The following is a 71,783-nucleotide window of genomic DNA, read 5'->3' as shown; positions in this document are numbered from 1 at the left end:
CCTAATGTTAAAAATGCTGCCATTTCCCCAAGAATGGATTATTAACAGAAGTTTTTGGTTTTGTAAACTAAGCCTTCATTATGAAATTGTTTCTGATTTAAGGTAAACCATCTCCCCTCTGTTTCATGTTGAAAAGACAAAAAAACAGGATGAGGAAATGAAGGAGAAATACAACTCACAAAAAATTTTTGTCCCTTTCCTGTGGCTGCACTGGGGACTTCTTAACCTCCCCATGCTTTATACGACCACATAAAATAACTCTCTGTGTAACAACTCAAAATGTTACAGGTCTACTGGTGCTCTTGATTTTTATGATTTGGATGTAAAAGGCAAATGTAATTCCTAAAATGAACAAAGAACCTAAATGCCACATATATTTTAAAAAGTAACACCCCAAATTCCAGCTGTAAGCAGCCTTCCAAGGGACAATATTAAAAGCAATGAAGTTTGCCAACCAGCAAAGGAGGGAATTTTTATCACTCTATTCCAAAACTTGACTACTCCAGTTAAAAATGAACACAGGTTTTGGAGCTACATCAGCAGGTATTTATTATGCCTATTTTTTTAATATGATAAAAGTTACTAAAATGAAAATGTAAGATAACAATGGAAAGTGTATCCTTTAAGGATATACATAAATCATGCTACACTTACACAAACTCGGACTCTGTTGAAGTCAACGGGAATGTGCTGCCCGGCGGCTCCACCTGGCGGCTTCCCACTCCTCGGGAGCATCTCCTCACCTGCAGCCTCAGGGAAGCCCACACCTCCTCACCTGAATGCCAGCAGGGACAGCTCTGCTCCGTGTATCTCTGGATATTTGTGTGTTCTGCCTGGATCTGTCACTTCTTCCACAGTGTATTTACGCACCTTTCACAAGGAATTAGTACCTGAGATAGATGTTCACATGCCTTTTAATTCCAGGAGCTGGTGGAGTGAGAGCAGTTCAAGGTGGTTCTGCTCCAAATCAGATCCTGTCAATCCCTCATTGTATTCTCTGTATATTAAGGGACTGGAGCATCTCTCTTATGAGGAAAGGCTGAGGGAGTTGGGCCTGTTCAGCCTTGAGAAGACACAGCTGAGAGGGGACCTCATCAATGTGTAGAAATCTGTAAAGGGGGGGTGCCAAGAGGATGAACCGGGCTCTGCTCGGGGGTCCCCAGCAATGGGACAAGAGGCAACGGTAGGAACTGATGCCCAGGAAGTTCCACCAGAACATGATAAAGACCTTCTTTCCCGTGCAGTGACTGAGCACTGGAAGTGATTGTCCAGAGAGGGTGTGGAGTCTCCCTCACTGGGGATAGTCAAGAACTGTCTGGACACAATCCTGTGCCATGTATGTGCTCTGGGATGACACTGCCTGGGCAGGGAAGTTGGACCAGATGACCCACTGAGGTCCCTTCCAACCTGGCCCATTCTGTGATTCTGTATTCACTGCAGTGTGCTGGGCTCTTATAAGTACTAGATGTCATGCTCTTCCTACATCCCTTTTATCAGCACTGATTCACTATTTAATTTCCTGTTTCGGGATGTTTTACATATTTTTCCTCTTCAGGTTACTAGGAACTCCATGCTTTTAAAAACCAAGAGAAAAAAACACATTCCCTTTCATCCCCCAAAATCCTCGAGTCATCAGTCAAAGGCAGGCATCAGAAATCAACCACAGCAATGCTGCACTGGCATTCTGGTCTGATGAACCACTTGGCAGGTTTCTAACATACAGCAGAACCCAAAATAACTGCAGGCCCATTCAGCCTGTCGTCAGTGTGCTGTGTTCACTGCATATTTTTCACAGCTTTTGACATACTAAGAGATAGGCCAAGGGGCACCGCCAAAGGATTTCAGCTGGAGATGGGCTGTTGCTACCAAAACAATGATTCATTCTGGCTTTCAGCTTGCTCGTTACAACATCTCAAGAAAATGCCTATCAGAAGCAGGCTCAGTCTAAAGGACCTGGCCAGAAACACCTGATCCAATTATCTGAAATACCTACTACCTTCACAGGAAACCATGACAGATTCTTTTTTAAGATGAAGCACTTAATCTTGTTGGACAGAAAGAAGCTGTTTCTCTAAATTTTCTTCCATGCTAAAGATTCACAGAGAAACCAGGAGGATTAGGCAACTGTATGTGACAGACTTAGTTTCATTGCTTCACTTAGTTACACTTTATTTTTCTTAAAATCTTTGTTGTTTTGTTTTTGTTTTTTTTTTTAATCACAATGGCAGGACAAAAGCCATTCCAAACTTGGGGCATGCATTAAGTAATATTGATCCATTTGCCTAAGTTTGCAATGCACCTAAAAATACCCTTGAGGTTTCCCTTTGGTATCAATGCATTGCTTGGATATGGGTGAGGATGATTTAATTTACAGTGTTAGATCAAAGCAAGGAGAAAAGAGGTAAAAGGAAGAAATGTCATATGTTCTCCAGAACATGTCGTGGGAGTGGTCCACGGAGAAGAAAGGAATGGAAGATGTAACAAAGCAGGTTTCTGATCACATCTGAGTTTAGAAGGGTATGAGGTTTCTGTCATTTTGCCCTGAAATCTGGGAAACCCTCTGCTGCAGTGATGAAAAGCTGTTTTGCTTACATCTTTCTGATGTCCAGGGCTCCAGACAAGCTCCATCTCTCCCTTGGTGCTGTAATGCCCTGGTATGTGTGCTCTTACAGATTCACAGCCAAAACAGCAGCTCCTCTGGAAGGTCTGCTTCATATTATAGTGATAATTTGAACCTTTTCCTTCCTGACAACACAGCAGTTTTGTAACTTCTAAGTTCCTCATATTATACTCTGGATTGCCAGGAAAATGGCGAGCCTTCACAAGATCAAACGAGGCACAACTGTATCAAAAAAGAAAATGAATACGAAAGTAATGCTGCAGCATTTAAACCCTTAAACAGAGCCACTTAGTAAGGAAATTTTGCAACTGCAGAATGGCTGTTTAAAAGGAATGAAAAAAGGCAACATTTCTAAAAGCAGGAACATAACTCTAATTGTCACCTATTAACACTCTTCACCTCTGAGCTCGAAGGTGTAAATAATGCAGCAGAAATGACCAAATCACTACAGGAAGACACAATAGCAGGTTACTGAGACCCACTACAAGCAAACCATATGCTTGATGGCAAATCTTTTCCCCATTTCCTACATTAGATATTCATCAGGGTCTGACTTCTAATTGAATGCAAATAAAGAATATAACAGGTTTTTGCATATGAAGTGAAGCTATAGAACATCTGCCTCTTCACAGCCTTTCAATGTACCTTATGTGACATTAAGCAAAGAAGAGGTTTGCCTCATCAGCTTGTAGGAAACTGTGAATTTGAAGAACAGTTTGACTGAACTAAATCATTCCACTGCTGCTGTAAAAGGTGTCTCTTTGATCTCCCCGTGCAGTCCTAGGTGATAAAATGCCAAGTTGGGCAAAATCAGTTTCAATGCCAAAAAGATGGACTACTGGTGCAGAAGGTCACAAAACACTATTAATTGCCTTATATCATCTCAGTCTTGAAAGATGATCCAGAAATATAGGCTGGTGCTTTGGAGTGGAGCACACATTGCTAGCTAGAGCTATCCAAGCAAGCTGTTAAAGGTACTTAAGGCATAACCTTACCTGCAAATGGTATAATCTATCTCCTGCTTCTTTAGACTCTCTTACAGCAATCTTTTATTCTGTTTTTTTACTTCCTCAGCAGCCTAATTCACTAATTGTGTTTACTGGTACAGAGCAGTCATTTTGTGACCTTTTCAGAACAAAAAGCTACAGTAATTCTGAATGTAAAATCAGTGTCCTGCAATTAGCTTACATTTTTATATATTATAGCATGTATAAACACTGAAGTGGAAATAAAATCCTGGCTAAAAAAATAGCTACACGAAATACCTGCAAGGTTTCCAGAGAGGAGCTAAAAAAAAACCACACTACAATCTCCTACGGCCACTCTTTTGCAGAATGTATCTAAGACAAGTGCATCTGAGGTTTCTTCAAACCTCTAATTAAAGGGCATCCATAAAGTAGACAAATGTCAAAATCAAATCTAAAATGTCTGTTGTAAATTCAGCTAAGGAACAAAGCATTCTAGTATCAAGGATGGATGACATTTGAAGGTGTCTGGAATAACAGCAGTGATACATTTCCATGCTTGGTACTACTCAGTGGCGTGAGAAACGTGTACCATGTGTACTGGTGCTTGTCTGAGAACAGTAAATGTTCAGCTACGTGTAATTCTGGCCCCAAACATACATCACTTTGGAGATGCAGAGTAAGCACAAAGAAGCTGATTTCAGTCCCATCAAAATCGAGGGTCATTGGCTGACTTCACTTCCAACCTTACACCCACTCCAAGGGTGCTGAATGAGTGCCCAAATGTTACAAAGGTCTTAGATAAGAGTTTCCTGTTCTTCTAGGTACATAGACCAATTCTTTCCAGCATTCCTGGGTCTGAGTTCTGATAATGTGGCAGGCAGGAGAGGAGCTGACAGTCAGACAGAGAGTGGGGTGGAAGAGGCAAGCCTGTACAGATTGCATTGTCTGATTTTTTCTCATATGGTAAGCTGGAGGCAGGAAGATGAAAAAAGTGATCCCATCTACAATGATGGGCCAGACTCAAAGCTTCCAGAAGTCATTGCAAATACTCAAATGTGCTATAATGAGATTTTCAGACTTACACAGTTTATATTTTAATATTGTCTCCTGGGTCACCTCTCAGCATCATGTGCAACCACAAAAGTGTCACCATCTGGGATCACATAATGCCTATGTGGCTGCAACAGAGTTCTCTGAAGAGCTAAGCCAAATGAAGATCAGGACAGAGTTTGTTCTATAACATGATGTAGACTTTGGAAACAAAAAGACTGGAAACTCTTTGCAAACTACAAAGGGGACATTCTCTGGCTTTCTGTAGCCCTCATTTTGGGAACCACTGCCTTAAAAATGTTACAAATGACTGTGTCAGGAATAAAATTATGTGCATTCAAACCCAGTAATGGGCATAATTTATACAGAACAGCTAATGGCAAATGACTTTACCTACAACAGTATGCATATACATAATCACAAGAGGTAAGTGCCTACTGGAGTAGAGCGCACTGCCCAAGCAGATGACTGAATGCTAGAAAGGAAAAGAACTGGGCAGCCCTTTTTCTATGATAAGTTCCAGGGGATTCTTCATTCTGCCCTAAGCTGACAAGCATTAATTTCTCAAAAGTCTGTTGGAAAGACTCACAGCAGGATGTGCCAATCCAGCTATACCATGGAAAGATAAAAGAGCAAGATTTTGCTGCAGTCAGAATAAACAACTGTCCTTAATTCCTGTCAAACAGTAGCCGTGTCTCTGCTAGTATTTGAAACGTGTGTAACATGTTGTTAAGTTACACCTCCACAGCCAGCACTATTCTCTTTTTTTTTTTCAGCCTATATTCCCATCAGGCCTCATAGAAAAACCCACGGGGGACAAAAGAGAACCCTGAGTCCACACCCAAGAACAGAGCCCCATAAAAGCAAGAAATCATAAAGTCTACTGAAGAGATTTTCTTCAGGAAGATCACAGGTCTCATGCTTTAGCTGTGGCCCGTTCCTTTGCCAGCAGGTTCAGAGAGAGTGATCTGAGCGAGCTAAGTGATTTCTTTCACGTAAGCTGCTCACGATGACTACAGAAACCTCAAGGATTACAGTGCACAAACAATGGGAGAAAAGCTGCTTCAAATAATACACCCAGACAATGGAGTTGCCATTATGGTAGCAATGCAAAATATAGATGGGGATTTAAATGAAAGGGGTGATATCTGTATGCTTTGGAGGGCTCACGTGTGCCAAATTTGGCAGCATGAGTGTTCATATTGCTTGTTGCTCCACCCCTTGAACAATGAGGCTAAACCCCATATGTGCAGGAGTTGGTAGAGCACAAGCAGTTTTGCTAATCATGCTGCATGCAAAAGCAAAAAGACAAAGGAAACTAGTAATGCTTAGACTAGCATTGGGGAAATAATTAAGCATGAATGAAATATTGTATGTGGATTTGAAATGAATGTTCTTGGAAACAATTGTGCTGTTTCAGTTGTGCTGCTTTCCCCCCTAAGTTTCACAAAGTAATTTGCATGTCATTTAAATAAATACCATAAATTACTGCAAACTTTTTGTTTTTTATTTACATAAAACAAAGTGCTCATTTCCATTATTGTTTGGATTACCTGACAAGAGTGAAATGCAGAGGTCTGAGAGGAAACTTGTCTCTCCCCAAAGTGTTACAGGTTTCTCATGCGTGAGAGAGCCAGAAAGCAGGACCCCATCTTCAGCTTTGCCTTACGTAGACAAGGAATGCTCTGTACATAAAACAGATATGGGATCAGATCCCCCAGTTGATCCAAGCTGGAGCTGCAAGCTGGACAAGGGTACTGGTATTGGCTGCCTTGTACTTGTCTGGGTTTCATGGCCCTTTCTGAATATAACAGCCTCAGCACTGCCTGTCTGCTGGCCAAAGCCAGAAGGATACCTTAGTTCTTTGCAGGTTAAGCACACACAGAAAACAACAGTTCCTCTCCAGCCACACAGAACTGCCATGAGCCACCTGAGTGCTCAGCAGAGTCCACAGAGGATGCTCGGTACAGCTGTCACACACTTCACTTGTGTTTCTCTGATGAATCCTCTGCCTCTCTTTGAGAACTCATATGGGAGTTACCTTCAGCCACCACAACTTACAATTCCATTATTCTGTACTATTCTCTGATGCTCATATTGCTTTCACTTTCTTTCAGTCTTATCCACACGTCACCAATTTGATTTCACCTCTGATAAATATTTGCCTTCCTTCTTGACTACATAAATACACTTTCTCAGAGTCCTCCTCAAAACTGCTTTCTCCTCTCACCCCGTCATGGGGTCAACAACAGCCAATTCAGAACCCATGACATTCTGTGTGTTCAGACAATTCAAAAGAAATCAAATGACTGAAATACACAAATCCAGGATAAAGTGAGGGCACAGTAGCCTTAAATGTTAGGAAGGTGCACATCCCTCTGCAGGATTATATGGAGCCTGTTGGCTACTGAAAACCAAATACAGGAACCATCACCTGAAAAATCAAGTGACCTAACATTCTGCAAAAGGGGAATTTAATATATAGAATTTTAGTGTTCTGGCTATAAGACAGTAAATGATCATTTGAGTTTCTGCCCTTTGAAGCCTATCTGCGTGCTTCCTCCACAATGCTTGTATTTACATCTGGTTGCTCTCTCCAGTCCAAATGGGAACCCAATAAACATTCTCCTCTCTTCTCACATAACTCTGGGCTGCTTTCCCCCCTGATCTGTTGTTAAATATGTCAGACATTGTAGATTGCAAGCCAGGTGAACTCATCATACAGACATTCTTTTCAGAGGAGTTGCCTGTAGTCTCAATTTCTAAGGCTGTTTTTTGTTTTGTAAACTCACTTCCCATCTTGAATATGAAGGCATTTAGGCACTTACTTTTCTGGCTTTACTTACTGGAGTCCTAAGATGTGCTTCAACACAAAGGAAGTAAAATTGACTGGGTCTAACTTCATGGTTTCCAGATATCACTAGGGTGTGCTGTAGATCATGAAATTTCAGTAAAGCACAGTTAACAGGGAAAAATCTAGCTCCTATACTAAATATTTTAAATTAATTACAAACACGGAAACAACACTGACTCAAATTCCTTTTAAAACAACATACACACTCAGGAGACATAATATAACGTTTTTAAAATTTAAAACATTTTTGTACACGGGCTTGGTCAGCACAGTGTGATACACAACAGAAAACTAACTAGAGCCAGGCAGATAATCACACACCTAAACTGCAGGTAGATAACTAAAATTCAGGCATGCAGTCTGGTGGGAATTGAAAAATTTGGTCTAGAACCAATATCCATAAAAAACCAGATAACAAGATAAGGGATCCTTTGTGGAAAACTTCCTTTGGAAAAAAAAAAATTATGAGACTATATAAGCCACTGAAACACACAGAGGTGAGGCCTGGGGGTGCAGAGTCAGGGGATGAATTGTAATTACCTACACAAATTGATTTATATAAGCAATGTTACTGAAATTTCTAGTGAGGAGAACAGTGGGACTGGGCCAAATTCATCCCAGGAGACTGGCACCTCTCAGGTATCAGCTCTTAATACAAGGGTGCCCAGACAGCAGCTTGAGGAGGAAGGAAAGTGTCAGCTCCCATCTCTGGGCTTCCATTTGCTTCCAGCCCCTGCAGGAACTGGGAACACCTGGTACAACCTACACCCAACCAGCTGCTCAGCACCTCTGAGAAAGCACCTTCCCCCTCTTGCATCTGTAACCTCCAGCCTAGGGCAGAAACACACACCCTGGCAGCCCATCCTTCAGGCCCATCAGCTAACTTTAAGCACATACTTACACTGACAGCCGCAGACTCAAATGCAAATGTAAAAAGAAGCACCTATTGAAACATGAACAAAAGCTTAACTGGGGCCCCAACTGTCAAGACGTATCCAGAATGCCACAGTTAATGGTAACAGCAAACAGGATTATCAAGTGATGCTTCGGCAATCTCTATGAACTGAGTTTGGTTGTCTTACACCATGAACCACGTATTCATTATTATAACAATTTGTATTACTATTTGTAGCATCTAGGGAACCCCAATCAGGGCTCTATTGTGTGACAGACTGTACAAGCACACAAAAATAGGATGGCTTTTATAATGAGTACATCACAAGCCCCACTACCATAATTAACATTGATTAGCATCGATGCAAACCGCATGGGAAGACAAAGATTGAGCCAGTTTGGAAGCTGAGGTACTCTCTCACCCTTTAAGGTGGCTCCTCTGGTTCCCAACTGCAGAACAGAGGGGAGGCTGTTTCACTGGGGAAGACTGCAGCCTCCAGTGCTCCCAGCTCTCAGGAGCACATTCTAGGACCCAGGATTCAAAGAGGCATCTTTGTCACTTACTAATCCAGTTTCTACCACAGGCAACCACCACCATCAATTCTGATCAAAAAGGACAGTTGGCAGCCTCTGATATACTCAGTGTATTAGAGAAGACCCCAGAAAGCCAGATCCACTTAAAACAAAATCTCAAAAGAGTGATCTTAGTGGACATGGGATGTGGAGCTGCATGTAATAAACTTCCTCCCTCCTATAAACAGCCCTTGCTAGGTCTGTAACTATCATATGCATCTTCTCATCCCAAGAATATGGGATATTGAATATGTTGTGTTAATGAAATTACCTTCACTAACCAAACTGAGATTTCAGACCCAAAACCTTCCTAGGAACCCTCCTCTCCTCCAAAATGTTTCCAAACTTTTTCTATTGCATAACCTGACAAAATAGAGACACCTGGAAATTTACTGCCATATTCAGCACCATAGAAAATATATCCACAAAAAATACCTTCACAATAGAAATTCTGTTTAGTTCCCCATGTCATAGCCTACCTTGCAGTCTGCTGTCTCTTCAGACTTGCTGCTTGTTTCAAGAATTCTCACATGCTTTAAACTGAACATGTATGTAAATATTTGCAGGATTCAACTGTAGCCACAATTTCAAATGCAATCAGGATACATTTGCGTGCTCAACTGTAGTTGGGGTCCAGTGTTTTGCTATTTTTTTTGCTGTTCTGCTAAAGTTTCTTAATTTTTTTTTTCCCCTAAGATACTTCCTACAATTTCACTCACAGGGAAATGAAACATAATTCTATAAAGCCTAAAAATAAGCTTGGATCTGCTAAAAAATTCATCATTTCACTCCCAGGCTTCCACCAGCTGGGCTTGCCTGCTTTAGGTTTGACACCCCTGAGAGCTACAAGAATGACTTACAAAGATGAGCAAGTTTACATGAGAATGATGAAAAGATCCGGTTTTTTTTTAATCTTTACCTTGCCAAAATACTGTCCTGGGCACTTATTACTTGAAGACCTTTATTTTTGGCAATTTCTCACTCTCCTTTAATATGGTACTTCTGTTATTTGCAAATTTGGAGAGGTAATATCCAAATACATATGCTGCTTTACATGTACTTCTTTCAGGTTTGCTCATTACATTCGTTAAACTATTTAATTCTCAAGGATCTACTGGAGATACAGTGAAGACCCCCTGAACACCAGTTAAGAATAAACCAGTAATGAGAATAAATTACACACGCATATCAATTGCTACAAGTCCTGTAAGGAGTGAGACCTTTCTACATCAACATCTGCTGCAGAATTAAAACTGATACATTAATAAAGCTCTCCCCATCCAAACCAAACAATGGAAGTGTAACAGTTGCCCAATCAGTTAAAAGAATAAACCTTTTAAATAAATAAATTTGCGCTTCACCAATTTATGTCACTGTGGTACTTAAGGCGAAACCTTTTAAAGGAATAGATTTACTGTGCATACAGATCTCCACTGGGTATGTGTAATTATGCAAAGGAAAGGCATTACTTTTAAAGTGGATGAATGGCTGATACTTTTTGATTTACTGCTAGAAACAGAAAAATGGTAATGGCATGAAATAAGCATTTGCAAAACCGTTGTGGCAGACGGAAAATGTTTGATTTACCTAGGGCATCCATCAGGTTCTATATTTTAGATCAAAGTAGATAAATGGAAAGGCAAATGGATATTTGGAAAAAAAAAATCTACTGCTTTTCTGTCAGCCCTGCAAGTAAGTTAAATGTTTGGATGAGGAAAAAGCCCAAGGCTCTTCGGATGGAAGGAAGTAATGATTCATCACTGCTCTGGCAACTACAGCTTTCTGTATTTACCTGAAAAGGTGACATGGAAGTCATTGTCACTGTCTCATTCTGGGCTTGCTTCTTAGAGGTGGTTTGAAGGCAGCTGGCAGAGCTCAGCATTTCCACCTGACACTGGAAACAGACAATGAGTATCCTGGGTCATGTTTTCCTCTCAAGTTCTAATTGTTCACTTTCTTCTTCTCTCCTCTTCTGTTTGAATTTACATTAGTGAAGAAAATCTGTTCCAGTTAAGAAACACACCCCCAAAATTGAAACCCAGTGCCTTCTCAGATCCTGCTGAAGTCTGTGCCATAGGAAAGCACACTGAAGGTGGGGAAAGGCTTATGCACAATTACCTGTGACAAGTCAGAAGATAAAAAAAAAAAAAAAAAAATCAGCTTTTTCCTATGGCAGAATTCTTCCTAGAGGTTCCCAGTGAAAAGCATGATGTCTGATTGTGCCACGATCCTGTTCTGAACTCCTGCTATACCACAATGCATCACCAGGAGCTGTGTAGTGTATGCATTGTGTCCAACCCTTAAAGCATCGCCAGCCCGGTGGTACATGTGTTGCACAGATGGTCTGAAACATGCAGAGTTAATCCAAAATGTTTGGGACACATCCAATTTGCTGTGCTTGTGCAAATCCACAGGAGGGCACATGCACAGGAGCCCCAGCCACATGGGATGCACTGTGAGTGTGCACACCACGTGCAGTGGCCATTTCCAGTTAGTGTCAGATTTGCTGTTCATGCACAGTAGAAAGGATTTGCTCATGTGCTGAGAAAAGGCTGGGAATACTAGACATCTGGAAATCTTGACAAACATACATAATCCTTGAACATAACCCTCTTGACAAAATGTCTGGTGTGGGAAGGACACATCTGGAGAAATTAAACATATGTCCCTCTGCCTGCTCCATCAGGAAATAATGGAGAATAGGGTGCGGCCTCTCCAGCTCTCTCCACAGTATTTGGAACACAAACAGCAAATCCATCAGCTACTTTTGCATCAGTTTATTCTATGGAAGGGTCCCCCAGCTCTTAAAAAGGCCAAAGACTAATCAAGACTCACATATTTTGCCTAGACAGGTAAAAAGCCAGCAGGACTTGTAATTACACAGTAACAGGGAGCTGCTCTCTAGGATGCTCATTTCATACAATTATCATAACAAGATAAGCAGACTTCTGGTCCCTGGTGACTTACATGACCTATTTTTTTAACTCAGTAGCTTATCCTTGACCACTGAAATACTGGAACAGGTTACCCAGAGAGGTTGTGGAAACACCATCCTTGAAGATATTCATAACCTGTCTGGACAAGAACCCAAGCAACTTGTTCTCATCTCAAAGTTGTGCACTTTGTCTGTAGAAAAAGCCATTGAAAGCTTCCAGGCAAGAACAAAATAAGCATTAAAATATTGAGCTGGAAATAAGGCCAGACCATATTTCTCCTCTTGTAATAAATCAGCACTATATGTATATATTAAATCCAATCCCTTGATGTGTCCAGTTTCAGTGATAAAAACTTAGTGAGCAGGGCAAAAGTTATTGGGTAGAGATCAATATTCTTGCTTGTTGTCCTTGATTGGCAATAATGTGACGCTTTCTCCTTGACTGTAAGAGGCGCTTTTGTGATTTGGGAGCATAAAGAAATTCTGTACTTGACAGATTTATACAGTAGGAATACGCTAATGTCCTTTGACCCGCTTAAGAATAAATACGACCTACCAAATTGTCATTTTTATGGGTATTTACAACTGAGGCACTTTGTAAACCTTAGAACTAATATTTCCCAAAGGAAATCTGTGCTCTCGAATCTTGATAAATTATTGAAAAAATACAAGCCACTACCAGCCCTACAAATTTCCTCTTCTATTTCTCCTATTTTTAGTTACACAGGAGTTGCCAAGGCAGATTGGACCACTGAATTATTTCACCAGGTATGTTGCTGCAGCCGTGGTTAGCCAGAGGAATCCTGTAATATTTTTTGCTATTTGATCAAGGCAGTGTAAAAAACAAACCTATTTCCTTAAACTTGAAGGTTTTTTGGTGCACGACTGAAATACTAGTTGTATAATTCTTTAAATTCTCAAGTTACTGTTAGAACAGTATTACAGACTCTAATTTCCACAGCTCAAATGCCACCAGCTGCATTTGCTGTCATGAATGCCTCAGCTGATAAACAGGAGTAAGAATAAGCAAGGAATAGAATAAGTCATCCCAGTTCACCCAAACTCCAGTGCTGTCTCATGGGTGTAGGGCAGATATTCCATAAACTTAATAACTTGTTGCTGACCAACTACATCCTTAGTTTGCAGGATGTAAACTTAACAAAAGTTAAGGAAATGACTTAACTCTGCAGGCCAAGTGACCCGGAAGCCTTCACTTGATTGCTGTATCTCAGCTCCATTTCACCCCACCTATCCACCCACTTGCCTCACAAATTTCTCCCACCACCTTTATGCTGTCTCTGCCCACAAATGCTTTCAGAAAGGACAAACTAACTCCCCAAAGAGGAGAGATGGAAACTAATGAGATGAAGACCTCTGCCCTTCATAAGCCTCCTCTGGAAGATGACAGCACATGACTATACCTCTATTGCTTGGTCTTAAGGAAACAGAAGTTTTTGACACAAAACTGATTATTAACATTGTCACCCATGACAGAACAGTTGAAAGCTATTTCCTTTTATCCTTATTTGTCATCTGAAAGTTGACAAAAAGTCAACACTACTCCGGGCAGCGTCTAAGACACGAGACTTACAGAAGCTTATTGTTTCACCTCTTGGTTATATCCCTGTACAACAGTACAGAAGTTCTCAAAGGTTTTCAATACATCAGATTTTGACTAAAGCATCATGACGTGGCATTCAGCTCTACTTTTACTCCATTTCTAAGGGCAGCTGCTTTTCTATTTTTCTTTGCGCATCTGTGGACAACAAAATCTTTTCTCTCTCACAAGAATGTCTTCATTAAGTCAGTTTCTGCCTTCAGCTTATTCTTAGTCTTCTGCATACTATAATCTATGTATATGCACAAGAAAGGCTTGAGAAGCAGACTGAATAAGCAGGAAGCTGGAATAAACAATGAGGCAGGAACTGCAGGAAACTTAAGCATCTTTTCTTGCCTTTACTGCGCTGCCTTCCTTTTCATCCTTGTTTACTGCTGAATTTGGGATTCCTCCCACATTTGTATGAAATATGATTTCAGTGTCCTCTGTTCTGTGACCTCTTTCTGACAGCAGCATGACATGGCACATCTAATAGAGTGACTGTGGCACACAATTCTGAGTTTACTACCTTGAACACTTGTTTTCATATCAGATTTGGCAAATTTAGATATGTAAAATTTCTTGCACACTTCAATTACACTTTTACACTTTATGTTGTTCACTAAGTAATAAAAAGGTCCTAAGTGCCCACTGATTCATCAGCTCCTACTCCCTACACTGGATATTCCATTTCCCTTTGCACAGGCAGTAGGACAGAAGCAAAAATTGCATTTTAATAAACCCAGTAATCCACACACCTAGCAGCATCTCTGTCGCGTTCATTTCAAGAAGAGTGACGTCCTTTGAAAAAAGAAACTATGAAACACTAACATTTGCTGACACTGAAATTAATTTGTGAAACAATGAAAATTTGACACTGGCAGGAAGGAGAGGAGTTAAACATAGATAGGGAGTAGTAGTTTTAGCCCAAATCAGCAAATCCCTTCTTGACACCTTGAAAAATACCTGATATAAAATGAACAAATTTTTTAATCAAGATAATTACCCTCACACGTCTTTTCCTACCCTTAAGTGTTTAACAAGGCACAGCTTAGCTCTACTACTTCTAAAGATCCAAACTGTAAGCAGAGAAACAGATTATGTCGTGAATTGCAACCCTTCTGCCTCATGAGAAAGGCTTTCCTGTTTGCATTGCAAAAAGACTTTTTTCTCCTGAAAATTATCTGTGCATTTAAAGATTAGGGTGAAAAAGCATCTACTACTCCTGAGATTTCACTAGAAACCATCTGGCCTTACTTTTAGTTCAGCTGCACTAGGAGTGCACCAAAAGGGTGGTCAATTCTACTACACACCATGGCATTTCAGCCCAGAACAAGAATATCTCAGCCAAATTCTCCATCCTTTCTGAGAAATACGTCCTTTAGGTCACAGAGACAAGCCCTGTCAACGCGCAACAAAAAAGCCACGGCCAGTTCTGCTCCTAAACTCAACTTCCAAGTTCCTCAGCACAGCAAACACTGTCAGGGCGAAGGCACAGGTAGTGAGTGATCTTTAAAGGTTTCTTTTTAAAGATATATACATCTAAATCTGCTCTTGATCCATGGAGCTGAGAATTCCAAGCCTAGATTTTTCTACAGGTCTCACCTCCCATCCTGCCATAATTATCCTGAGAAACATCAGCTTTCACTCAGGAAAAAGTGTCTCCCAAGCACACAACAGCAGGGATGATCTTGGAAACACAACCCAGGTGCAAACTCACAAAGTCTTAGCTGAAGAGGCTGCAAGCAACCTGAAAACTACAGCAAACATCCCCATTCATTTCTCTCAGGAGAGCCCTGCAATGCAGCAACTTGTCATGGACTTCAAGATTTTGCTAAAGCCAAATATTTTGGTTTCCTTTGCCCTTCCTGCTCTGCCAGGACTTGCCCTCAAGTTCTTTACATTCCTCAGTCTCCCCATAGTGAGGAGTGCATTGGAATAGGTGCAGCAAACAAGAATTGGACTCTGAGTTGTCATTAGGGAGTCTGCCGAGTCAAAATAATGGGATGAAAGAACACCTTAGAAGCTGGGTAAGTTGCCAAAACGGCACTTAAGAAAATCTCTGAAAATAATCCATAAATCATACAAGTTTATATATTTTCAGCACCAAAACAGGTAAAAATCCATTTGTCATATTAAGTACAGATAAAAACATTCAAGTTTTATGGATGGAATGAGAGTTTATGAAGATTTATACATTGATTTAGACCACAAAGTCTATTATTACCAGTGAGTTTTATTTACCTATTATTTCATTAAAGAGACCCCATTGTACTAGGTATCTTTCCTGTTCTAAAAGTGATACTGAATCTTCATGCAAAGTCATTTTGTTACACAAATGGACACTTATCTTCTCTCTGTTGGGATCATAAGTTAAGGGCAGGAACCACACCTGAAGTTTGGGTGGGCAACTACTGTTATATTTTCACAATCTAGTGCTGTTTTCCTTTCTGCTCAGCACAGAACAGACAGAAGTAAGAACAGAAACCATGCAAGAGCAAACTGAGAGAAAGAAGAGAGCCAACAAGAAATGGAGGCTACTGACATTTCAAAAGGGCAAACTGAAAGCAATCAACACCCAACAGAACTCAATGTAAGATGAGGTGATAGCTTAGGCTATACTTAGGATAGTGTAATGAGGCTAACAAGTGCTGTGTGTTTTAATGTAAATTAACACAAGATAATCTCTTCACATATTTAAGTGATGCACTTCAAGTTAATTAATACATATTTAATAGAAGTCTTCTTGAACAGCTGTTATTTACTTCTGGAGTTTCTACACATTAGCACTGCCTGCTTTGTTCTGCTCCGAAGTTGTTCATGCTCCAAAGTACTTTAACAACTTGGGCTGTATAAAAATTGAACAGTCTTCCCAAAAGAGACAGCCTTTCTGATAACTTAATATTTTCACGTTAAATATTCAAACACTTTCTGAACAAAAGGTCAAATTCTACTTACAGCATCTGTGTGAAACAGGCAAGCAGATGCTTTATGCTGCTAGACAAATACTTTTGGCACAAAGAATGATATAGAGCTGGCGATCAGTCACATTTTCAGGCTTTAAAATCAGCTTTCCTTTACTTCTGTTCCCTAAATTCTGCACTTGCCATTCATATGTAACAATACAGACCCAAACTAAGGCCTCTTTCCACAAGTATTACACAGTGGTGTGTTAAATGAAATCCTGACAGTGAAAGTGCTGTCTACAGCACTGGTTGCATGTTATGAGTATTACACCAACTCATTAGGGCCTCTGCCTTAAACAACTGCTGCACATGACATTACTGCCTTTACACCTTGCATACAGCACTGAGGAAGTTCTCACCCCCGTTATTCAGGTGAAAATCCATTTGAGTTTCCAGCACTTCTGAGTTTTTAGGAGTAAGTAGAAACCAGTTCAAAAAACATGCTGGTAACACATTTTCCCACTCAGAGTGATGAATGTGACTTTTGACAACAGTCACCAGTTTCTTTGAAAACAACTATCATCACTGAACAACTATCACTGAACAAGCACTGTATCAGTTGTTGTTTTCAGCTGACTACTTGAAGATTTTTACTCTTCTCACGGATGGCAAGTGCTCACTGCTTACATGTCAGCCTTTCCAGCTTACAGGTTTACTGAAAATAACTTTCAAAATTGGCAACAATTGCATTAGTACATACCTGCTGGGACAACCTTCATTAAATCTTCTGTGCAATGATGTATGGAAACCTATACAAATTGTGAAAGGCCCAAAAACAGTCCTAAATGCACAAAGATCAAACACATTTACTCACTTAAGCACACTGATATTACTGGTATCTAAATTAATTTTTTAATTTGATGGGGTGTTTTTCACAATAGAGGGCATAAAATGGCACTCATTACTCAGGCTAAGGATTTAAAGACTAAACCAGATCAATGTTTTACCTGGTAAATAAGATGTGGCTGAATGAATGTGTGCAAGACGGATTCAGAAGGCATCTTCATGATCCTTAAATAATTTTGCACCGGTAGCCTGGAGTTAGAGTTGCAGATGCAAGGAATGAGGAAGATGACCTAAATTCTCCACCCACCACTCCCATGAGTGGGGCTGGTACAAGACTGGGTTAGGTGTCAGCTAGAATGAGATTCCTGACCCCCATAAGGCCACAGGAGTGCTCCTGCTGGCACCACAGGAATGGTGAGGACAAGTGCTTGGGACCAGATTAAAATGCCTGTCAACAAAACAGCATCAGCCACAATAACCAGGCACCTGAAAGGATTTCTAGGCATTGAAACTGTCAGTGTATTCAGGAGGAAAATGGAGAAAAGCCATGGTTGTCACAAGGTCTAAAGAATCTCTTTTCCAGCAGGTTAAGACACAAAAGACATTTCATTGCTTTTGATGGGAGTCGTGTGGGAGACTGACTGGCCCAGAAAACAGAAACCTGAGAAGACAATCTCAAACTGTGGTGCTCTAGAATCACCATCATGTAAACAAAACTAAATTTCTTGAAAATCTTCTTGCCTCTGGAAGGAGGGGAGGTATCTCTTGTTCAGAGCAGCATGGGCTCTCCGCCAGCTGACACAAAAACCTGTTTGTATACTTGCTTTGATATTTACAATATAACTTCCATTAGCATCAGCAGAAACTTGATGCATAGACAAAGGAAAGAGAGAATTCCCAGAGGACAAACTTCACTCCCTGTCCCAAGGAATGAAAACATTTGCCTACATTTTATACAGCCATGACATAACAGGTATTCTTTGGGTTCTTTGACTCTTCCTTAGAGCTGAAAGATCAAATTCATGAGGAATCTCTTACAACATACACAGTGAGAGTGAGACTAATATTTTTCCTCTACATTTTACAGGAAAAATTAAAATCTGTGTTTACCTGTCAGCTTTGGTAGAAAGGTTTCTATCATACTTATATCTCACGTATTGGAAGGAACCTGGCAGTTTTTAACATCACTAATACTAGTCTGGAAGGGCACAAAACTGGAGACACTTGCTGAAAAATAATAAACTTTTATTAAAATTTCCAATTTTTGCGAAAACATTTTGACTAAATTCCAACTCTACTTAAAATATAATTAAATATTTACATTTATTCTCTGATAAGTATTGTAAGTAAATCAATATCCCAATTATCTTAAACTTCTGCGTTTCATACAATTACTTCATTTTTGTAATAAACGCACAATTTTAATGAAAAAATAATGATCTTGAACTTTAAAAGAGCCCTTCATTTGAAGAGATGAAAGTGCTGTACATCCATTCATTCATTATGTCTTACAGCCCCTGTGTGATGCAGGTACTATTATCGTTTTACAGATGGGGAAACTGAAAGGCTAATTAACTTGTCCAATTTACAATACTTTTAGCTGTAAACTTAGGGCATCCTATTGTACTTAAAGGCAAAACAGAACTCAGCTCTCCTGTGATGAATATTTACTGTAAATTCTTAAACTCCATAGGCATTTCAGTTATAGGAGAGGATATATCACACAAGCCTTCAGGTTTGGGTTTGCATTGGTGATGGCTTTGAGCACCACAGAAATGTGCTGCCTAGAAACAAACATCAGAGCACCAGTTCACTGCAAAGTGTCACCACGTTTCCCAGCTAGTTATGGAGATTATGTGCATTTTTATTTGATGTTATTCACCATTCAGCCACACATTTGTGCTTTAATTCTGTACAGTGTACCATACTGCATTTATACACACACACAAGCAAATACTGTTTACTGACAAGCTCATTCCCTCAGTGGACTTATGTGCTCCATAAATTTCTTTACTCGGTCAGGATCAACAGCATTTGCCCAATAACCTTCTTTCTTGAAATACGAACCAATTATTAGAGCATCTGCATCCAAGTAATTCCCCACATTCTCCAGAGTCACTCCAGACCCAATCAGCACAGGAATCTTCACAGCATGCTTAACCTCTGAAGAGAAGAAAACCAAAATTAGGGTTAAACCCTGTCTTCGAAACTCTATCGACAAAGACTTTAATTTGCCTAGTTTTTCAACAAAAAAAGGGATCAACAAATTCATGATCACAGCATTTATTACTTTGCTACAGAATGAAACAAGTTCTCTAGAAAAAAACACCTTTAGCTCTAAGCAGCTGTTAAGGAAAAAAAAAAAATCTCACTTTTTACATTATGTTCTACGAAACACTTCATATATTTGCTTGTATGAAAAACAGCTGTGATCATACAGACACCAGTGACAGCTCCAACCAGTGTTCCAGAAATCAAAAGCCAGAAAGACAAGTGGTCTTTATCACTACTAGGAATGTCATGGAACAAAAAAGCCACTTATTTTTCCTTTATACAGTGTTATTTAATTATCTGACCTTTTACCTAGCTCCAAAAGGAGAAATAGGAAAAAAAAGGCTCAAAATATTATAGATTCACTTCATCTGTCAGGCAGAGGGGTGGATCTCAGCCCACGGTCCTGGTGAGCACGTTCACTGTGAAATGTGTGTGTTCTCACAGACCTGACTGTGCAGAAACTGCTCCACGGCTCAGTTACCAGAGTTCACATCTTTTGGAATAAAACCAAAAAGGGATGGTTGTTTTGAGCATGGAAAGGTTCCCCACAGATAAATGAAATGTTGTTACAGTATCTGCTGCAGAACTTGGGTCAGTACTAGCTCGAGGGGAGGGAAGCCCAGTTTAAGCATCCTTCTCATCCTCTCATTTCAAACTGACCATCCTAAGAGTCACTCATAGGGCTGGATGCTTCATGCCTTAGAGAAACGCTGTGAGGCATTATTTCTGACTGTTAAAAACATATAAATTGGCTTAATTGGTGATTATCTGATGTAAGGTGGTTATAGCTTGAGGTGACTAGAGGAAAGTACATATGCAACAAATAAAAGTCTTCTTCAAAACACTGCTTAAATGAAGTTTCATCAGAAGCCTAACTTATTAATTATGTTTCAGGAAAGACTAATTATTTATCACCTTCCTACTTCACTGAAGAAAGAGGATCAATTAAAATGCTCTTGAATCTCTTTTTAGGTCATATGCCCTACCATTTTTCCATCTAGGAACAATAACCCCTTCTTAAAAACATTTTTACACAAAAATGAAACCACTCTACACAGCCCTTCCTGAAAATGTAAAACAGATCAGATGGATCATGCTAATATGATTGAAACTTTAGTTATTTCTATGCATATTTGATATTCTTAGTCATTCTGCTTACAGCAACAAAACAGTTCATTTTTAGTTATTTATAGCATGATTACTGATATCCCGTTCTAGAAAAATCAGATTTTTCTTTTGTATAATATCTTTATGCTCTTAGAAATATCCTATCTGCTTTATACTGACACCAATGCAAAATTAAGGTGCTACAACTGACCACAGATTTGTGCAGCAGTACTTCAGTGTATCCCCAGAGGAACTGGGCTTCAAGTCAATATTTGTTTTCGTGACAAGTGCGTAAGGCACATTAGCAGGTAGTGGATTCATAATTATTTCACATCAGCAGGAAAAACGAAGAGCCAAATAATTAAACAGAGCATGTTCACGTGGGTCTGAGGCAGAGACAGCCCCACTAGGCAAAGGGGAAAACCCAGTGAAACCTGAGACTGATCTGAAACTCTGAAACACCCCAAAGCTTTCCAAAGTAGCAAGGTATCCAACTGCTGCTGTGATCCACACATGACACATGGAGTCCACACACATCTCCTGTGCTGGAGATTTATTCAGACTGACAACGTGAAGAACGGCAAAGGGAGCGCTCAGTGTGCAGCGAGACCGCGTTACCTCATTAGGAATGCTACAGATGCTACTTTTAAGTCCTTTCCAAGTACATCAAGCCTAAAGTTGATTAGTAGAAGGTGATTTGTCTATTGGCTGTGTTAATACAAACTCTAACCTGTAAAAGAAAATAAAGCAACAGCAGTGAGATGTGCTTTCGTATGGCAATGTTCAGTCACTGTCAAAATGTCTCTAAACACAGAGCTTTGCTTTAAATCTCTCAGCTTTCTTGGCGTTCTTTTTCTGGGGTTTTTTTGTTGTTTTTTTTTTTTTTTTGACACAGTGAGAAAAAGGAGACAATTTTGTGATGTTACAGTAACAAGACTGAAGTTTACACAACTCGCACGTTTCTCTGTTTCAATGGGCTGTAACTAGAGGGCACTGTGCTCTTTCTTGTGGCAGCACAGCTGCAGATAGGTCTTTAATAAAATCCAATGAAATAGTGCTTGGTTGCAAAGCACAATGAAAGCATTTGAACTACGGTATGCACAAGTTTCATGAAATAAAGGCCAAATGTTTCTAGCTTGAAAACAATGACGAAGAGCGGCGTAAAAATAAGCACCACGGTGCCAATAACTTGCTCGACTACTCTTCTTTAACAGCTTTTTCATTGCAGTGATCACTGTACCATACACAACACTATGTTTATGGTAATGCTCCACTGTAACACATTTTTGGTTTTTAATTCAAAGGACTTGTTCTCTGCCATTAAATCTAGGGCTTAGAAAAAGTACTGATCACTCACGTCTCCTGTTTATCTCTGAGGGCACCACAAAGGCAGCAGCCTCTATTTTGACCATCAAAAGGTGAGAGGGTGAATCAATCTTGATGCCCCTTTTATGAACAATAATTAAGGAGGTGACAGTCATAGCCAGCTGTTGGATTTCATTATGTACTTGTTTTCCACTGGTTACTCAGCTGAGGCACTTTGCTTTGTGCAAAGAGATAACTGAGCAGTCATTACACAAAGCTTTGGTCACTCAAAATACAGACTGAATGCAAAGCAAGTATTGCAGCAGTTATATCCAAAGGAAAAAATCTGGTAGATTCACACACTCCAACCAAAGAACATTCCACAAGGCAGCAAACTGGAACAAACTTCTACAACCTCTTAAATGAAAAGATGGTTTGTTAATGAATTACAATTGAAAACGCTCAGCTATAATTCTTGCTCCTTAACAACATCAAGTCTGGTTTACGGACCTCATACTCCATCGACCACTGGTGCCCCGGTGTGCCCAGGCAGCCCTGGAGCAAAGCCTGCCAGCCTCTGCAAGGAGAGGTGCTGGAAGCTGCCTGCGAGAAAGCAGCGGCACAAAGTACCAGCAGAGTTCTCTGGCTCGACAGGGAAACACTCGCTTCCCACAGCCCATCACAAGTCAGTCAACTCCACACAAAGACACAAAGGCAAAACCACTTCTGTATTACTGCACAACAAAGCTGAAAAAAAGACATGACAAAAATCTCATCTGTCTCTCGGTTCTGCTTTCAAGAGATGCTTTGCAGTGTGATGAAAGGTGCCCAATTGTGTGTATCACTGTAACACAGCACTTCCAGGGCTGCATAAATTCGTGAAATGCAAAATTTCACTCACATCAACACCAACTTTGTAGCATGTAGATCTGATCCCTTTTAAGAATCTCCTGACATAGATATGCCTAATTTGTCATTTCCTTATACTGTGGAATATTGATTTTTAAGTTATTCTCTTAACTGTTTTAAGACAACATCCTTCTCATGAGAGGGCCTGCTAACATCCAAAACGCTGTGATCTAAATAAAATAAACCCACGATCTGCAGACTCTTGCTTTCATAACACAAATCCAAACACAAAATTAATGTGTACTTCATTACAGCTGCCAACTCTGATTCATTTTGTTCTTTGGATCCAGAAGGAGAACAAGACAGAGACTGACATGTTTGTTCACATGAAAGAAAAGCAGAAGCCATGGTACTGTCTGGTTGAAAGTTCTGTGACAAAAAACCTCTGGGCCTACAGGTCAGCTTTTGCTCTGTGATGCAGGAAATCAGTGGAGGTTGCACATACACATGTGAAAGTAGAATTTAACCTAGGATTTTGCCCAAAGACTTATCAAATCCTTTTTTAAAATTATTTAATCTGCATTAATACATTAACTGCAGGCAGGTCTGGAGCTCTAGATTAAGGAAATTTTGCAGTCTCTAAAGGATGCTTAGCTTTCATCATTACCTGTTCAATGTATCAAAATTCATTTTAAATACTCTTAAGCATGTATGATAGATATTAAACTCTGAAAACACTGAATGATTTCATGCTTGAGGTCCAGGTTATCTATGGCAAATAAAGTAAGTTTTTCATGCTGATCTGTTAACAAAAGTTGAATACAATACACTGCACTGGAACTTCAAAACTTTCTGTGTTAAAGCATGTCAGAAAGAGTAAAACCTTGAAAATAGACATTCTATTTTATGTAGTGAGACATTCAAATTCAAGTCATTAATCTAAATTAAAATTAGTGATGAAAATTAAATGTCCCCATGATGGAACTTTAATTCTAGCATGGGAGCGATACAGTTTCATAAAGACAGCCCAAACTTATGCCAATATAAAAATATGAAGAATCATAGCACTTCTGCAGAGGTCAGAACTCATAGGTCAAATGAGTCTCCCTTGATAAGAAGTCCACACCACTTAAAAATTATTTTGATGTTAATATCCTCCTATCTACCAATGAACTTGTATTCTTTCTGAAAATCTTCCAAGCAGTACTTTCCCTGGTATTACTGTTTGGAATGCTGCCTGATCAAAATGCCCCTTTCCTCGCATTCCTCCCCTTTCATTTTCACTGTGAAAGGTTAAAATGCTCACCTCTTCAATGGAAAGATTCATAGTTAGATTCCTAACAAAGCTATAAAGTAGCTTTTTCTTCTATTAGGACCTTTTAGGAATTAAATAGCGATTTTTTTTTCTTCAATTAAGCTTCAGCATCACATGAAGGCTTGAAACAACTGCCATTTTTGTCCTGCCAAACCACTGTTTAGAAACATACCACAGCCAATCTGAATTGAACAGCATCTCAAACCGTATAAAACCAAACCCCACGGTGAAGAGTTTCTTCTCATTCCTCTTTTTCAACTACCCTCTTAAGGAACGTGCAGGTTTCCCCTGAAGTGAATATATGGCTTTCTACATGAATTCAGAGTTCAGTGCCTGCTGGGCAGGCTTTGTGTGACATCCCTCACCTTGCAGCTCCCGGGGATCCGCAGGCAGAGCCGTGGCTGTGCCGGTCAGCACCACCCCATCGGCCAGGAAGAGCTGGGCAGCCTCGGCCGTCTGGGCCACGTCGACATCGGCCGTCAGGGCATGGGCACTGCAACAGCAGGATCTGGTTACTGTCAGCACACACCTGATACACACACCCTGCAGCATGGACTGTGTTCCCATCAGAACAACCAAAGGCAGGCCTTGCGAGCGAGGGCAAGTGTCCTGGTTTAAATCGGGAAGAAACATCGCAATCCAAGCAAGAGTTAAAAAAACCAACCTCAACAACCATTTCCATCAGGGAAGCAGAACTGATGGGCCTGTTGCTCCGGGTCTCCTGCCTCTAAAGAGTGATTGCTGAGTGTGAGCCACCAAGTGTCAATTGAGACGGCTGCTTACACGTCGAGCACCTGTGTTTCAGAAATGTTGAGCACACAGAGCTCTCTGACTTCAAGTGGGAGCTGTGGTTGTTCATTCATAAATCAGATCCTGCTGCCTAGAACAGAATCAACAGCCTCCACGTCATTGCACAAGTCCAACTAACTGAAAGTATAGCTATTACCTATGATATAATCACAGGAATCATCTTACACAGCAATTACAAGCATCAATTACCTGCAACCCAGCTGTTCAACAGCAGGCTTTGATGTATGGGTGACACACTTTGAAACCTATAGCAAAAGCAGCTATTAATTTAAACAGTCCTAAACTTGGAAACAATTCCAGCCATTGCTGGTTCAACATCTGACTGTTGTTTCTCTATTTCCATCTAAATAGAAAACAACAGCTATGGCCAACATGTTGCACTGCTGAGTGGTGAAGGCACCAACCTCCTCATGGATCAGTCTGTATGGACAACACTTGGGAGAGGGCATGGTCTGGCCATATTCAGAGGCAGCACATGTGCCAGTGTATGGAATAGGAAGTAATTCCCTTTCTGCAGCTGGAGAAAGGCAGGCCTAAGTACCTAACACATACAGTGCCACTGAAAAAGGGCTGAAGAGTAGTTGGCATCCTAAAACTCACACATGGAAAGTGGTTGCAACACAGCAAACAGACTACAAAAATAGTCTGTCCTCATTTAAAGAACAGGAGCATAGCAGCTCTCAGTGGCAGGTGTATTTTTCTACATTAAAAACCTCAACCAACAACATTTTCTTCTGAGCTTATGATTCTGCCAGAAACAGGAACCTCTTTTCCTTCCTTAAAAAGCACACCCTTTGAACAATGGGAAGTATAATCCAAATATCAATTCACCAGTTGCCAAGACTAAAAAAAAAAAAAAAAGTGATATGAAGAAATCAAATTCTTTTACAGAAAAGTCTAATGAAATGTATTTTATTTATACATATCAAAAGTCATTAGAAAGAAAACACCCCAAAAGTACCTGAAAAGCTTAATTTGACCACACTGCTTGTTTACTTTCTATTTTGAAATTTATTACTTGCTTATTATATATTTATTATTATATATTCCAGACTTGGCTATTCTCATGATTACTCACATACTACACACAAACATTTTAATTAGGTTATTTAGCATGTATAATACATAGCACTTGAGCAGTTCTTCCGGGAAAAAAACACAAAGAGTGACATCTAAATTGCTGAAAGTACCATGTGACAGGTAAGATAAAGTAGCAGTAGAAAAGAAACTGGATTCGTTTGTCATAAGTTCCTTCTGTTTGATAATCACAGAACATAACCTGTACATGGACAGCACTGATTTAAGTAGAAAAAATCAGTATTGTTGGCAGGAAAGAAAAGAAAGATTTTTAAAATGCCAAAATATTATGATTCGGATGCTTTTATATGGCACCTGCTTACATGACTAGAAAATAACCTTAGATACATAACCTCCAGAAACAAAATTTCTTTACACATAATAGGCATATACACAAGTGTATAAAATCTCACTCAATACCAGATGCAAGACTTTTACAGTCTGCATTTTTAAATCCTAGAGGTTAAACAACTACGAACTTCACAGATAGACCAACCAGCAACTTACAGGTGCAAATTTATTTTTAAATGTATCCCTTAAGAGCACTGCAAGACCTTGCTTAAATAATAAACTCTCTATATCATTAGTGGCCCTGACACTAAATTTGCACTAATAATCAGAAAACGGGGAAAAATATCACAATTATATTCATATTTACGAAAAATATTGCTTATATTTACCTATGTTTCTTTTTAATATCGGCAAAAATCTGAATGTTCTCTGCTCCAACTTGTTTTCTGTATCGTAGCAGGTCACCTGCACAGGCATTTATAATCCCTTCATCAGCCACATGAGAAAACACAAACCCTTCAGCCCGGATAAAATCAAGACCTGAAAACAATCAAAAGCAGTATTTTAAAGACCGGAAAACAGAAATACTAAATCCAAACAAAAATCCACCTTACTGCCCTTCTTATTTGATCCCAGCACAAGTTCCTCCATATGTTCTAGGACTAACCAACGTCGCTTTTCCACAAATTTAAGTTTTACGTGCTTTATTTTCACCCATATTCTGACCTCTTTCCATCTTACTACTTTTAGCTCCGATCTCTCCAATAGAGCCCACCAATTTTCTGTCCATCCCCATGGTTCCCTTCTTTCTCAGCCCCTCAGTTTGTTCCTGTGTGGCTCAGAAAAGGCAGCTGCACACCCTGCCCTGCCTCTTGCCCTGACGTGCCAGTGGGCACACGCTGACAGAGGAGCAGGTAGGTCAAAACATGGCTCCTTTGTCCTTTTCTCTCCAAAAAGGGTCATTAACTTGCATCTCTTCCCTCTTTCAAGAAACCTTTTCATTGTATTACGTCTTTCCCAACATCTACCCCGCTGTTAAATGTGCCTCAAGTTGGCCATCAGGTCAAAAACCATCAAGGACACGGACATAGAGGAATAGCATTGTCATCTTTCTTTACAAAATTAGGCATGGAAACACAGCCTGAAACACAACCCATCTGACTCCATGTCGGTGTAGCATGTTTTCTACACAGCACCACATCAATAAATTACTTGTAGAGCTGTGCCAAAGGTACGAAAAAAGGTAAGGTTTGGGAAGAGCAAAATGTTTTCCACTGTACTCCAAACTTACCCTGACCAATTCTACCACGTCTTAGCAGCACGGCTTCCACCACATTCATTAATGTTTTGCACTAGGAAGGTTTTGTGGGGTAGATATTTAAGAGGAAGATTACAAATAATAATTACTTCACACAGGTCATTCATTGACTATCAGGGACCCCTCCCACAGCCTTGAAATATCCGTGTTGTAATACTGAAGCCTTGGACCATAATGTAATAAGCCTGCAGTTGTAAGGCACAAGATTGAATCCTGATTCCCTTATTCCACTTCCCTCTTCTCCCAAGTCTTTCATAGCACTGAAGTTTATTTCACCTGTCACTTAACATCTGCACAGAAGCTCTGAACTCATCATGTGCAGTTTTGCTGTTATCCCAGTTTGCTTTAGAGGGCTCTTCCAAGCCCTTCTGAAGCTCTGCTGCAGCTCCAGCTTTGGAATCAGCTGCACGTTTAATTAGAGCTGACATCATACCAAGGAAAGCAATGCATGTGGAAGCAGCTATCGAGAATGCAGTCCCACCCACCAGAGAACTGCTTAGGCAACAGAGGCATCACCCTAGCATACTTCAGATACAAACAGAAATGATCTTGAAAATGTATTTACCAAATGACAAGGTGCCTGTTTATTTTAAAATTTCAGTTTCACTCCCAAAGCCCTGAAGTTGCAGAATCAGAAGCTTATGCCTGATAGAGAAGAGCCTGTATTGCTTAGCAACACAGACTCCAGCTAACAAGAAACATCACAGATGGATGCCAAACGAAATGCAAGCTGTCCTGTGCCTTGAGATTAGCTGCTGAAAAGCGTGGAATATTCTCAGGATCCAAAGTCAAGAGTGTGCCACAAGTACAGCTACAGGTGTTTGTAGACACTGGGTAATAAACACACTGCAAACAGCCTGATTGAGACTTCTGCATCTGGGAACAAAACCTACAGATTCTATTACAACACCCAAGCTTACAGAACAATTCAGAGTTAAGTAAGAAAAAATATTTCTCTAATCATAAGACTATTGAAGGGTCTAGAGACATGTTACACTTTCACAGCAATCAATGTTTAACTCAAGACAGGAGCTATTCACTGAGTAATTTCATTTATTAAGGTCACTGCTTACATGTTTGTTGACACTTGGTTTGTGTTTCCTTAATGTAGTAATTTAAGACTTTTTGCTGAACATTAGTATGGTACTTAGTTTAACAAGGCTGCACTCTTGATCTGGGTTTTTGGAGGCCATGAAAATACAAATTTTAACCAAGTGTAATAGGTGCAGGCACCATATCATTATCCTTCTGTTTTATGAAGCCATAATCAGATTCCACTAATGAATTCATTTTTACGCTCATAAAGTTGTGAGAATGATACTACTGCTTACTTTCACATTTGGCAAGCTGAAAAGTAATAGCTGCTGAATAGTTACTAGGCAGTCCCATTTCTGACTTATATGGGAACAAAACATTTTGTAGTCTCACTGGAAAACAAGAGCAGGAAGTTTCCAATGAAACCTAATAAACAGAATTTTAAGATTATGTTAAGAACATGGAATCAAGTAACCAGCCACAGCAAAGCCTGCTCAAGGAACTTGAGCTTATGTCTTCCTCAAAAGCGAGTCCCCCACTATTCTCCTACCATTGCCCCACACCTTTGCTGAAGCACCCAGCACAAACACAATTTTGCTGGCATTCCATTCTTTAATGCCTAATTGAATAAATAAATGTTTCCTAAAGAATCAAATTAAATGAAAAAAAAAAAAAGAAAATCCCAACCTCCTCAGATGCCTCATCCCCTGATTTATTACTGTTATTTTCAGATCTGCCAAGCTGCTGGGAAAATTCAGTAATTTCATCTGTTGCTATTTGGCTACCCACAACACATTTATTAGCACAACCACATGTTGCTGAAGTTGAGCTTCTAGTCACACTGTAAACCTGCTGATTTTCCCCTGCCCTTTACAAAATAAAATCATTACCTTCTCCTAGAGACCATTTATAAATTCCCTGTGTGGTTCTCTTCAGAGTGGTTATTTCTACCAAAGACAGGAATTTCCACAGGGAAAATGAAATGACTGCATAGTAGTCATAGTACAAGATGCTACATATGCTTTTTAGCTAAAATACCTTTAGCAAGTTATTTTTGTAGTGAAAGCACCCAGGATTTGCTTTATTAATATCCACCTATTAAAATTGTATTGACACTAAAGTCACTACTAGGTTCCTACAGAAAAACTACTCAGAGATTTGCTGCCTACAAAGTAGCACTCACTTTACCATGATTTTGCTTAAAGTGATTTTTTTTTTTTTTTGCTTTCCTGTTCAGTGAACTTGAGACAATCATTTTTAGAGAAGTGCAATGAAATGCATTAAACACAGGCCCTTCCTGGCTGGTGTTCTCCAGTTACAGAGCAAATAGTGCAGAACAGTAGTAGAGCTGAGCAAAACTCAAGCCCTCCAGGAATTCTCTCCCTCATTAATAATTGCTGAGAAGAGAAGTGCATTGTTCCTGCACTATATCCCTTATTTAATGATGATTTTTGCTCCTCAAAGGATGCATAACACGTTAACAATTTGACCATTGCTTTTAAAAATAAGGTGTGTACTATTTTTGCAAACACCTGTGTCCCTCAAGTATCCCACATGAATGCAATCTCCAAAACAAACTGGATTCTGTTAGCGTTTTTATTTTAGGTTTTCATACAGGTTCTGCTGCAGCAATAAAATTAGGTTTTGTCAGTTTGTCAAGTGGCTTTGAAAATGGCAACTTCCGATTTCAGAGCACACAAAACAAATCTGAGACCAAAACACATCTACTAACAAGAATGTAAACCTTTCAGAATATATTCGGCATAATTAAAAATGCCACTGCAGCTAGGTTACCCTATATTATTTTACCTGAAGTGTGGTTTTCAGTTAACACCAGCATCTTCTGCCTGGCTCTATAAAATTTTTACATTCAAAAATGTGCATCCTTACTGCAATCACATAAGCAATTTGGGCAAAAAACATGCATTAACCCTCAATTTATGAATTTAGGAAGTACAAGCTTTCCACATTAAGCCAACCCCCATCTTTACATCACGGAATGTTATATATGAAAAACTAAAATTACTTCAGTAAGCAGTAGGAGCAGAAAGGTTAGCAAGTCTAGGATTCATGCAATAAAGACAGATTAATTTATATTTCATTCCCCCAAATGCAATTTAAGTAGTTTGGCTATCTGTACATTCATTATTTGTTATTATATAAAAAGCCTCATTCCATCCATTCATTAAAGGAGACAATGAAAACTTAGTTTTAATGGATAACAGTAGTAGCAACAACATATTATTAGATGCTGCAACAGGATGCTTAACCACAGTGGGTTAAATTGATCCTCAAATACAATTTAAGTGAAGTAAATAGAGTTACACCAAAGGTAGCTTTTAGACACGAGTAGGTTTAAACCAATCACTACATTTAGACAGGTTTCACCTAGAAAGCTGCTGCAGCGGCCTTGGGATTTTCAGCTGCCTCCAACTGAAGCAGTGCACAAGTATCATCTATTACAATCAAGCAGGCATCTCCCTCAAAAATCTAATTTCTGCTTTTTCAGGGTACAGTGAGCTTTTCATGTCTCATTTTTCATGGTATCTATGTTAGCACAATGCGCAATTTGCGGGGAGTAAATGCCATGGCAAACAGCAGTAATAACTGATGAGTCATTTCTATTTACCTGCAGCCAGAGCCACTGCTATTGCCTGCTGGTTTGCAGCACTCAGGACCTGGACACCCAGTGGGAGACGGGGGCAGCTCTGTCTCACTGCAGCACCAACCACTGTCATTGCTGCCGTGACCTCTGGCCCAGGACACACCGTGTACGGGAGGTCGTGCATGTTTTCCACCATCAAGCCATCCTGGGGAGATTGTTATACAAAAACATGATCACACCGTGCAAAAGGGAACTTTAAACACGTGGCTAGTTTACCCTCAGCCTGTTTTGCATGAAGAGACACGAAAGTTTAAGGGTTTTCCTTCAAAGGCAGGACTATCTGCAGTAAATTGATGCATTTGATGCACACGACCACTTACAAAAGTGCTTTCATCAACAGCACGGTATTCGCAGGGAAATCATGAGGAGAAATAAATGTGGTTTTAATTATGCATTCATCAATTTGGTTTCCTTTGATCCATCCTAAAATGTGAACTACGGGCAAATGAGTTAAATCTTATACTTCATTAAAAATAGTGTAAAGTCAAATTTCAGTTATCCAAGGGGAATACAGGATATTGAGTATATTTGGATAACGGAGGATTTGGAGATAATCAGGGCAATTTTCAATTCAATTAATGTCAGAAAATAAGTGTTATTTTGGATAAATAAAGGAATTTTTTGTTTATTGTGTGTATTTGTAGTGTGCCTAATACCATAGTATTAACTATTGATATTTCTCCCATTCCATATTCAGAATTACTGGAAGAAAGATATTGCTATTTATTATCTATTAGACCTCTCCTTCCACATGGACATACTCTCAGCAAACACTGGAGTGATGATAAAATACTCTGCTAATACAATTTATGCAATTTATTGAAAATCTTTGTACATTACCTGCTGCTATGCACTTTTCCAATCATTGTATTCCAGAAAGTTTGCAACAACAAATCACATATAATTTTGTCAAGGACTAATAACAAAAGTAAAAATATAGTCTTGAAACATATTCCAGGACTGATATTTTGCACTTGCAGTGAGAATAGTAAAAGAAACTAGATATTTGTCATGAGCTTCATTCTAAAAATTCAAAAAGTTTAAATGACAAACTAACTGCACACATAGAAAATAAATTCTGCTCTCTGGAATCTTATTACACATCTTAATCCTTTAAAATGAGAGCTTTACATTTCAAAGATACTGTAACTGAAACAGAATAGAAAAAAAAAACATTTGAGGGGGCGGGGAGGGGATACAACTACAGATTAAACATAGCATCTTGGTTAATAATAACACAGAATGAGGAAGAGGAAACAAAATAAAAATATTTCCTTTTTCATAAACTTTCATATGTAATGCTTCTCTAATCTTTGTTGTAGTGTAGAAGCCCTTTTGGCAGGTAAGACAGTATATAAAATGCAGTCAGCATTTAATGGCTGAATTACAGGCTGAGCCACAGACATCATAAATGAACACCTAACACAGAGGATGGGGAGAACTGAGAATGGACATAATCTGATGAAACAACATGGTCAGCCCAAGCACATGACACACATATGTTCAGTGCACCAGGGCACAGCTGCCTTTACCAAATTACTTACAGCTGAATATTTAAACACACAAAATACATGCTACCTAAAAAACAAAGGGACACAACCTATTAATGGGCAAGGTGACCTGCTATGATGAGCACTTCACATTAGACCTATGCACTATTTGGTGCTTTATCAACATATTTAATTACATAATTCCAGTCCAAAAAAACCTGAATTAGGAAAACAAGATATGACAACCAACCAAAATATCTGTCCTTGACTTTGTTTCTATGTCCAATTCAATATGTAACACCCACACTTCTGTACCTGTGATGGGAGGTAGCCATGTGACAGAGATGATAACCTGCCCTAAGAAAACCCACAGCATTTTCAGAAATTGGAAGAAAAAAAAAGGACCAATTTTTATTCTGTTCCTCTAGGCTGAAGTCAGGGCTGTTCCAACCAAACTGAACTGACCAAATGATCGTACCTCAGGAACAACTACAGAATCCTTTGTGTACCAACAGAAAGAGAAATCCCATGGTCTTTTGCCCTCTCTACATATAAATAATCAGGCCAGGCTGAGCAAGAATACAAAGTTGGTCAGTAGTTGAATGTGGCAAAAGGATTAATGCAGAACCATAATATTTTAACATAACAAATTCAAAAAATGCAATGAACCATCAAACACAGGTAATTCCTTGAGACCACAAAATCTGGAAGCCCTCAGCTTAAGAATGATCTACTTGGCAGACTTTCACCAAAATCTGGGTATCTGGGAAACTCCAAGCTTATCATGATGGCCAGGAGCTAGGATCTGCCAAACAGAAGCCCCAGGCTTTCAGGCAGCCAAGAATCAACCTCAACAGGACACACAGGAAGAAAGGTGACTGGGAATGGGACTACAAATGTTCAGCTCCCAAAGAGCCACATAGCAGCCAAAAAAGCAAGAGAATGGGCTGGCAGAATTCCATAGCAATTCCACAGTGAAACCGAGCTTTCTGGGAGTTGCTACTGCTTTGACAGTTCAGGATTTGCATAAAGCAAATTATTCCATTAGATAAGTTAATGAATTAATTCATTTAATAAATTATAAAAAACCTAGCCATAGTACTATGCATAACAAGTATCTGATTGAATTCCAGCTCAAAATGCAGGCATATGGGAGGATTCCAAAATTTCTCTCTTCTGCCTCAAACTTACTATCTTCACTTTTCAGCAACTGTCTCTTCCTATGGCCTGAAGGTCCACTATTACAGGGAATATTTTTGGTAGCACTTTAGTAATGTATTATTCTTTTAGTACCATCCAATAGACTACATTCTTTTGCATAGTCTGTTTTGTTTAATTAAAAAAAGAACAACATATGTTCTGCAATACAGAAAGCTGAATTACAGAGGCATTAAGTCAAAGCTTTCTTTTACATTTTATATAAAAATATAACACCACAGATTTCTGTGTTTACTGAATTGATATGTATATAAGACAGACTTCTGTACTATCAGACAGCTAATTAAAATGGGGAGAAAAAAACCAGTTATGCTAAATTAAAGTTTTTGGAACTTAAGCTTATAGTTTAGAAGTCTGTGGAAACAGCTACTGCATTATATCCTCCAAAGCAGAATTTATTTAGATAGTATGAGACAAAACTCTAGCAAATACCTTTTGTGTTCCTTTTCCATTCAATATTAAGATAACTTAAGTGTTGCTTATATGTAATAGCATTATTATAAGTAATTCTCAAACAATATGTTTCCTTTTTAGGTTGAATTAGTTCTGAAGTGCTACATATGTGTGAAGTGCCCTTTGTATCACAGTCAGCTACTGAAAAATAGGTCATCTAAATAGCTCTCTGATTATATAGAGAAATAATTTCCTTAGCTTTATTCCACTTACAGAAACAACCTCTTAAAACACTTCAGCCCCACAGGCACCACAGAAGAAAAGCCTCAAAAATAGCCACAACATTATAAACCACAACAGATGCAATAGTTGTACAAGTTTTAACTCAGCATAGACTTAACATAACTTTTCCCCAGGGAAACTTTAACCCCAGTGTTTCCCCCAAAAATAAAGGTTTTACCTGCAAACATGGGCACACCAACACACACCTTCACAAGCTCAACAGCCCTACTCCGTCCTGCAGGGAGGAAAGGGGGAGTTTGTACCACACCTCTTATTCTACAGGCTCAGGTGTGTAATCAGCTTTTCCCCCACCACAGACATGTGCCCCTTATAAAGGAAATCAAGTGCCTTTGCAGAGCATTTAATTGCTGTATCTAAGCACGGCTTCCCCACAATTCCTTTAAAAACTCACCTCCAGAGCAGATCACTGCCTTAACAGAGGTAACTATCTTATGTTCTCCTGCACATACCATAGGAAGCAGCTGTGAGGAGGTTTGTCTGCTGTTTTATTTTACTGTAATATAGTTAAGATTTGAAATGTTCACCTCTGTAATCCAAGTGATAACTACCTGTATTCTTCCATACAGGAATACTAGTTTATTCTGTCTCGACTGTTATTAAATTCTAAGCATTTTGAATTCCACTTATCACTGTAGTTATAAGAGTAACAGGCTTAAAACTCTTCATTTTTAAAAAAAATATCAATGTAAAACATATACTGGCAACTGTTTTTAATGTCAGCTACTCAAGTAGCTACAGTTAGGAAACAACAACCTGTAGTCAAATAATCTTTATCAATGAAATCAGAGGCAACTTGTGCTCTATTTTCTGGCTAGAAAGCAAGTGCCAGGCAGGTTGAATGGAATTAATAAAAGTTAACTTGAATATATATTGTGCATCTTTCTTAAACAAGAGCATGTACAAATTGGAGGGATTATAATGCCCCATACTCTGCTGCTTACAAAATTTTGTCTAGGGAATTTCATTGTTTAGCAACACAGAAGTACAAAGCATATACATTTTGAGCACAGATGGCTTCCTAACTGAGCACTCACTTGTTTTCATTACTGTGCTCTAATATCACAAATCTTCCATATTTATTATGTTAAGCTGCTAATGTGTCAGACAAGTCACCTTCCTCTGAATATACCAGGATTTACTTCCAAGTGCAATGCATATGGAGTGAGCAAGACCACATACTTCCTTTTTCCACGTTAACAGCAATTCAAGCAACTTAAGACAACATGTAAACATCTAATAGCAGCAAATGGTTATGTATCTTCTTAAAGGCTTCTGTAGGCAGCATTTGGAAACACTGTCAGTAGAAACATCCATGGAAAAAAAAACCCTTTAAGTTTTTCTAGCTCTTCTTCCACAAGAAAAACAGACAGCTTAACAGTTCATTTGGAATACTGAGCAAGAAACACAAATATATTCTCACTACAAAAGCAGGACAGTTTGGAAGAGTGGTGATCTCTGTGCAAAAGCTGGGAAGGTCCTGAAATATTTATCATGAAAAATCGCATTTCTCTTGAAGTACCAGAAAAACTAAAGAAGTGAATTGCAGAAAGCATTAGGCAACCATACTGAACTTACAGAAGCTCCCCTGATTATCTCTGACATTTATAGCATTAATAAAGGATTTGTTTGTTATATTGCCGTAACACTATTCTGTATAGACCTTTAGAATGAAGATTGCTGTGGAATGCATAGTGCCTTTTACAGGAAATAAACTAAGCATAACTTTAAGCCCTGAGTTTGTCCAAATGTGTAGAGAAATGACTGCATTCACCTCATCTGACAGGTAGGTTTAAAAATATATTTAAGTTCAAAGGATTGCCCAATTTATTACAACCTTTGAAAAGACGAAGTTTAAAAGCCAAAGTAAAGTTTTGTGTTAGTACTGTTTTTAAAGCTTGTCTTAAAGCTGCTCCCGCTTTGTGCAGGCCAACAGTGTAAGTGACTGCTTCTGTACCCTCCCTCACCTTCGGGTATACTTGGTGTCTTCCCCCTGCTGCTCCAGGATTCAATGTGTAATTATTACGTAAGGGAAACGGGTAAACAGGCGGTGGAATGTGGGGCAATGGCTTTATGAGCTATAGATTACTTGTGCAACCACTTCTGCTGACACAGGAAGACAGAGACTAGTATTTACCACTCTTCTGAGGTAGATCAAATCACACTATACCTCATGGTGATACTGTAACAACAAAATATAAACTATAAAGTACAGAAAACAGAGCTATTTCACACCTGTTCTTTCAGCTGGCATGAAAAGGAAGAAAACTTACTCATTCTGTTCAGCTTGCAGTTAAAGACTATTCTAACTGGGTGGACATCTTGCATGTGCTAATCTGGTTCACAGGCACTGAAGCCCACCTATGTAAACATCATTCTACCAGAAAGCTGCTTGTCCTTTCAAAACAATTCTATTCTCAGCATTCTTGCCTAATTTAGCCTTACTAAGTGCTCTGCCCATAACCTACTTTGTGTGACTTGTCTTGCATTTTGACCTGGGTCTTTTATAATTTAGACTAAGCTCTTGCATTCAATTTTGTTCCCTCTGTAAAGTATCACTAGTTTATACATTAAACTGTTTCAACTTGCCTGTTATTGAAGTTTTGCTGAAAACAGCAGCGACTGCTTGTTCACTTAAGAAATTTTCAATCTTGTACACCACCATAAAATGTTCACAATGCTGTGAGCAGGTCAAAGAAAAAGCACACCAACACCCCTAGACAAGGTGTAATGAAATGTTTAAAACATATCTGACCTTTCAAAAGGACACACACCCTGTTAAAATCTACTGACCTATGAAGATTACTATAGCACTTAAGGTCCAACAGCAATTCTGCCTCTTCTTGCCTCTAGCTGAGACTGGCCTTTCAGGCCTTCTGATGTGCAAAACAGAGGCATATTTGCTGCTGGGGGCCTGAAGAGTTAAAGAGGGCTGAGAAGGGCCTAAGCTTTACCTTTTTAGTCCCTGAATTATCTGTGCTGTTTTGGTACAGACACAAAGGTGGGGTGATCCTGCACCCTACAGGTGCCTGAGCTATGGATGCAGTGTATCATCTGTGCACATGGCAATCCCCCAGGACTCCCTGAAACCAGAGTGCTGTACAGACCCAAAAATACAGTTGCTTGTCAGACTGGATGGATGAAGCATTCTACAGCCAGAGACCTAGAATGCCACCAACAATCCATGCTGCAGCCCACTTTCCTTTTTTTTCTTCTTACCCCTTCAATGGACTTGACTCTTAGAAGTTGACAGTCATCCAACTTAACTTGAATTGTACAATTTGAATCTAAACTTTTTTAATTATTTTGGGTGCAAGTGATACTTATGTTATGGTTTTCTTTGTAATCTGGAAGGCCTACTTACTGTGTTGAAATAAAAGACGTGTATTTAAACATCTCCCTAAACTGTGTGGTTTAGGATGCTTTTCATGAAGTACAGGACCAATTTAAAATATTGGCTATGCAGAAGTGGGTTTGTTCAATGGCTGCCACAGGAAGAAAGAAACAAAACTTACAATTCCAGCATCCCTGTAAGCTTCTGCTTCTTGACAAGCTTGATCAACGATCTGGGTCAATGGAAGAGAACTTCTTGGTGTCCCTGCAAGAATAACACTGCATACTCCAGGGCACAAATCAAACACATGGGCAGGGACAGCTCTTGGGTAGGACAGCTACAGGGATTGGCAGGCTGAAATAGGGAGATACAGGGTAAACTTGCTAAAAGGCTGCTCTGTCTCCTTGTGACACACCTTAGTGACTTCTCTTTCCTTAGCTGAACTTGGCACATCTGCTGTAACCATTTAGCTCCTAAATCTAATTCATAAACTTGAGGAACGTCTGCTATAATCCCTTACTGCACCAGGTCTGCTCTTAGCTTGCTATTCCTGCACTTATTATAATTTATCCTGCATTAATGATGTTCTGGACAGTACAACCTATGGGCAAGACCAACCCCTAGGTCTGCAGAATACCTGTGCTAAACACCAGTGAGTTTAAAATCAGTTAAAGCTATCTTGAATCTGCAAGGCTGACCGTATCTGACCTTCAGCATTAAGTGTTCCACAGCAGAAATGAACACATGGATTTTGTTGGAGTTCCATGAGTTTCCATTAAGATCAACTCCAAAGTAGCTTCTGATATTTAGGCTCCTAAATCAGGCAGTGAGAGTCTGAAATGGGAGCTGTGTTGAGTCCTCTGACAGCTTTGTCAGATTTCACAGCATGGGGAAGGCTGGACAGTGCCCGGGGGCTGCTGCTGGGAAAACGTGGAGCAGGGTGAGCTCTGGGCACCAGCCCGTCAAGGTTGCTGTGATCAGCTCCGCTCCCCCAGAGTCCTTGGAAAGAGGGACGAGAAGGCCAGGCTGGCAAAGACCTGCCTGCTGTCCGAGCTTCCCACTGTGGCAGCTCTATCCAACCTGTACCCTGTCCTAATGCTTATTCGTGCAATTCTCTAACCACGGCTTCTTAAAACACTGAGCTCATCAACACCAAACCTTGGTTTTCTCAGCCTGGCTCCTTACGGGGAACCGTCTCCTGCCTTCTTTTACCTCTGAAACGGGGAGATGCCCAAACTTAGGGCACTTCACGAGCGGCCCATGGCGGCGGCTGAAGGGACTGAAGAGGCTCCCAGCGGCGCGGGCTTTACTCGGGGAGGCCACAGCTGGGCCAAGGGGCGACACCGGCGAGTGGGGACCCGGTCCTGGTCCCGCTTCGGGTCCGGGTGCGGATCCCGCCGGCCGTGCCGCCCGCCCAGCGCTTACCTGGCAGCGCTCCCACGTGCACCATCCCAATGACCGCCGCCTTCAGCCGCCCGAACAGCGCGGGCCGCCGCGCGATCTGCGGGGAGGGGAAGGAGGGCGTGAGCGGAGCGGGGCGGGGCCGGGACCGGGACCGGGATTGGGATCAGGATCGGGATTGGGATCCCGGTCTCGTCCCCTCTACGCTCACCCCGGACATGTCCCACGTGCCGCGTCCTCCGCTTCCGGGTGCGCGTCAGGGCCCCGCCCCCTGGCCCGCCCCCTTCCGACACAGGCTCCGCCCTTCTCGTCCTTATCCCCGCCCCTTTCTCCCCGGCCTCGCCCCTCTCGTTCTTGTCCCCGCCCCTTTGGGCCGCGGCCCCGCCCCTCCAGCCCCGCGCGCGGGCCCCGCGCCTCTCCCGCGCGCGGGCGGCCCCGCCCCGCCCGTCCCCGCGCGCGGGGCCACGTGCGCGGGGGGGGGCGGCCCCGCGCCGCCGCCGCGCGTTTAAATGTCCCGCCGGGCGCGGCGCGCGCTGCGCGCACGGAGCGGAGCGGCCGCGCCGTGAGGGGCAGGAGGCGCCCGGCGGAGCCCGCCCGCCCCGCGCTCCCGCCTCGCCCTGCCCCGCCGGCTCACCCCCCGCACCCGCCGACCACCCGCCGGCGCACCCGCTTCCTCCGGCCGGGAAAGGGGCCGACGCGGCGGTGAGTGAGCGCAGCGCGGGCGGGCGGGGGAGCCGGCGGGGCCGGCCCGTTCCGCGCCTCCGCCGCCCTTTGTGGGCGCCGCGTCCCGCCCCGGCCGGGCCCGGAGGGCACCATGCGCCGGCAGAGGTGAGTGTGCCGGGCCGGGCCCTGCGGGCCGAGCGCCCCGCGGGCACCCCCGCGAGGATCCCGCGGCCGCTCAGCTCCCCCTCTCTCGGCAGTGACCGCGCGGACGAGAAGGGCCCCGCCAGGGCGGACGGCGGTGGGGACGGGGCCATGCGAGCCCGCAAGAGAAAAGCTGATGTGGCCACGGTGAGTGCGGGCCCGGCCCGCTGCCCATGGCTGCGCCCGGGCCCTCGCCGCCTTTTGTTGGGGTGCGGGGCCACTCGCCGCGCTGGGGGTGCGGGGATGTGCCCCTGGGGGACCAACAGCTGCTGGTCCCGCAGTTTGTGCTCCGGAAATTATATACTGCTTTCTGTAGTTCTTACAGGATCCCGATGAAGAAATTACCAAGATGGAGCTGACTAGAAAAAAGCAGTGTGCAAACCAGGTAATTGATTTGGCTTCTGGTAATCTTATTTAGCCCTGTTACTGTTTTGCAGTGCCTCGTTATTATTGCAGACGTGGTGAAACATGTACGCAGCTGCCACATGGTGCATAGCAGTGGGCAAGGGGGACTGTAGGCCCTGGTGATGGAGCCTGCAAAACACTTCAGCTCATGCACGTTGCTTTGGAGTCTTTGCAAGAGACAAGGCCTGGTGTGTTGGTCTGAAACATGATAATACTTAGGTATGTTTAAATGTCCTGGGATTGCAAGGGTGCACTACTTGAGAGAAGTCTTTTTATGCATTTAGGCCTACTCTGCCCTGACTTCTCTAGAGAAGTCTTTTTATGCATTTAGGCCTACTCTGCCCTGACTTCTCTAGAGAGCTGGAAAAGTACAGTCGTTCTCATATAGCTTGCTGACCTAACAGGAGACACTTAAGCACATAAACAGAATCATCTCTTGAGATGGTTCTCTTTGCAGTCATTTTGTCACCTGGCAGAGTGAAGATTCCCATTGACAGGGGTCATTATACTGACAAAGTTCCTGATTAGAACTTTGAAGTGTATACTAGTTGCTAATGACATGGTAAAATAAGCTTCATTTCTCTGTAGAATGAAGGGATAATTTCTGTAAAGTCACCGGTGAAAATCAATCCTGCAGTGGAGGTTGATAATGACCATTGCCAGTTCTCTCAGTAAAACACTTGGAATGATCTGAGTTATGACACCTTTAGGGGTGTCCTCTAGTTCCCTTTATGTTCTTTCTGTACTCTTCAAAACAGAGATGCTTTTGGTATCTGTCTTGCATGCCACGTTGGTGTGTGGTATTGAAGGCATGTACGTTGAGATGCCCACTCTAAATAAAACAGAGTAGCCTGTGTTCTGGAACAGGGTTATTCATTTATTCCCCTCCTTTTTTTGTCTGCATGCACACACAGGCTCGCTCAGTCACTGTCACTGAGACTTCAGCCCATCACTGCACACACAGGGTGATACTTAAGTTGCAAAAGTCAGGACCGGGGTGTGCAGGCTGCACTCACTCAGTACGTGAGGCTGTGCATAATGTGGCACATCTAACCAGAAGTGGCAGCTGGAAGTTCTAAGACTGAAGTGGTACCATAACAGATGGGCATCATTGTTTGGAATGGCCTCTGCTTGTTGCAACTGCGTACACTAGTTATCAGTCAACATATTAAGCAGGGCTCAAATGGTGAGCATTTAATGAGGGGATCTCTCCTTCCCTTCTGTCTTTCTTTTGCACAGTATATTAAACTAATTTCTCACTTCTGACAAGGAAGAGCTGCCTGTCCTTCACCACAGCTTTCTCCTTCACCAAAAGATTCATTCTGTTTGAGCTGAGCAAGGCCTTCTAGTGCATATTTATTGCATAATAATAAGGTAGCATTGAAAAAATCTCAAGAGAGACTCAATTTTACTTTTTTCCTGAAAGACAGTGAAAAGCAACTTGAAATATGTTTTGCATACATTGACCTTCCACTTTGAAAGTAGATAAAGATTTCCAATTTTGTCTTCTTGTTTGTGTCCTTGGCTTGGTAGCCATTTAGTGATACTTCAGGAGTGATAGGTAAGCTAAAATGTATATAATTTAGGTGGTAGGCATTAAAAATGTTTACTTGGGAATTTTTTGAGTTAACCATAGGATGCTGGTGGGATTTGACCCCTTGATTCTGTAAACCATAAATAATACGGGTATCTGTGTATCTTTCTCTTCATAGAGAAGGGTTTTTTTTTGTTGTGACAAAGTAGCCAGATTGTTACAGATCTGGTTAAAAAAGCTAACATTTGGCTGCACAGCAGCAGCTCTTCAGTCTATGGTGTGACACAAGCTATTCTCTGATATAAATTGCCATGGACCACTAATGAGAATATGTTTACGGTTCCAGCAGCAGTATAGCAGGCTTGTACGATAGCCAGGGTGATAGTTATTCTGTTGAGACATGACAATTCTAAAATGCAAGCAGCTATAAATCCACTGCAGCCCATACCACATGACTTGTACATTAAATAAATTGTTTACTGACACTAGTTTATCCACAAAGCAAAATATCATGGTCACATCCCACTTTATGACATCTTCATAGTCAATTCATTAGTTTGCTTCTGTGGAACATAAGGCCTGAGTTCTTAATTAGGATGCTGTTACCCTTTATGTGATGAAGGGTGGCTATATCATCAGGTCTGTGACAGCAGAATATTGCATAAATTCTGTGTTTGATTTTAGAGAACTAGCACTGCTGTAATTCTGCTAGCAATTCTCATATTAATTCTGGCTGCTTTCTGTGGATGAATACACTTCCAAGGCTCCGTGTAAAACAAAATTCATCTAACTAGATTAGTCTGTGCACTTGTGATACAACTTACATGACCACCTCCATCTAAAGTAGAGAATTGAATCTGGAAGTTAGTTTGTTTAGATGAAACCAACTAATGTTTTCATGTGTAAAGGTGGAGTAATAGGAAATAGTTTTGATCAGTTTCTCACTAAATATTTTTCAGAAACTGATCTTAGTGTTGTCAAAATATTCCACCTAACTGGTTTGAAAATATCTTTGACTAATGCATATTAACTTTGGAAGATCCAATTTAAAAAAACAAAACTCGCAAACAAACAGCTTACAAGTCTTCAGACAAACAAATAAAGAATGTAAATACCCAGGCTGAGAGCTTGACTTGAGCCTAATCTGAGTCAGGACAATATTGTAGTAGAAGCTCCTGTGCCATTGAGAAAGAATTAGAACAACTTAATAATGTCAGTTGCTCTTCTCTCTCCTGTTTATTAATTCTGGAATCCCTTTCCGATGGCAGAGAAAAACCCAATACTTCAAACTAATGCATCCTGTGAGTGAAAAATGACTGGAATTGTAGGTCTTACTATTTCTGATGGGCAAACTAGGGCTGTGGTCTAGTGATCGATACAGATGTCTCTGTTACAAGGTGCTGCTTTTAGGGTGAGATAAACAGGCCTGTCCATCTCCTGTTCCCCTGCCTTTGATTTTCATGGTGAAAATCCTCTGATTTAGCTGTTTGAATTCAGTTCTGAGTCATCCTCTTCCTCTTCTGCTGCCCTCCTTGACCTGGATCTGTGTAAGCTGCTTCTGGTGGCTCCTGGTTCACACTGAGACACACGAGTGTCTCAGCAGCTTGTGTTCTTACAGTGGCTTCTTCACTGAAGGCTCTGCCTGGCCTGTAAGCAATGACCCCAGTGGTCATGACCTGCTCTGTTTTGTGTCTGTCCTATATCCTGAAGGTTGCTCCTAAGATGTGTTTCTATGAATGTTTGATGTATCAGTGAAAACTGAGGCCTGGTAATGTTTGAGCTTTAAAAAAACCTACTAGTGAACTCTCAGGTCTTTGTTGTTTAGAGCTGTATGGGCTTTACTGCTCTGATGGACTTCATGTCACCTACCTTCTGCCCTTCTTGGTGCTCCTTCTCCTGAGGAGCCTTCTCATGTGCTCAGTTTAATTTCTCCAACCTGTATCTCCGATTAATTGTTTCTGTATCTGGAATATTAGTGTGAGTGTCGCCAAGCTTTCCTGCTGGGCTCCGTATAGATTTGAAGAGTCGCTTTTCCCCACTGATTTTTTTGCTTGCATCTTACTTCAGCTCCTGTTTGCCTTGGAAATAAGGCCAGGACTTTAGTATTTCCTCTGTTAGGCTGCACAGACTCTTGGTAACATCTTTGCTTTCTGACAGGTCCCTGCTTTCAAATTGGCTCTGTGTAAGCCTAGAGGAAGTTCTTCGTGGTTTCCTTACACCCTCCCCATCTTAAATTGCTTCTTTTTTTCAGTGGTGGCTCCTATTTCCTTACAGTTACAGTGTGATGTAATGCAGTTTCTTGGTATCACGTTTTTCACTTTTGATTGAACGTCTTGCTAAATCTGCTTTGGAGGCTCAAGAGTCTGATAATGCTCGTTCCCTCAGCCATAATCTGTGCCAGAGTTATGGTGTTCCTTCACCTACACTAATTCAGACTCCTGTCACCCTCCCCAGTAGCCTCTTTTGAGGGCCCTGTACATTAGTTTTCTTTTGTCTCTAGCTAAGCTATATACTTTTTGTGTATATAGCATTTTTTCCCTGGTTGTCTTGTAAAGTGACATTATATAGTCAAAAACTTTGTTTTCCCCTTCTTCTCATAACACCTAAAAGGCTCTTGACCTTTACTTCTATTTCATTATAGAAGATTGAGGGTGGTGAAATCTTTTCAGTAACTGTTGTTGTATGTGGTGTGTGAGGTGTCAGCTTTGAGAACTTTGTGGAGCAGATCTCTGGTCCTTCAGAAGCTGCTGGTGTAGTAGGCACCTTTAAATAGATACTATATAATATACTGCTTTTCTGTTGGTTTGCTGATTAACCGATAAGACAGCACTTCTGCAAAGGCTGTTGGCAGCTGGGCTTGCTGTGCAATTTGGAGAACAAAGTGTGACTAAAGTCTACTTGGGAGGGAGGACAAAAATTAACTTAAAGCAATGCTGATATGACACTTTGATTCAAATTTTCTGTTTGTAAGGAGTCTGTAATTTCTAATATAAAGATTCTATTCCCTCTTCTTGCCTTCCCCCACTCAGATTCATTTGTGGCATGGCTGGGTTTGCATGCAGAACTCTAAGAAGAAAAAGGACTGATCTGTGTGTCAGTAACTCAAAGTACAAAGCAGCCGTAGCTGTGAGCAAACTGTGAAATGTGGTTTTGGTTTCATAAAGCCAGTGGTTTCTGTTTTTGAAGCTGGTGCAGGAGGTGGCCATTTTGCTGGAAAGTGATGTCATTTGTAGGAAGGACAGGGCAAGAATCAAGTGTGGAAGCTTCTTTGTGAGAGGTAAAGTTTCATGTAGTATTTTGCTTGTTAGCACCTAATGATTATTCTGATTTTTTTTTTAAATTTTTTAAAAGCACATTAGAAATCTTGTTAGGGAGTTCTGTCCTTTTAGTGGTGCAGAACAGATCAGTTTGCAGCAAAATGGCTGACCTCACTGTTGAGCAGAAATGCCAGATTTTAATTTGCTTAGGCATGATGACATGGTGCTGGCTTTGTATTCTACTGCAAATAAAACAAGTAGTATTTTCCCGGGGAACTGCGTGACGTGTACAACTGGATCTTGTTTGAGTTAGGCAGGAGAAAAAGCAAACCTAAACTTAAGTTTTAGTCCAAATAAAAGTAAAAGGACATGACAGGTGAAGAGTTGGATGTCTGTTTGCAGACCTTAGCAGAATTCTGCATATGAAGTTGTCAACTTGATAGTTTAGTGGCAATTGCTTAACATGCACTTTCTTTATTCTGAAAACAGTTGGATCGTAAGTGCTTTGGTCTTTTATTTTAACACTGCTAGATGAATAAGTGAGAAATTCTATAAACTACTATTTTTCTGTGTTCACTGTCTGAGATGGTTTACATGTAACTGTGATTTCAGGCATCCTATCTACATGTTCCCTACCAGAAATCCCAGCCTCACATTTGGGTCTTAAAGTTCCATCTGCTTGTTCTTTAACTGAGGGCAAGTATGTTTTTTGTAAAAACAAAATGCAGCATGACAATAGGAGACTCTGACTTGGATATTCTTACATGAAACAGTTGTGGTCCTTGAAAAGGAGAGCAGGGTAAATGTTCTTCAGCTTTAGTTGCAAACTTTCTCTACTCTAAGCAACACCCAGCTACTCAGCAGTGGAGAGGCCACAGCTGTAGTGCTGTGTCCAGTTCTGAGCTCCCCAGTACAAGAGAGACTGGAACATACTGGGAAGAGTCCAGAAAAGGTCCACTAAGATGAGTCAGGAACCAGAGCACCTTTCCTATAAGGAAGGCTGGGAGAGCTAGGACTGTTCAGCCTAGAGAAAAGAAGGCTTATGGAGGTTGTATCAATTGTATATAAATATTTGAAGGGAGGATGTAAAGAAGATGGAGCCAGGCTCTTTTCAGTGATGGGACAAGAGGAGATGGACACAAACTGAAGCACAGGAGGTTCCCTCTGAACATCACGGAACACTTTTTACTGTGAGGGTGACCAAGCATTGGCACAGATTGCCCAGAGAAGTTGGAGAGTCTCCATCCTTGGAGATGCCCAGGACCATGTACAGAAGGCTTTTGAGTAACTGGCTCTTGGTGGCCCTGCTTGAGCAGGGGGGTTGGACAAAATGAGCTCCAGAGGGACTTTATAGCCTCTACCACTCTGTGATTCTGTGCAGTTTAAAGAGGTAATCATAGTGCTTGTCATAGTTTCATGCCAATGTCTTTTCTTCTACTTAAAACCAAAATTAGTATCTAAAAATGCACAATGTCAAATCTTCTATTTCATTTATTAGATGTCCTGGAATAACATTCACGAGAATATCCATATGCTAATTCCTACTCCGGATAAAGATGATGATCCAGTCAGCCTTGATTACTCTCGCTTTATACATCTGAGTGTTGTTCCAACCAGAGCCACCCCATTACCAGCTCTAGGGTAAGTGTGCTGCTTTCTGCTGCTGCTCTGCCTTCCTCTTGTCTGATGATTCAAGACTAAACCTTGATCTATCTTAGCTGGGCAAACAGGGACGACGTATGGAAAAACATGATAAACAAAGAAGAGACCTATGTGAGAGATAAACTTTATCTGCAAAGGCACCCTCAGCTACAACCTAAAATGAGGACAATCCTTCTAGACTGGCTAATGGAGGTAAGCTTTCCTGTGGTTGTGAGTGTTTCAAGTGTGCTTTTGTTGAAGTGCACTAATAACTGTCACGAGTGCACTTCACGATCTTTGCGTTTAGCTCCAGATACTTGTATTCATCTTAAATTTTGTCAATAAATTGCACCAAACTTAAAGAGTATATGATGTATGGAGTTGGTTTGCAAACTGACAATATATTCTGTTATTCATTTAGATTGATAGTGGATAATAATCAATTTTTGCCTAACACACTGTAAGCTTTTTAAGGTCATGCTGCAGATAAAAGTTGGACAAATGATTGTGAAAGTCACTGTAAGAAGGAAGGTGGGGTAGGTTAGAGATCAGATCCATCTCACAACCTTTTTATCAGTTTTTGACATGTGGAATGTGCTACACCTCCTCTCTGTGTGAGTCTTTTTTGCTGTTTGGATGACTTGGTGGCATCATCTCTTAATTCTAAAGTACTTGTGAGAATTTTCTCTTTTGAGATGTTAGAAAGATGCATCTTTGCAAAAAATGAGGAAATAATGTTCTGACATTGTTGGAACATGTGCTTGCATTTCCTAAAAGGGTTTTCTCTATGATCTATTTTTTTTTCTTGCAAGTTTCTGTAGTGGCACTCAACTTTATCCAAAGGAAACTGTTTAACTCATGCTCTTAGTTAACATGTTACTTCACAATAGCAGTGAAGCAGAAAGCCAATATGAATTTTATGTCTATCTCGTCCTTTTTTTTTTTTTTAATACATCTGTAGCATCTGTTTTTGACTCTTTAACACTGCTCTTGACCTTTGCAATCTCTGTTGTCTCTCCAGGTTTGTGAAGCCTACAAGCTTCATAGAGAAACTTTTTATTTAGCACAAGATTTCTTTGATCGGTTTATGGCAACGCAACAGGATGTTGTAAAAACACTATTGCAGCTTATTGGTGTCACTTCTTTATTCATAGCAGCAAAGCTTGAGGTAAGTATCTCCAGCTTTACTCACACATAAAAATGTGGATGCACACACAGCACACTCATTGTACACTAGACATGTTTCGTCAGATTTTATGGAGTTTGTTGCTACGTCTTTTTAAGCTGAGGGATAGAAAAAAAAGACCTTTATTTTCTTTTCAACACTCCTGTTTTTTTTAGGAGTGGGTAAAATTATATTGTGATGTTAGCTAGTTTTATCTCATTAGAGAATTCAGTGCTAGAATAAATGTAAAGTTTTGACTGCTGTTGCTAAATGAATTTTTAGCTGGCTGCTGTATACAGAGACCACTTGTTGCAGTTCTGTTGTCAGTAGAATACCTACTGCATGGTAGTCTGAGCTATTTTTTAGTTACTGGAACAAATTGAACAATTAAAATACACAGTGCTTTTCAAGTTCTTACTGTTAGTCATTTAAGAGATCTATTCTTCAATCTACTCTTCTCAAGCAAGAGATAAAAGGCCTTTTCTTTAGGATATTTAAAAAAATCTGGATGTCAGTTATGATACAGTCACAGTGGTGCTGTAGTCAAGCATAATGCAGGTTGTACTGATCCATCCAAAGTGAAAGTTGAAGGCTATGATGAACAAAAAATCCGTGTCTATTAAAGGTAGAAGAGAACATCAGGATTAGGAAATGGGAGGTGGTTCTTTCCCCTCCCCTGCTCTCTTCTGAAAGGTTGAAGCAGTGGTGGGCTGTTCTTTTTATTTCTTTTTTAATTTTTTTTTTAATTTAAGATGAGACTAGTTACAACCTATGCCGCAAGTTAGATACGTGATCTCCTGTCTTCCAGGAAATTTATCCACCAAAGTTGCACCAGTTTGCCTATGTTACAGATGGAGCCTGTACAGAAGATGAAATCATCAGTATGGAGTTGATTATTATGAAGGTACCATTTAAAAGTGGAATTAGTTCCACTTCAGTTTTTAAAATGTATAGCATGATCAGACTAAAAGCAGAGCACCTCAGTTAATGTTATGTGGTGCTGAGGTACAGTTTCTCTTATTCATTAGAAAAGTGTTTTCTCTAGGTAACAAGTGATCCAAAGTATCCTCTAGTATGTGTGTATTAACAAAATGATTTGATCCCTGACCCTGTCAGCAGGAAGAGGTACAGGAGAGGATTTGATTAGTGTGTTTCAAAGATGCCTTAACCTACTGGGATTAGAGCTTCTTATCTAGAGTATACAAAGTTGCGTGGTTTAAGTTAGGAGCTCTTTATTGACACTGAAGTCTTGTGTATGTCTACTCTTTCAGGCTCTTAACTGGAACTTAAATCCACTGACAGTTGTATCGTGGCTAAACGTTTACATGCAAGTTGCATATTTAAACGAGCTTTACGAGGTAATGCTGCCACAATATCCTCAGCAAATATTTGTACAAATAACAGAGGTGAGACTGATTTCCTTCAAATGCTGCTTCACCTGGAAAAAAGTGTTCTTGTGCTATGCTCATTAAACATCTATTGTCTTGTAGCTCTTGGATCTCTGTGTGCTGGATATTGGCTGCTTGGAATATACATATGGAATACTTGCAGCTTCTGCTTTGTATCACTTCTCTTCATCTGAGCTGATGCAGAAGGTTTCAGGTACTGGCATTTATAAACTATGTCTGATGTACTGACAAACATTATGTCTTCCTTCAGGCAGATAAGCATGTGCCTTGTCTTCCAGGCTATGAATTCTGTGAGATAGAGGAATGTGTGAAATGGATGGTCCCGTTTGCGATGGCTCTGAGGGAAGTAGGAAGCTCCAAACTCAAACACTTTAGCGGAATAGCTCCCGAAGATTTGCACAATATACAGACGCACATAAACAGCTTTGATTTGCTGGTATGGATGATCATGATGGGGACAAAATCTGTCTGTGAAATCTCTGAAGTCTTGTTTCTTCTTTGGTTAGAACATACAGTAAACTTAAGTGAAGTATTATCAGATTGATGCTGAGTGTATTTGGATGATAAAAGGCATAAGGTTGTACTCCAGTTCCAAATTTCTTGGGACAGAGACTTGTCTTGGGACTGACCTGTTCAGTATTTAGTTTAAAAAGAGGATTGTGATTTCAGCCTCTCATCTGAAATGTCAGATAATTACCCTGGAAATCAGAAACATGTTTCTACCCTTTAGGATCTTTTAAATACCATGTGTTAGACCCTTCTCTATAGGAAATACGGATAATCCAGTCTTCTCTGATGATAAAGAGAAAAATAAAGACTGATCACTTGAGACTGATCTTATGGGAATGTTGTGTGACAGTGGTAGTTGACAAGCAGTTGAGCAAGAGTGGTTTTTCATGTGAGAAACTTGCAGAGGATCAAAATCTTGTCCAACAAACTGTGGCTAATCTTAGCTGTTGCAGCTGTTTTTCTCATTGGATTCTTTAATTGTAGTAGAAGTTAAAGTTCATCCTGTTCAGTTTCTGGATTCTGCTTCCTTGAAGGTACCAGAATGTTTGTATCTTGTGAATACCTAATGCTAATCATCAGATTCCAAAAGTTAATAATGATCTCTTTGAGTTGTACTACAAGACAACTACAAGTCGCTATTTTGTACTATATATGATTTAGCAGTTACTGTTAGGGGGGTTGTTACAAACAGAAATGCATTTCCAGATGGGCAGTCTATCAAGTTATGAAACACTGAATTATGTTGATCTATTGCATAGACATACCAAAGTAAAGATTTCTTTTTCTCTTTTTCCTGTACTTTCAGGACAGAGCTCAAGCAAAACAAGCCATATTGGCTGAGCAAAATAGGACTTCACCTTTCCCTACTGGTGTCCTTACACCACCACAAAGTAGTAAGAAACTGTCTTCTGGACTACCATCAATATGACTTTAGAAACTGTTGACAGACAGTTTTGCTGAAGTGCCTGTTCTGCTGGTTTTCACTCCTGCTCCATTACAGAAATGCTGCCAGTGAAGTTCATAAGCTTTTATGGAATCTGAAAAGGAAACCTTGCTTTCATGTGACAGAAGAGTCTCTCTATTTGAAATAGTTTTATTGAATGTTAAAATATTTTTAAGGAGATAGATCAAGTACACCAGCCACTTGAAAGAACACCGAAGTGTGCTCCAGATGCTGCTACGGAGGGTGATGCTTGATCAACCGTTCAGAAAAAGGGCTTGAAGTTTAAATTAGTTCCTGTCCCAGGTTGTCCTTTGGGTAATCTGTCCCCTGGTGACAAATGGGCAAAAAGTGCTGTGGAAGACAACATTTCAAAGCCTCTTTTTTGAATGTCTGGCTTACAACTTGATGCCTTTTAAAAATCTTTTTATTGTAAAAGCTGCTATGTGTCTGTGTATTCACTTTTAATAAAAATGCTGTCTAAGACAGCTGGTTTTATGTATACTTTTATTTTTCTTTTAATTATGATCAGCTAAGGTTTTTTCAGACTGTGACCACTAATAGTCTGGGAGTTGGGGATGAATAGTGTGGTAACTATTGTTTTATTTATTTACCGCTATTGGCTTATCAATTGAAACTTGTTTTGGATACTAAGGTAAAATTGTCATGTTGGGCTACTTGGATTTCCACTAGCCAGATGCAGGAGGCTAGGGAGGGGATAATAAACATGACAAGTATATGGGGAATCCTTCCACAACACACTTGTAATCATCAGCATATTGGGAAATTCTTGAATCATTGTCTGGCTTGTTACCCTTTTGTGATGGTTAGTGAGAGGTGATCAGCAGGAAGAGGCTACCTCTTAAAACATAATCATTTAAACATTGGGATTTTGGCATAGTATCTGTGAAAATAATCATAATCATCTGTGCAAAATGAAATTCTGGAGAGCTGTGTGCCTTTTTTACAGGAAGGTCCTTGACCTTTGCGATGTCTGAGAACCTCAGAAGTCCTAGCAGGACATTGTCTGGAAAGCCATGGTTCTGGAGAAGAGGGGAATACAGAAATAAATGGTTGCCTGTTTTTTCTTGTTGTGTTTGCTTTGAAGGACTGTTCAACAACACTTAAAGCTGTTATGAGACTACCAGGATTCATCATGACCTGCTGCAGATAACTTAGGTGCTACAACACTTAATACTTCAGGAAGCTCCTACTCTGTTGTGGGTTAGTTTTTCTAAACATTAGTTCCCAGCAAGGCTGCTTTTTATTATTTTTTTGTTATTCTCCTTCTTTCTCTTCCCTGACCCAATATTCTGATAAATGTTAAAGCTTTAACGTAATAAAAATGCCTATGGTAACTAATGGTAAGCAAATTATTTGGTGCTGCTGGCTTTTTTTTTTTCCTTGCAATGAATGGTTGTAAGTTCTGTGCTAACAAAGCAAGTGTAAATGTGAGCTGAACAAGTATGCTGGTTAGGGTTTAATTTCTCAGAATTACATGTCCTAGACAAGGAAATGTATTTGTCAATTATTGAAAAAGTTTGTAACACTGAAGGACTTGTCAAGACACATTTTGGTACTTTATCCTTAAATTTAGAACACAAAATAGGGGTGGGTGGGGGAAACAGACTACCTGAAAGGTAGTCTCTAGGTTTAATTCCTAAATCACCAGGCAAGCTTCAGTACTAGTCCTTTTGCTGTCACTTTTCAGTTCTTGGTCCCTTTCATCTGTTTCACCAAAAAAAGTGGAATTGTAACTGGCATCCTAAAAATGAGGATTGCATTTTTAACTTTTAAGAAAGTGTTCTGTAGTAATGTTACAGATATGGTGAACTCTAACTTCCTGTTTATGCTAAATATTAACTATTGTTAATACCTGTGCAAGAGTGAATGCAGGTGTTCCATGTGTTCTCTGGGCTGTGTGGGAAATCAGGATCTGAGATATATAAATATATCCATAGGAATGAAACTGTTCAGATAACAGGCCTCTCTCTAAATCTGATCTCTGCTTCAGAGATCTGGCTAATTTTATAACTCTTTCTTTTCTGAAAGGTCGACTTGCTTTTATTCCTATGGGAAGCAGTCTGTTCCGAGCATGGAGATAAGGGATTTGCAGCTTCCCAGGTAAGAGTGCAGTCACATGCCAGAGATGCAGCGCTTTCCGTGTGGGGTGACTTACCTTGAGAGCTATTTTCTTACTTTCTCTTATCTCATGTTTAAGAATCTCCATTTCTGGTTGTCTTGCAACACACGTGGATATACTGTGTCTGTCTGAGAGTGGTTCTGTCTTTCTACAGTAGCTTAAAAAAAAATTATGCAGGAGTTGCCACAGGCTGAGAAACATTTTAGGGAGGAACAGTGCAGCTGATTATAAGGAAGATAGTTGTCCCTATTGGAAAAGAACAAACAAGAAAAAAACCCAAGCAGCTCTAAGGAGTTTCCTCCCTATTTGCCTATGGATCCTATTCTCCTAAATTCTCTCTAATCCTGGCCCAGTCTGGCTGGGGGAGGAAAGGGGGCAATTCTGCCTGGCTAGGTAAGAGAAAAGGGTTTGGTATGTTTACAACTGGGCTGAAGTTTGTGCAGCAAAGATGAGCTAATATCAAATAATGTGTTCCTGCAAGCTGTCTCTGACTCCTAAGTGTGTTACCCTGAGAGGTGGGAGGGGGCTCCAAGGGAGGATGGCCCCAGGGTGATGAGGGAGGCTCGATGGCACTGGGCAACCCTGAGAAAGCAATTTAGCTGAGCAGTGCTGCACACTCCAACTGGAAAATGTCTCTCTCTTTAATAGCTACAGACCAGCATAAAGCATGCTCCAAAGTAAATTGAATTTCCAGTAACCCAGGTGGCACATGATTATCTTCCTCCTCCTGAAAGGTTTGTCGTAACGATGTATCAAACCCTCACCTTGATCTGAAAGCTGGGGACATTGGAGAAACTGAACAAGAGAAATGAACCCAGTGCTAATTTTGTATCACTGCTACTATAGAATTGGAAGCTGGTGGTGGCTGTGTCTGTACTGAAGGAAAGGGCCCCAAATGAGCGAGCTGAGGCTGCAGCTGGGGAGGAGGAGTGCTGGTGGGCAGAAATGATGGAGGTGTGGCAGTTCCCACTGTGAGTCTGCCAGAGACTCTGCTGTTTTAAGTGCTGTAGCTACCTAACAGTAGTTCATGGAAATAGTTCTGCATAGCTTGTCTGCTCTAAAGAAAGAAGATGGTCTCTCTCTGGCTGTCTGTCCCTTTCTAGGTCTCAGGTCAGCATCTCCTCTTGGTTGTCAGGAATTACAACACAAGGGGTTTGTAACACCCTTGATTGTACGAGGTGGAGGCAAGCAGCCAGCCCATGGGAGCTGCAGGTCCTGCAGGCTCTCTGGATTTCCCTCCGTTCCTGGGTGGTGTTGTCTTCCTGTTCAGCACAGCTGCCTTCTCTCCCAGCAGCAGCAGCCTGAATTCAGGCTGGGTGGAACACTCCCTTCGACCAGGCTGTGACATTGGACCCTGGGCAAGTTACAGCAGCATCCCCTCCTGGGGGAGGAGTCAGGGCACCTGAAGGTTAGCTTGGGAGTTGCCAAAGGCTACAATGAGCTGTCTTCCAGGTTGTAATGGAAGGAACACCCAGTCAGGGCACTGCAAGGTAAAAGTCTTAGCAAATAGTCGGTGGGTCAATGTGCAGTGCAGCAGGGGATTGGCAAGTGCACAGGTTGACATTGGATGGACCCACTTCACCTTGTTTGTTGGCATAAATCTTCTCCTGTTCTGGGAACTGCTTCCTCTAGGTGTTTAACAACAAGCATTTAAAGCATCAGATTACTCATCCTCATCTTCCAAAACTTCCTCTCCCCTCACAAAAAGGGAGACACCAGCATATACTGTGAAATAACACAGGTTAGCTCAGACCTTGTCTAGCCTTGAATTTGTTGGGGATTAAGCCCATCTCCTCCTTGCTGGCAAGGCCCAGGTCAGCTTGTATTCTCTCTGGGGAGATTTTTTGCTCAGATTTGGCATGTAAATAGGTGATGCAACTCCACTGTATGCTGCCTGTGGCAGGAACCAACACAGCTCTTCCTCCCTCTTCTGGTCCTCCTGCCTTCACACCAGCCACAGGGTGGGCAATCAAGGTGGAGTAACTGAGAGGTTTGGGGGTTTTGTTTTATTTTTTTGTGTGTCTCTGAGATGGCAGGAGATAACTGTACAAGTGTGAGAAGACTTTAATATCTATTCTTTGTTACAGCAATTTGTGAAAGTTCTGTGCTTTGAAGTTAAGAGCACAGCACTTGCTTGGCTTAGGATATGTTTGCCTGGAATATAAGAAAAAATTAAGTGCAGAGCTTCTTCTGTTTGGTGCCTGTACAGTGAGATGTGCCCCAGCCCCTGCTCCTGGGGTGGAGGAGAGCAGATGCCTGACAAGATCTGTCTTTGTCTGAGGGAAAGGATTTCCTTTATCAGCATGTGTTCCTGTGATGTCTTATTAGTCTCAAATGTTACATTTCTGCCTTGGCTTTGGCTAGAGAAGGAACTCTTAAATTCCCATGAGCACTGGAAAGAGGAGGAGGTACTGTGTTTATGGACAGTGGCTGTGGAGAGGAAATGGTTCTCTAAATGCACTCAATGTCTTTCTGGCAATATTGCAGTTGGTCTACACTTTGTTTAAAAATAAATATTCAGCCACATATACATTTATACTATAAAGGCAAAATCAAAGGATCAAATGTTTGGGTTTCTTACAAACTGTATATGATAACATTCCTTGAAACTGAAATGATAATGGATTTAATCAAGAGCTAAACAATTTTCCTGACAGAGAAAAACAACAAGCTTAAACTTTTCCTGGAAAATCATGCAGCTAATGGCCACCCCACAGGCATAATTTTCCTGGTGCTAAAAGCATAGCTGGTATATCATATTTTCTTCAATTTGAGGCAGATTATTTTATTTTCAGGAGGTTCAGGGGCCCAAACTTGTGTACAGATGTGAGTTTCCAGAAAGAAACTGTTGATGGCATAAGGATGCAAAATCCACTGAAGTTGAGAGTGTGAGACTGTAGTTGATCTGCATGAGCAGGCAGCATACACTGCTCTGGATCTAAGATTGTTGCTTTTTTTCTTAAATTGGGATGGAAGAGGCCTCATGTAGAACTAAAAATAAGTGGCTTGGCTGGAAATTAGGCATTCACCACAAAGAGAGTAAAAATGTAATAAAACTGTAGGAATGGGTTTGGGCTCCCCCCTCCCAAGGCAAAAAAAGAAGTAGGGACAGCTGTGATTTGCCAGGTTATCGTGTTCAGACTCCAGTTACACGAACTTACCTATGGCGTGCTCTGTGTGTAACCAGGATAAATGGGCTGAGTGTTCTTGGATTGAATCCCAGAGCAGCAACATCAGACAGAGAAGAGTAATACGGTGCTTTATTTTGCAGTTCTGTGTAAGGTGTTTGGATTTATTTTCTTTTCTGAGGGGGGTACTCTACCAAGACACCAGCCTCTGCAGCTCAGCGCCTCAGCCCAATTCTTCTGTGTGTTAACAGTTATTGATCATGACAAGAGTTAAAAGATAACCTTTCTCTTTTCACCCCAATATCCATCTTCCAGTGCTTACCAGATGCCAGTGTAATATTTGGACCGTACGTCTCACAGTGAGGTTTGGTTGTTACACTTGGGTTTAAGATCAGTCTGAGAATAAACAAGTTGCTTTCTCACCTCAGCCAGACCTGCCAAACGCTGCTGTCTGATGAGGGTAAAGCTGATGTTTCTGGGCGTATGGGAGGCACCTCTCTTACCTCTGCCAGAATGATGATGATTTTATTTGAGCACAGTGGAGGGCAAGTGAAAACCTTTTACATGTCAGATTGGGAAGTCTGGTTGTCAGCCACAGGCTTGTGAGAGCAAAGAAAAATGTTTTAGTTTTGCCCAAAATCTTGCAGAATGAAGAATGCTGTGAGGAAAGGTTAGCTGATCCTGCATGGTGTTATTAGTATTCTGGGCTTCAGTCAGGAGATTAATAATAGCCACAGACAGTGTCTCTTCATATTAAAGTGTCTTCACATGAGTAGTTTGGGTGAGTGCAAAAGGACTGCAAGGCACAAGCAAGCTGTCTTGTCTCGCCCCAACTGACAATGAGTCAACACTTTAATATAAAGAAGAGACAGTTGGTAACAGTCATTAACATAACAAAGTGCCCTATAGATCACTCCAAATTCATCTGACTGTTTTTAAGCAAATGTTTTCCCCTGAGAAGTGGCAACGGAACAGTTTGTTGAATGTTTTGCTGCCTGGGCCACCCTGTTCTGCTGGGAGTGGGAGAGGTGCTGCTGTGGGATAGCTGGTCTGGAAACCCCCTAGCAGGGAATGGTATCTGATTGCAGTGATAGTGCGCTGATTTTTTTTTTTTTTTTTAGCCTGATTTCCTACCAAAGCTGGACTCATGGGGTGCTTTTTTCTTTGTGGTTCCTCCCCCCACTTCCCTGTCTGTTGGCTTCCTCCACTGGACAACTTAAAGGAGATCTGACTTCTTTTTATAAGGTAAGAAGAAAAAAGAATCAGACTCATCTTCTATGTGAAGGAGAGGCATAGGCTCACCCCCTCTGCTCTATCCTTGGCCAGACCAGAGGTGAGTGACAGCAGGGGCTCTGTACTGGCAGGAGGAAAGGTGGGAAGAGAGGAAGAAGGAACTGGGGCAGTCATGATGTGCATCTGGCATTGAAGAGGGATGAGTAGAGGCTAAGAGTAGCTCCAAGGAGGGAGGAAGTGCCACGCACAAAAGCAGGTCTGTTACTGGTCCTCATGGAGAAATTTGCTTGACTTCTTTCCCTACCATCGTGCTGGGACAATGCATTGAATTCTACATACCAGGAAGCCATTGTGCATCTGCCCAGAACAACCTGGTTTTGTTGTTGCTGTAACTTCCATGTGCTCCCCAACTATGGTAGGACTCTACGTTTCTCCTGCCATTTCCGAGGGCTACCTGCCAGTGGCAAGAGGGCTGAGGTTGCTGGCTGCTGCAGCAGGTTTGGATCCCGCTGCTGCCCAGTGGACTTTGCTTCCTAGCTGCCTGCCAAAAGAGAAACCACCTTTCCTGGGGCTGATCTTATGGGAAGGATTGACTCTGGGGAAGGTAAAATACAGGAGTCTGGGATATGTTGCTGGCTGACAGCTGAATTGGCACCATGAGTAGAGATACTGGAGCAACCCAGGTGGGAGTAGCTTTGAGAGGCATCACTTCACCACCATAAATGCTCACATGACTTTGAGTGCCCACAGATGGGTCATCACCTCGAGGGCAGCAGCAGGCACGTGGGACGCTGTTTTGGGATGGCTGTGTGTGCTTTGGGACTTGTTGCTCACAAGCAGAAGAGAGAAACCCCTGATTCTCCCCAGCTGTTGTGTCAGAGGGGAAGCGGAGGAACCCCTTCCATGCGGGGTGTCCGTGGGTGCTGGGCGGCCATCTCTGGGGGCGTGTGAATGCATCCCTTTGTGCGGGGCTGTGCCGGGACCGCACGCTCCTTCAGGGATGAGGAGAGCACTGGAAGATGTCCGTGTGGGACGTGGCTGTGCGAGGGGCCGTGGCCGTGGCGGGAGCAGCTCGGCGGCCCCACGCTCATCGAGTTAATTGGGGCCGCGCTGCGGGGCCTGCGGAACGCAAGATGGCCGGGATTCTCACGGCGTGGGGAGGCCGCGGCCACGGCCGGGACCCCGCCAGATCATTAACGTCAATTAAGTACAGAATGTGTAGATTACTGACATGTTATTGTTAAGGCTCTGAAGGAAATATAATTAATAAACTCCCCCCACCCTCCAAGAGGCAGCCCTTTGTGCTCCCTGCCGGCAACGTCTATCTCCTCCCGCAGCCCCACGCTCCTTTCAGCAGCCCCGGACAGCATTAACATTTGAATTAACATAAAATCACTTTCTGAAATCTGTTAACATTTATAATGTTGCTGTACTTTGCCTGATCATTGCGTTTTTTCTGTCAGTTTGAGCTCAGCGAGTTTTTTTTCAAGTGATACCAAACATAGACCCATTATGCTGCAAAAATCGCATATTTGTTTAATGATTTCCCATTGGTATCTTTGTTGCTATGAACCAAAGCATTAAATAGAAGCCAGCACGTTAATGCTGTGTTGTTCTACATAATAAATTTGAATATCCCCAAATGAATATTTTTAACAGGGGTTTTCTGAATAAAATGCATATGTGCCAGGGTATTAGTAATTACTTAAAATCAGTTTTCGACATTTAATGTTGACATCTAAAATATTTCCTTTAATTTTTGGTTGCCTCTGCAAACAGAAATGATGGCATTCGTCCTAAGGAAGGCTGGATGGACAAATAACACTTTTACTCACAATGAAATGAAAAGCAATAAAGAAAATGTGCTAAATGTCAACAGTAAAGCATATCTTCTCTCCACGTATTATGAGGAGAATATACCCCAAAATATGCGTACACACACAAAAATCCTTCAAGTGACTTAATATGCTTGGATATTAATGGTTTGAGCATTAATCCATTGCGATGGTTCCATTTTTTTAAAATTGGCTATTTAAATACATTATTACCTCAATAAATTCTCTATGGTCACTGTGGTAGCCATAGTATAAAAAATAATCCTCATAAATCTGAATTTACAAAATATCTCCAAAATTGCACAGTTTTGCTGAGAGAAGATGAAGTGTATATTATTTAACTCGATATATTTTGTCCTTGCAGGAGTTGCTTGTCTAAAAAAACCAGCAGATGGAGTCTGTTGGAGGACATGAGGGTCTGGCAGCAGCCTGAGAAACCAGCTCGATTTTGTAAGCAAGTGATGACTGAGAGCCTTTACCGTGTGAGATGTGGCTGGAAACCTGCTGAAGAAGTCAGTGGATGCTGAAGCCCCTGCCTCTGCAGAAAGCAGCTTTTCTGGACACTCAGGTGAGTCAGTATGGGATCCCCACAGAAGGGATCCCGGTAGCAGGATTTGGCAGGGAGTGGTCAAAGAGGGCTTGTGCTGTTGCTGCGTCTTTCTGCTGCATGGTGGAAAACCCAATGGGCTTTGATGTCAGCCCAGCCAGCTGGTATTTTTCAGTGTTAGCAGCTCTGCATTAAACTGCACAGCAGCACCAGAGCAAGGCCATCTGATGCTCTGGGCGATCACTGCTGGCCCTGTGGGGCGGGAGGGAGGCTGAGGATGTGGGATGGCTCATCTCCATGGGCCCTCAGGGGCAGGAGAGGCCAGGGCAGAGCCCATGTGCCAGGCTTGTGTGTGCCATCAGGTGGGCTGGGAAAGCCCTTGTCTCTCCTCTTAGATTTCCCTACTTTTTTGTTAAAATAATGATGAAGAAAACCATGAAGCACCTCTGCACTTCTGCATCCCTAAGTGTCTCTCATTATGCACAAACACACATGTTGGCCCCTGAATGTCCTGGGATTTTTAACAGGGAGAGCCTTGTTATTTGCGGTCAGCAGTTGCAGGGATGTTCCTCGGACAGAGCTGGCTGTTCAGACAGCAGTGTGGAAAAGGATAGGGAGAGGAGAGGATGCTGTGGTTCCTGAGTGCTCCCCTGACACTTTGACAGGACAAAAGGAGGCTTGTGATCTGGGACTTTGCAAGCAGTAGTGGTCAGCAGGGCCTGCAGAAGAATCATGGCATCACTTGTGTCCCAGAATGGTGGCATTTGGGAGGTTACGTGGTAACAGCAGTCATTTTTAACAGAATGGGTGAAGACTGTTCCATCTCTGACTTTTTCCATTCCCATTCCTTATCATCATTTTCAGCTTGTGCCCCTTCAAGACTGCTCTCATCCACACCTTAAGATCCTTGTGCAGGGATGTGGGGATGTCACCTGCTTTTGGATTTCTTTGGCTGTGTTGTCACTCAGCTAATGGTGTTCAACAAGAGTAGACCTTGGTGAGCCAAAGTTTGCAAAGGCTGCTGAAATACTAACCCTGTTAATCAATGGGAAGTTTTATCATTACTCTTTTCCCTTTCACTCAAACTCTTACAACCGGAGTAAACTGTACATAGTGTCTTAGAGGATGTATCCAGGTTGTTCATCCACACACATGTAAGGACAAGGAAAGAAAACAAGAGACTCTCGAGTCCCTCCTGAGCCCCAAGACACTGCAGCAGAATGTGAAGAGCATGCCCAGGCAGCAAGCACAGCACAGACACCCCCTTTCACAGGGGGCAGAGTCCAGACCTGTGTATGCAGAGACCAATCGTTGCCTAGCTCAGAGCCAGGCATCTCTGTAGGTTTAGGAATATAGCAATGGGATTAGCTTTGCTGCTAAACCCTCAAAAAGCTGAGCAGCCTATGAATTACAGCCTTTCCTTTCATATCTGCAGCTGAGTTTGACATGTGTAGCTGCAGCTGGCCCTACCTCTACAGTTTTATTTGATAAATCTGATTGATGAGGGTTTTTTAATTCCTCTCAATCTATTTAAATTAAAGAAAAAAAAGAGAGAAGTTGAAAAGTGCTGTAATTGCAAGCAAGCACTATAGAAACCTACAGCCAGCAGGCACACTTCAAAGGGAATGGGGCCAGCCTGGACCCTTTCGTTGCTGGCTAGGGAGGGCTTCAAATGTGCCTGCAAGGTAGCTGTGTTTTAATTTTGATCTGTACCAAAAGAGCTTAATTGGTGGGTCGATGCACGCAGCCTCTTCAGTGTGATGAGTAGAGCCTGTTGATAGAGCAGATGCCAGAGATGGATCCCTGACGTGATGGAATGGGTGTCCTGGCAGCCCTCTTTCAGGCTCCCTGTGTGCAGTCAGTGTCTCCTCTTCTGCCTATGGAGCTCTGTTTTGTGTTTGGTCAGTAGCAAGGAAAAGTTCCCTCCTCAAGGAGCATGATGCATGTAAACCCTTGATGCTACAGAGCAGCCTGGCTGTGCTTCGTGACACTGGGAGCCCACCTCCCTCAGGTCCTCAGGCACAGGCCGTGTGCTCTGAGCTCCCTGGGCAGCAGGAGGGGCACTGCTCTCCTTGGCACTTGTACCTCACTGCTCTGTGCCCTTGTGTCCACTCACACAGTGATGTGGCCACTGCCTGGGCTTCTGGGCACGCTGAGCCAGCAGCCTGCACGCTCCTCTGCTGCCTGGCTGCATTAGCACTGTCCTGTCCAAGCCTTCCATGCTTGAGGAATGGGGCTTGGAGAGCAGCAGCCTTCCCTGGCTTTCCCACCACCTTCCCCAGCATGCTCCCCTGTGTGGCTGGTGAATTAAGCAACTAATTTTCATCAGTGTCAATGCACCTTGCACCTAACTCCAAACTACCAATTAAAGTTATCGATTCTGACCAGCAAAGGTACTAAATTCCCGCTGGAACTGACAAAGCAGGTACTAAAATGTACAGAGACAGTCTGTTTAATGCAGCCACAGATTGAAACAACTGATTCATCATCTTTGTACCTTTACAAACACTAATCCTTGGGATGTGGGTCTGGACACACTCCAGTGTGTTTGGAGTCTTCTCATTTCATCTGACCGGGACAGGTTTGAGCTGCAAACCTCCAGCTGCTGCCCCAACAGCTCCTCAGAAACAGGTTGGATTTTTTTTTTGGTTCAGCTGATTCATTCTACAGGATGATTAATTATTGTGTAAAGATAATTTTATGTTTATTGGTTTGGGACACGAGAATTTATCCCTTTATTTCCTGATGCTGCAAACACAGACAGTAGCAAAGGGTTACTATTTTTCACCAACTTCTGCTGTGGATTCTTGTGTGGCTTTTCTCAGCCTGCTCACCGAGTTTGGTCTTTAGCTTGCATTCTCTCCATAAGGCATCGGTCCATATATCTGTGCTCTGGAGAAGGTATTTAAATTTTTTATGATCTAATTTCACCTGACTGAAGGTTGCATCCAAACCATCATTGATTGTTAGGATAACTTGTCCTGGAATATACAGAAAAGATGTTTCATCCTCTGTTATTCAGTCTGAGTTGATTCAAGATGCAGGAATGTTGGCATTCCTCTGCAGCAGGAGTGACCTATGTCTGCACAATGCATAGCAGTAGTTTAAAAAGCTAATAGTGTGTTTGAACTAAGAGTGAGGAGAATAGGAAAGAATATTATAATTGTGCATAACAGAAATTTCTATAATTAAAAGTGGAATTTTCTGGCATTGGAGCAGAAATAGCAATTTTCTACCCAGTGAAGCTCCAAATTATTTTAGAGGGAATTAGATGTATTCTCCTGGACTGTGATCACTCTGAAAGATTTTTTTTGATGCTAAACTGTCTCTTAATATTGTAAAGAGCAAACTGTGTTGTCCTCACCTGCTGCCAGCTTGGAAGTGGAAACATCAGTGTCAGAAGTGTCATGGCTTTTGGATTTGTTGTACAGTTCTCTTTGCACATGATTATAACCTGAGAAATATGTTTTATAACCACTATGTATTTCATGCACACACTTTTTCACTGTTTGAGCTGAGACGGCTATTGGCTTTATATGCAGCTGCATCCTGAGGAGCTACTTTTATGGATTAGTAGTTGAAAGATGCAGGAGGTTCTGTGCTCAGGACAAAGAGCTCTGTGTGAGCAGAGACCTTCAAAGCAGGCTGAGATAGCAGAGTATCCAGGAGCTGTGTTGCCCAGGGACTCCCAGATGTGCCATCTCAGTCCCTCCAATGCAGTGCAAAACTGAAGAACAGTTTATTTTTCTGGGGTTTTTTTCCCCCTCTGTTCAGAATTGGCTTGTGCTGTAATCAACCACTTCAGCACAACACCCAGTGCTTTTCTGGCTTTTTTTGGCTTTCCCAGACTTGATCTTCTGCATACCAGAAGGCTGGCTAGATGTGCTCTGGAGATAACGGTGATGAAATATTTGGGATATGCCTGTGTGAGCACTGTCACTAGGTTACCCTCTAGTTTTATTTCCACTGCAGCTGATTCAAGGCTGTTGCCATCTAGCCCAGGTTTGTCCCAGCAGTGTTCCTGTGTGTCTTCCAGACTGGGAGCCTCGTGTGGTCTCACATCAGGTATCAGCCCTAGGGTAAGCTACATTTGTGTGATTTGTTTTACTGAAGGGGGAAAAAATTCAAGTGTTTGCTCACATGAGAAAACACCCTGCAGGCTGGCTCTAGCCTGGTCCCATTGGTATGGAATGCTGGTTTAGCTCCCCTGGATACGGCTGAGCATCCTTTGGAAAAGTGGTGGAGGGATGGGCTCCTCTGGCTGAGCTTGGCTGTGGTGTGTTTGGTGTAAATCATAAGACAGCGATGAGTGTTTGCCTCCATTAGCTCTGATGTAAATACTACTGCTCTGCCCTGACCATTGACAGCATTTTCTGCTCAGCAGCCCAGTGCCAGGCGCTGAGAAGCTATTCCAGAGCAGAGACTGCCTGACCTGGCCTCTGACCTGCTGCTGTGGAGATGGTTGACTTTGTGCTTAATGTACTGGGTGGGTACCCAAGGCAATTCCTGGTTCTGCCACTAACTTCTACTGTGACCTAGGATAAATCATTTAATCTCACTTTCTCTCTTCCTTAGTCTCTCTAGCTCCCCTTTTGGGGAGAGAGGTGGGAGCAGCAACAATAACCTCCTTTGTCTCATCTTCAGGGCTATATTTCTAATGAAGTGTGGCACCAGACATCTTCTATTTAAAGGGCTACCTTCTGAAAACAGGTCTGTTTTTACTTGGTTGTGAAGACTGAAACCCACACTGACCAGGGCTTGTACCTCTGTTGCGTTATTAGGTCTTTGCTGTGATGCAGCAGGTGGTAACACACATTGCTGCAAGAGCCTGGTGGTGCTGCTGGTCCCTCCACCTCTCCCTTCACTGGCTGTGTTCTGCTTTTCCCAAGGAAATTCTCCAGCTGTCCTCTAATGTCTGTGTTAAAGCAAGAGCCAGCTAAAAAGTGCCCTACCTAACAGCATGAGGAGGTCAGGAGAGGGAACATATTTTTTCTTGCAGAGCTGACATAATTGTTTAAAGCAAACAGACAGCTCAACATTTTTACTAACTTAGAAAATCTGGCATCTTGGGAGAACGTGTTTGGACTCAGCAAGGCCATTTTCACAGGGAAAGCATTGTCATTAATCTGCATGTTTGGCATTGCTGCTGGAGAGCCTCCCTTTTTGCTTTGAACGAGATGTATATTCATGGCCTGAAAGTTGCCTGGTTTTGTTTTCATGCCGGCCGAGTGGTTCTGCTGGGGAGGGATGTCCGTGTGCAGGCACTCGGCTCTCCCAGCTGCACCAGCACAAAAGCTCTGGTCACTGCTGCTGGATTGTCGAGCAGAGTGTGAGCTGTGATTGTATCGAGGCCAATGCAATCATATCACCTGCCAGTCTGGGGAAAAATAGGGTCTAAATAAGATGACGAGTGAATGATGTGGTCAGAATTAAAAGGATAAACAGCATCTTTCCCTTAATGAGCTCTGTTTAACATGTGAGAAGCCCACACATGCTTTATCTGTATTCTGACCAGCGAGGAGCCTTGCCCAGACTTCATACAACAATTCATCACGGCCGATTTGTGCAAGGCATATTTGAGATGTGAGATGTGTGACTCAACCTCTTTTATTCCCTCATTAATTTTCTATTCTGCCTGAAATGGGTTCTTAGAGTGCTCATCACCAGGGTGTAAGCTGGTGAAAATGGGGCATTAGGACTTCTGCTCTTACTTTTGTCACTGTGATTGGATAAAGGGGCAGATGTACAAACACCTGGGGTAGGCAGGCTGGGCACGTGTGTCACCAGCACCTGCTTCCACCTGCAACTGCTCCCATGAATGTGCAAGTCTGAGAACAGGGGCTGATCACTGGCGAATTGTTGACAGCCTTCCCAAGAAAATTGGTGGCTGAAAAGTTGGGAGTTTGAAGTTTTTTTCTCATGTTGATATTTTTGAAGACCTCACCTGAAAGTGCTTGAAGATATGGGTTGTTTGGTGAACTCGTGTGTACATCTGTGTCTCTCACGAAGATTTGCCTTCCTGCTCTGGTCCTTCTCTCCCTTTCAACACTCCTACACATGCTTCTCACTGTGTCTTTGTGTTGCATGCTTTATATATCACTCTGCTGTGATGTGTATTAACTACTCAGACTCCCAAGGGCCTCAGAAGATGAATGGCTTTATCTATAGGATTCCAGTAATAATCCATTTGTGTATGAAATGCTCCTCAGTATTAGTGCATTGCAGAGGGCTGGCATTATCTGATAGCTGCAGAGGAGGCTACGGGCAGCAACTGTGTTCTGAGCTGTGCCTCGGGCTCTCCAGATAACTCCTGACAAGTCACTTAAATCCTTTGTAGTTCACTGTATCCAAAGGCAGATATCTCTCAGCTCCATGGATATGCAGGGTGTTGCAGCTTCCCGAGCTAACACCTGTGAAGCACCTCAGCTTCCGGGGAAGTGCAACCAGTGACTCCAAGCAGTGCATCCAGATGCCTTCCTGGGAGATGTCATAGTGTAAGAGGGCTCAGTGACACCCCAGGGCATGTTAGAGAAGAGCCCACTTCACCCACCCTCCTACAAATGCCCACCTCAGATGGAACTGGGCTTTTCCAGTCACTTCAGGCAATGCCTGTAGCAGCATGGTAGCTCACTCCAGTGTGCCAGGTACTGTCCACTGGCTTCAGATTTAATTTCAGATGATCTTAGTCCACCAGGCAAAAAAATGCAGCCCATGCCAATCAAGAAGTACAGAGCACGCAGTAAGCACAGTTCAAAAGCTGCATTACCCTTATCTATTAGTAATGATCAATTAGCATGAAGGTCAGTGGGCAGCCTGGAAATGAGTCAGATAAGAAGGGCAGAAGGAGGACTTGAATGGAAAGGAAATTTTTGATTCATATTCAGCGTTTAAAGTCATAACTCTGTAACAGGGGGGGCGGAGGGTAGCGTTAAGTAGTCCTGCTGTCACACTGACTCAAATAGAGTGTAAATCACGCTGGGAGAGTGCTGTGGCTTTTCCCTGGTGCTAGAGCATTATATTGTACCACAGAAGGTATTGCAAGTTGCAAGAAGTCCTCCTTGCCCTCCAGCTCACCCTGAAAATCCCTGGCCAGTTTGACCACCCTGGTATGGCACAGCACCACAGGGCTGGTGGCTGCCATCAGTGCCACCAAAAGCTTAAACTTCTGGTCCCTGGCTTGCACCAAAGTGAGAAGGATTGACAATGAAGGATGGTGCAGGACAGGGGTGGTGCCTCAGCGGTTTCCTGGGCATCATCCAAGCAGAGGGTACCATTCAATGCAATGGTAATGTTTTTGGGGAAGAAGAAAGAACAACTTGTAACTGATTAACTTGCATTTTTTGCACAGATGATCCAAGTGTGCCCCTTAGGAAGGGACCTGGCCCCAAGCACAGGAGCCTCCTCCCAAGCCAGGTAAAGGGGATCTTCCTCATAAGATACATCAAAGCTGTTGCTGAGAAAAAGAACTGATGTCTGAAGCAGCTTCTCTGCATTAGAACAGACAAGCGAACTGTGGCGCTTGCCACAGATTTCAGACAGTGTGATACAATCTTTCTTGTTTTCTCATGTTTACGTATCCCAGGTTTTCTCTGTTGCTGCAGGGCAGGTTGGTGGATGGGTGGAAATCAATCTGTCACTTTCCAGTGTGTGAAGTTTATTTCTACTCCCCCTTCTCCCACGCACACGGGCACGTGCCTGCGTGCCAAGGCTTAGAGACACCGCACCTCCTTCGGCGCTGGGTGTGCACAGGGACACATGTGCACTGTGCTTCCAGCTTCTGTTCCTGAAATACCATATGGTCTGGCCCACGAGCTTAAAATATCCTGGTGAAGCGATGTTTTAAAGCATGAGACCGATGTTTTAAAGCATGAGACCGCTACATGCAGGGTTTCTTCTGTTTTCTGGAGGCTAATTAACCCCTTAAATAGGGAGACAGTAGTGAAATGGGTGATCCTGGTACCAGGCAACTGCACTGCCTGTTGAAGCTGATGAAACATAAGTACAAAAGAGAACAGGTAGGGGTAGGTTAAACCCGGTGTTCCTGCCTCTGACAGTTTACTTTGAATGCACTCATTCACTCAGCCTCACCATTTGGATCCTGCATAATCAGAGATAACAGGCGGATGGTTTGCATGAATAACTAAGTTTGTCATGTTTAATTTTCTTTAAAAGAAGAAACAGCAGTTGCTTTACCCTCATCCTTCAGACCCAATACATATTTATAAATTGTCAGGAAATGAAAAGCTTTTTAACAGCACGCAACAAGCATGCAAAGCTACCAGGAGAAATAACTGGGAGAGCAGTGAGTGTGAGGAGCAGTGCAGCCCACCTGCAGCTCCTGTGGGCTCACCTCATGTCACCTGGGAAGGTGGTGTGGGCAGAGGATGCTGAGCAGGCTGTCTGAATTGTTAGGAAGCGTAGCACTGATACTTGTTTTGTGTTCTGCAGATGCTGTCTTCTGACAACTTGACACTGTGCATCAAGTTGAAGCTGAAAAATAGACCTGTGTTTGGCAGTTAGCTAGCTGGCAATTCAGCATCTGACTGTGCTGCTTAATATTTGATAGGGTGCTTGCTTTATTGTGCCTATCCCATCACTGACAAATTCTTAAAACCTACAGAAGGTGCAGCTGGAGTTTGCATGGAGCAAAATGTTGGAGGAATGTCCTCTGTGGAGTGCTACTCCCAGCAGCCACGTCGTGCCCTCCAGAGCTGCCCTGGGAGCTGTGCACAGAGGAACCATGAAGGTGAAAGGACTGTCTCACTGCTGAGATGGCTTTGATCCAGGACCAACCCTTCCCAGCCTGTGCCAGGCATAGGTGTGGGCATCGTGGCTGCTGTTGAACACTGCTAATATTACAATTAAAAAAAATCCAGTCTCTTCATTGAGCAAATGATTTCTGCAGAGAATAGTGTGATATATTAAAATGTCTGTGTAGAAAGCTCCCAAGGGACAAATTCAGAAGAAGAAAGATTGGATCACTAAAACTGAGAGGGAAAGCAGGACTCGCTAATGTGACGCTGAAAGAAGAAGGCCAAATCTAGTTAGAGGGTCTTCTAACCAGCATGGCTTTTTTCATAATCATCCTATCAAGATGATCTTTGCAATAGGTGACCTCTGACTTCAGTACCAATATATATGTCACCAGACACAAATCCCTCAAGAGCTAACTCAATGATATTTCAAGTAAAAACTACTAGGCAGAAGCACAATCTGATTACTGGCGTGTATGCAGCCTGGGAGGCACGGAAGATCTATGAATGTTGAAGCCAGGGAGAAGCACAGGGGCAGGATCACGTGGGGGCCCTGGCAGTGGTCCTGCTGGCTGCCCACCTCTGCCCTTCCACAAGTCCCACTGATGGCACGTGGCATGTTACCACAGATCCCCAAAGAAAAGGATTCTTGAGCTGATTCGGGATCCCCCCGCTGGGTTTTAATTTGACTTTAGCATCATTTAAAATTATCTCAGAGTTGCTTTAAGTTACAATCACTTCCTGAAAAGCCCCAGTTTGCTGGTGGGGTGGGTGCTGGGATTGCTTGACATCCTTAGGGAGCCAAAATCCCTTTTGCCCCACCTGTGTGGGCTACAAAACCCCCACTGAGCAGCCCAGTGTTGAAAGGCATTATGAATGTGTGCTTGAATGCATACTGGATTTAATGGTAAAAATGATAAATCTTACCAAAAATACCACTGAGGTGAAAAGTATGAAGTGTTTGCCACTAGTGGTTGTCTAGGGAATAGAGAATAATGAAACAGCAAATTCAAAACCACAAGGGCCTCTAAAATGTTTCCCTGCTACAAATATATTACAGAAAAATCTTTAAAACATCAGACCCCCTCACTTTTATAGGCCATGTTTCACCAGGCGCTTGTGCATGTGCTTGGTTTCCAGCGTGTGAGCTGTTCTGGATGCTCTGGGAAGAGCGTGGGCTTAGAGTGCTGGCATGTGGTAATGTTTGGCTGGATCAGCCCGCGGGGAACGCCCGTGGGAATCTGGCAGAGGGTGGTTCTGTGGAGCCTGATTCTCATTTACATGGAGGTGGCTGTACGTGGCTCCCTGGGTGAGCAGGGCTCTTGCAGCGAGCTTAAGTGTGTGTGAACACTAAACCATGTAATTAATTTAAAATCCCCTCAAGTTAACCCCAGATAGTCCCATATAGACATTGTGGTGCTGGTGGACCACAGGCAACGCCCTTGTCCTTCCCTGCAAAGGTGCCAGCAGGCATCCCACAGCCAGAGTGGGGCTTTCTCTTGGTGCTGCCTTCCCACCCTGGCCACAATCCCATACATGACCAGAGAAGCCACATCCCACCCCTCCTTTCTGAGCATCTCATCTGCTGTCTAGACTGGAGAGCCTGGTCTCAAACAGAGACGTTAACATTTCTGTTAATAGGGATCTCTGTGTTGCTACATAGTCTGAATTGGCCTCTATTACTTATTAATGAAGATCCAAAAGTGCATGTACTTAAGACCTTGCTTAGCTAAGGGGAGTCTTCTAGGGCCAATTTGAGTCCTATTTAATGACTAATGGCTATTGAGACATAATGTCCACTAAGCAGATATCACATCCTATTTAGTATTTAATGTTTAAATATTTAATTAATTAAACACTGCCAAATATTTAATTAAACGCCATCAGAGCCATCCTGACACTTCCACTATGCATAATGCAAAGGAAATCAGGGCTGTCCTTACCAGCCCCACAAGTGATGCAGATTCAGCCTTACTCAGAAATAGCTGGGGTTTGTGTAGCCAAAATACCTGCAAACATACACAACACAGAGGGTGGGTTTTTAAAAACCTCTCTCTTCTATTTCTTTCCCTTTTTTTTCCCCCAAATGAGCTGAACTAAATGCTTTGTTAGTAAATCAAGCTCTGAAGTGACATGTAAGGCAGAGCGGTGGTACCGTGTGCTGCACTGCAACAAGAATGCTATGCTTGTATATTGACTTTTAATTATTTAAAAGTAAATGATTGCTACTTAGCATGGCATACCTGCCAGCAGTTTACACTAGTTTTGCTTAAATATTTACTCTGCTATTCAATAAAAAATGAGTCTACTGAAGCAAAAAATGAGAACATACCGTATCACGTGACCCTTCTCCTACCTGTGGCATGCCAACTTCACAAAGATTTATTCACAAAGAGATGCTAGATTTTGATGGTTTTCCTGGGCTAAGCCAAAATACGGGTTGAAATTATCCAGTTTGACTCCCAAGTACAGCCGGGTCATAATTATCAGCTTTTGACATTTGATTTCATATTTACCTATGGAAACTTGGCACTTAGAAATATAAAGATATTTAAACCCCAGTTTCAGAATCTGGACACCCAGCAGGTACAGAATCATTTAGGGCTGAATTGCTTATTTGAATATTTTATTACCAAGCTCCATCCTCTGATGCATGCTGAAGCTGCTAGGTCGTGTTTCATCACTCCCAGCCTGTGTGGGGATGTCTCACTTTAATGTTCCCACATGGGATCTCTTGCTAACAAGGAATGTGGCTACCAGTTGGAGAAACCATTAAAGTCACATCGTTTTTATGCTTGGATTCAAGCCATTTATTAGTGAAATGAGAATACATATTTTGGGCTTTCTTTAGGGGATCTTACATGATCTTATTGGCTGCCCCAGACAAATTGTCTTTCACTGTAAAGAGCTGATGCTCCAGTTGCTCAAATTGGGTTTTACTTAAATAAACACGAAAAAAAAATTGGACTCAATGCTGTAAAAAGCCTCTATTGT

At 41.9% G+C, this 71,783-nt stretch overlaps 2 protein-coding genes and 1 long non-coding RNA gene across 4 annotated transcripts; 2 read left to right on the top strand and 1 right to left on the bottom strand.

Annotated features, from left to right (window-relative positions):
* Positions 1 to 18,513: 18,513 nt before the first annotated feature.
* LOC108504159 (uncharacterized protein F13E9.13, mitochondrial-like) lies at positions 18,514 to 39,679 on the bottom strand. The gene is made up of 7 exons (XM_017828815.1): positions 39,637 to 39,679; positions 39,450 to 39,525; positions 38,206 to 38,288; positions 31,254 to 31,434; positions 26,661 to 26,811; positions 24,459 to 24,586; positions 18,514 to 19,406 (listed from the first exon to the last, which is right to left on the bottom strand). The coding sequence occupies exons 1-7, from the start codon at positions 39,643 to 39,645 to the stop codon at positions 19,216 to 19,218; spliced, it is 819 nt and encodes a 272-aa protein (XP_017684304.1). The 5' UTR covers positions 39,646 to 39,679; the 3' UTR covers positions 18,514 to 19,215.
* A 545-nt stretch (positions 39,680 to 40,224) lies between these two features.
* CCNE1 (cyclin E1) lies at positions 40,225 to 52,526 on the top strand. Of its 2 annotated transcripts, XM_017828831.1 has the most exons (11): positions 40,225 to 40,253; positions 40,346 to 40,436; positions 40,606 to 40,674; positions 46,984 to 47,126; positions 47,204 to 47,339; positions 48,148 to 48,294; positions 49,100 to 49,195; positions 49,563 to 49,697; positions 49,782 to 49,893; positions 49,979 to 50,136; positions 51,016 to 52,526. In XM_017828831.1, the coding sequence occupies exons 1-11, from the start codon at positions 40,240 to 40,242 to the stop codon at positions 51,136 to 51,138; spliced, it is 1,224 nt and encodes a 407-aa protein (XP_017684320.1). In that variant the 5' UTR covers positions 40,225 to 40,239; the 3' UTR covers positions 51,139 to 52,526. The 2 variants fall into 2 exon arrangements, with proteins under 2 accessions (XP_017684320.1, XP_017684321.1); XM_017828832.1 differs by lacking the exons at positions 40,225 to 40,253; positions 40,346 to 40,436; positions 40,606 to 40,674 and adding an exon at positions 40,752 to 40,913 and having other exon boundaries at positions 51,016 to 51,431.
* A 5,646-nt stretch (positions 52,527 to 58,172) lies between these two features.
* Positions 58,173 to 68,905, top strand: LOC108504144. The gene is made up of 4 exons (XR_001877013.1): positions 58,173 to 58,258; positions 59,854 to 60,057; positions 67,385 to 67,449; positions 68,657 to 68,905. It is a non-coding gene; the product is annotated as an uncharacterized LOC108504144 (long non-coding RNA).
* The last annotated feature ends 2,878 nt before the right edge of the window (positions 68,906 to 71,783 follow it).

The sequence above is a fragment of the Lepidothrix coronata genome, unplaced genomic scaffold (genome assembly GCF_001604755.1).
Source record: "Lepidothrix coronata isolate B3197 unplaced genomic scaffold, Lepidothrix_coronata-1.0 Scaffold153, whole genome shotgun sequence".
NCBI lineage: Eukaryota > Metazoa > Chordata > Aves > Passeriformes > Pipridae > Lepidothrix > Lepidothrix coronata.
The sequence above is the reverse complement of the archived record's forward strand: the minus strand, read 5'-3'. Positions and strand labels throughout refer to the sequence as shown.

Coding starts and splice junctions, on each gene's coding strand:
- LOC108504159 (XM_017828815.1), bottom strand. Junction 26,812..31,253: donor AGCAGTGGCTCTGGCTGCAG/GTAAATAGAAAT, acceptor GATTGTTTTCAG/GTCTTGATTTTATCCGGGCT. Junction 19,407..24,458: donor GGATCCCCGGGAGCTGCAAG/GTGAGGGATGTC, acceptor TCTTCTCTTCAG/AGGTTAAGCATGCTGTGAAG.
- CCNE1 (XM_017828831.1), top strand. Junction 40,675..46,983: donor AAAAGCAGTGTGCAAACCAG/GTAATTGATTTG, acceptor TTCATTTATTAG/ATGTCCTGGAATAACATTCA. Junction 47,340..48,147: donor TTCTAGACTGGCTAATGGAG/GTAAGCTTTCCT, acceptor TTGTCTCTCCAG/GTTTGTGAAGCCTACAAGCT.